Genomic DNA, 72089 nt, shown 5'->3' with positions numbered 1-72089 from the left:
GTCGTGGTCCTGGGGTCCCGGGATTGAGTCCCACATCGGGCTCCCCTGCTCTGTGGGGAGCCTGCTTCTCCCTCTCCCTCTGTCTGCCACTTCCCCTGCTTGGGCTCTCCCTCTCTGTCAAATAAATGGATAGTATCTTAAAAACAAACAAACAAAAACAAAACAGAGGCCTTAGGTCAGCAAGCCAGGAGCGTGTTAACCTGCAGCAAGTTAACCCGTAAGACCATCTGGGTGCTATGATGGTAATGCTGGCAGGTGACTACCCTTCCCCACAGATGAATTAGCCCCGCTATGTATTTCACTGTGTTTTAATAGAGGAGACTAAACAGCTGAAGGTTTATCCTTATTTTAAATAATATTTCTTTACCATTAATATTACTGGAGGTGGCGTTTCTTCCACATAAAGCGGTCAGAGTCTACTGTGTGACTCAGCCTAGAGACATAACATGAACATGGTCAGTAAGCTGCTCACCATCCTCTTTCAGAAGAAAACGAGGGGAGAAGACAACCAAATACAAAGGTGGATTCAAATGGATTCAGACCTTTGCCCAGCCCCCTCTTCTAACCCAAGATTCCAGCTCACAGGGTCCTATGAGATCCTGCCTGACGTTAACAGCCCTAGCCCGCCACAACCCTTCTGGTGAGTTCCGACGCAGTGGACCATAGAGAGCATACCTTTTTATTTTAACTGTTCTTCTTAACTTTTTATTTGGAAATAATTTCAAACTCATAGAAAAGTTAAAACAGTTTAAAGCAAGTATAACAAAGCAAGAAGTGTCAAAAGAACATCCACGTAGCCTTCACCCAGATTTACCAACTCTCAGTATTGTGCAACATTCCCTGTAAAGTTTTCTCTCCCTCGAAGGGTATTTCTTAAGAACGTCAGTGTGCATTTCCTAAGCAATCGGAGGGTCATGACTTTTTTTTTAAGATTTTTATTTATTTGAGAGAAAGCATGAGCGGGGAGTAGGGGAGCAGAGGGAGAGGGAGAAGCAGGATCCCCACTCAGCAGGGAGCCTGATGCGGGAGCTCCATCCCAGGACCCTGGGATCATGACCTGAGCCGAAGGCAGACGCTTAACTGACTGAGCCACCCAGGCGCCCCTCATGACTTTCTGTCACATTACCGCGGTACATCCATCAGAATCAAGATGTTTAACAATATAATACCATAATCTGCAGTCCTTCTTCACATTTTGTTCATTGTCCCAGTAATGTCCTGTATCATCAGTTTTGTTTTTTAGTCCAGGATCCAGACCGGGATAACACACTGTGTTTAATCGTGATGTCTCTTTTATCTCCTTCCATCTAGAACAGTTCTGCCTTGCTCTGCTTTTGCTGCTCATGACCTTGACATTTTAGAAGAGTACACGCCAGGTATTTGATAGAATGTCTCTCAGTTTGGGTTCACTTGATGTTTCTTCAGGACTATCCTCAGGGTTCATTTTGGGCAGGGGCCCCACGAGAGTGTTGTGTCCCCAATGCATCAATCCATTAGGAGGCATGTGATGTCTGTGTGTCTGGTTATTAGTGATAGTAAGGCAGTATTTGCTAGGTTTCTCCACTGTAAAGTCAGTGTTTTCCCCTTTGTAATAAGTGGTTTGTGGGGAGATACTTGGAGACTATGTATCTATTTTCTCATCAAATATTTAACCTAATTTTTAGCATCCATTGCTGATTCTTGCCTAAATTAAGTATTAACTCTAATGATAGCAACATTCTATTTTTTTTAAGATTTTATTTCTTTATTTGACAGTTTAATTTTTTAAAGATTTATTTATTTATTTATTAGAGAGAGTGTGTGTGCACACATGCAAGCGAATGGGAAGGGGTGGGGGGGAAGCAGAGGGAGAGAGAGAATCCTGAAGGAGACTCCCCACTGAGCACGGAGCCCAACCCGGGGCTCAATCCCAGGATCCCCAGATCATGACCTGAGCCGTCCAATGCTTAAGCAACTGAGCCACCCCAGGCACCCTGGCAACATTGTATTTTTTAAACGATTTTGTGTCTTCCGTTTTTTTGTTTTTGTTTTTTTAAGATTTTGAGAGAGACAAAGATAGCGACAGAGAGAACGAACGAGATGAGCAAGCACAAGCAGGGAGGAGAGGGAGAAGCAGGCTTCCCATTGAGCAGGGAGCCCAGTGCGGGGCTCGATCCCAGGAGCCAAAGGCAGACGCTTAACTGAGGGAGCCACCCAGGCGCCCCATGTCTTCTGGTTTAAAACAAAAGTCAGAAATGTATTTCATTAAAGTTGCCCTGGAATGCTCACCAACATTTACAAAACATACGACTATTCATGAATTACAGCTGTGAAAACTGAACATTTAGGACTTGGGTATTTTATGAAAAAGAAATTTTTTTTTTTTTTTTTTTGCCATATCTATGCTGATATCCTTGGAGTATCTGCTCTTAAATTCTACCAAAGGGAATAAATAGCAGAGTGCCTCAAGAGAAGCTGGATGAATAAAACACTAGGCAGATATATTGGCTCTGCTATTTTCAGTTACTGCTGAAAGTAGTTTTAGAGCCATCTGTGGCCCTGATTCTAATCTTCCGCCTTTACGTGTGCTCTTTTTCCCTCCGATGAATACAGTGGCTGAAGGCTGGGTGGGTGCATCTTTCAGTCGCTATGAGAATGTCAGTTAAGTGTGTTGTACCTCACTTTCTCTAGCGATAAAGCATGTCGTAGCCTGGGCCGGGTCCAGTCAAGTGGCAGGAGGCGTAGGTCGGGTCCGGCCCCCCCCAAAATTGCTGCTTTTGTTGGATTTCTGCCTTATTCAAGTGTCCTCCCATCAGGCCCATGGTGAACAGAGCAGGAGCCTACAGAGCCTCCCTCTACCTGCTTCTCTTGCCAGGGCCTTGTTGGAGGGTCCTGTCATCGGAGATAGCTCAGTGCCACCTTCTCGGACTTTAAATTAGTCTTTGCCCCAGAAATGAAATAACCTTTTTTTTCTTTTTAAACCTTTGAGCGAGTGGCTCATCCAGTATTTTAAATTCTACAAAAACATAGAACTTTGAATTTTGAAAACTTTTTGTTTGAAAAGTATTTCACATTTACCAAAAAGTTGTAAGACTACAGACAACTTTCATAGACCCTTTACTCAGATTCACCAATGGCAGGGTTCCATCAAGGAGGCGGGGCCACTGTGAGCGAGAAGGGATTTATTACAGGGACTAGTCAGAACAGAGCCACGGAAGGAGCTGGGGAGGGGACGGTGTCTGAAAGGGGGGACCTGGAGGGTGAAGGATCACCAACCAGTCATGGTGAGGAGCCAGGCCCGTTCAGCTGCCAAAGCAGGGCCTGGGGCGCTGAAAGGGAGGCTGGCAGGCAGGCCTGGGGGGCTATTGCCTCTGGGGTACTGCCACCAAGAGTCTGGGGATGGGGGGGCACTGTTGCTCAGTAAACCCCACAGTTAGGAAGAAGGGCTGGCCACGGAGCAGAGCCTAGAACAAGCTGGGATCTGCCAACACCTCTGCGTCTTCCACAGCATGTAACCCTGAATGCCTTCAGAGAGTCCTCTTTTACTTCCAGATGCCAAATCTCTGACCTGGAGCCATATGGGGAGGGGGATTCTGGGAAACCGGGTTCTCTCACGTAGCCACAGTAATCATTGATGTAACATTGTTTACAATACTTTTTGTCATTTTAGGCCCAATTTCAGTTTTGTCACCTGTCCCAATAATGTCCTTTATAGCATTCTTTCCTTCAGTGCAGGGTCCCATCTAGTATCATGCAGGGCATTTCATCTGGAACAGTTCCCCAGCCTTTCTTTACTTTTTATGACATGGACATTTTTGAAGAGCACAGGCCAGTTATTTTCTAGAATTGTTCCTCAGTTGGGGCCTGCCTGATGTTTCCTCAGAGATTCAGGTTCTACTTTCTCAGCCAAAACACTGTCAGTGATCTGCGTCCTCAGAGCATCACATCCAGAAGCACGGGTCTGTCTGCCCCTTGCCGTAATGGGCATTTTCATCACCTGGTCAGAGCATTGTCCAGTTTCTCTGCTGTAGAGTTACAGCTTTGCCCCTTGTAGCTACTAAACGGTGAGTAGATGGATGCTTTAAGACTATAAATATCCTGCTCCTCATCGGAATTTCTGTCCCATAGATTTAGCATCCATGGATGATTCTCGTCGAAATCAATATTTACTATGATGGACGCAAGGTGAGGTTTCCAGTACTACCAGTCCTTCCATATATGTCAGCACTACTGTAAGGAAGAGCTTCCTGGCTCCCCCCATTTATATACTTACCTATTGTTAATACGGTTTTGTGAATTCCTGTTTTATTCAGTGGGTTAGAATCCTTTACTGTCGTCTTAATTTTGATGATCCATTTGGTCTGTATTTGGACAGTGGGAGCCCTTTGAAGCTGTCTTCTCTGACCCCAGCATTAAAGTACACAAAAAGATACACCCTGCAAAGGCTGTTCCCTCCCAGATTTATTCCATGCTGTCCACCCTACCACTCCCGCACATGCACACACACACACATTATAACTTCATTGTTTTCTGGTTCATCCTTCCTGTGTTTCCTTTTGCAAAAATAAGGAGATACATACATATTTACTTATTTCCCCTTTCTTACACAAATGGGAACAGACTATTTATATTCTTTTTCACTTTACAGTATATCTTGGAAACCACCCCGTATCACCTCAGAGATCTTCCACCTTTTTTTTTAATGTTATGTTAATCACATTACATCATTAGTTTTTGATGTAGTGTTCCATGATTCATTGTTTGCGTATAACACCCAGTGCTGGGGCGCCTGGGTGGCTCAGTCAGTTAAGCGACTGCCTTCGGCTCAGGTCATGATCCTGGAGTCCCGGGATCGAGTCCCGCATCGGGCTCCCTGCTTGGCAGGGAGTCTGCTTCTCCCTCTGACCCTCCCCCCTCTCATGTGCTCTCTCTCATTCTCTCTCTCTCAAATAAATAAATAAAATCTTTAAAAAAAAAAAAAATAACACCCAGTGCTCCATGCAGAACGTGCCCTCTTTAATACCCATCACCAGGCTAACCCATCCCCCCACCCCCCTCCCCTTTAGAACCCTCAGTTTGTTTCTCAGAGTCCATAGTCTCTCATGGTTCGTCTCCCCCTCCGATTTCCACCCCCTTCATTCTTCCCTTCCTGCTATCTTTTTTTTTTTTTTTTAACATATAATGTATTCTTTGTTTCAGAGGTACAGGTCTGTGATTCAACAGTCTTACACAATTCACAGCCCTCACCATAGCACATACCCTCCCCAATGTCTATCACCCAGCCACCCCATCCCTCCCACCCCCACCACTCCAGCAACCCTCCGTTTGTTTCCTGAGATTAAGAATTCCTCATATCGGGGCACTTGGGTGGCTCAGTCGTTAAGCGTCTGCCTTCGGCTCAGGTCATGATCCAAGGGTCCTGGGATCGAGCCCTGCATCAGGCTCCCTGCTCGGCGGGAAGCCTACTTCTCCCTCTCCCTCTGCCCCTGCTTGTGTTCCCTCTCTTGCTGTGTCTCTCTCTCTCAAATAAATAAATAAAATCTTTAAAAAAAAAAAGAATTCCTCATATCAGTGAGGTCATATGACACATGTCTTTCTCTGATTGACTTATTTCGCTCAGCATAATACCCTCCAGTTCCATGCACATCGTCTCAAATGGCAAGATTTCATTCCTTTTGATGGCTGCATAATATTCCATTGTATATATATACCACATCTTCTTTATCCATTCATCTGTCGATGGACATCTTGACTCTTTCTATAGTTTGGCTATTGTGGACATTGCTGCTATAAACATTGGGGTGCACGTACCCCTTCGGATCCCTACGTTTGTATCTTTTTTTTTTTTTTTTAAAGATTTTCTTTATTTGACAGAGAGAGTGAGAGCAGGAACACAAGCGGGGGAGTGGGAGAGGGAGAAGCAGGCTTCCTACGGAGCATGGAGCCCAATGTGGGGCTCGATCCCAGGACCCTGGGATCACGACCTGAGCCGAAGGCAGACACTCAATGACTGAGCCACCCAGGCGCTGCCCTACATTTGTATCTTTGGGGTAAATACCCAGTAGTGCAATTGCTGGGTCGTATGGTAGCTCTATTTTTAACTTTTTGAGGAACCTCCATATTGTTTTCCAGAGTGGCTGCACCAGCTTGCATTGCCACCAACAGTGTAGGAGGGTTCCCCTTTCTCCGCATCCTCGCCAACATCTGTTGTTTCCTGACTTGTTAATTTTAGCCATTCTGACTGGTGTGAGGTGGTATCTCATTGAGGTTTTGATTTGGATTTCCCTGATGCCGAGTGATGTCGAGCACTTTTTCATGTGTCTGTTGGCCATTTGGAGTCTTCTTTGGAAAAATGTCTGTTCATGTCTTCTGCCCATTTCTTGATTGGATCATTTGTTCTTTGGGTATTGAGTTTGATGAGTTCTTCATAGATTTTGGATACTAGCCCTTTATCTGATATGTCATTTGCATTTAAATATCTTCTCCCATTCTGTCGGTTGTCTTTTGGTTTTCTTGACTGTTTCTTTTGCTGTGCAGCAGCTTTTTATCTTGATGAAGTCCCAGTAGTTCATTTTTGCCCTTGCTTCCCTTGCCTTTGGCGATGTTTCTAGGAAGAAGTTGTTGCAGCTGAGGTCGAAGAGGTTGCTGCCTGTGTTCTCCTTTAGGATGTTGATGGACTCCTGTCTCACATTGAGGTCTTTCAACCATTTGGAGTCTATTTTTGTGTGTGGTGTAAGGAAATGGTCCAGTTTCATTCTTCTGCATGTGGCTGTCCAATTTTCCCAACACCATTTGTTGAAGAGACTGTCTTTTTTCCATTGGACATTCTTTCCTGATTTGTCGAAGATTAGTTGACCATAGAGTTGAGGGTCCATTTCTGGGCTCTCTATTCTGTTCCACTGATCTATGTGTCTGTTTTTGTGCCAATATCATACTGTCTTGATGATGACAGCTTTGTAATAGAGCTTGAAGTCCGGAATTGTGATGCCACCAGCTTTGCTTTTCTTTTTCAATATTCCTCTGGCTATTCTGGGTCTTTTCTGATTCCATACAAATTTTAGGATTATTTGCTCCATTTCTTTGAAAAAAGTGGATGGTATTTTGATAGGGATTGCATTGAATGTGTAGATTGCTCTAGGTAGCATTGACATCTTCACAATATTTGTTCTTCCAATCCATGAGCATGGAACATTTTTCCATTTCTTTGTGTTGTCTTTCATGAGTATTTTTTATGGTTTTCTGGGTACAGATTCTTTGCCTCTTTGGTTAGATTTATTCCTAGGTATCTTATGGTTTGGGGTGCAATTGTAAATGGGATCAACTCCTTAATTTCTCTTTCTTCTGTCTTGTTGTTGGTGTATAGGAATGCCACTGATTTCTGGGCATTAATTTTATATCCTGCCACTTTACTGAATTCCTGTATGAGTTCTAGCAGTTTTGGGGTGGAGTCTTTTGGGTTTTCCACATAAAGTATCATATCATCTGCAAAGAGTGAGAGTTTGACTTCTTCTTTACCGATTCGGATGCCTTTTATTTCTTTTTGTTGTCTGATTGCTGTGGCTAGGACTTCTAATACTATGTTGAATAGCAGTGGTAATAGTGGACATCCCTGCCGTGTTCCTGACCTTAGCGGGGAAGCTCTCAGTTTTTCCCCATTGAGAATGATATTTGCTGTGGGCTTTTCTTAGTTGGCTTTTATGATATTGAGGTATGTACTCTCTATCCCTATACTCTGAAGAGTTTTGATCAAGAAAGGATGCTGTACTTTGTCAAATGCTTTTTCTGCATCTATTGAGAGGATCATATGTTTCTTGTTCTTTCTTTTATTAATGTATCACATTGATTGATTTGCAGATGTTGAACCAACCTTGCAGCCCAGGGAGAAATCCCACTTGGTCGTGGTGAATAATCCCTTTAATGTACTGTTGGATCCTATTGGCTAGTATTTTGGTGAGAATTTTTGCATCCATGTTCATCAAGGATATTGGTCTGTAATTCTCCTTTTTAAAATATTTTTTAAAGATTTTATTTATTTATTTGAGACAGAAAGAGAGAGAGAGCTCATGAGAGCGGGGAGGGTCAGAGGGAGAAGCAGGCTCCCCGCCGAGCAGGGAGCCCGATGCGGGACTCGATCCCGGGACTCCAGGATCATGACCTGAGCCGAAGGCAGTCGCTTAACCAACTGAGCCACCCAGGCGCCCCTGTAATTCTCCTTTTTGATGGGGTCTTTGTCTGGTTTTGGGATCAAGGTAATGGTGGCCTCATAAAACGAGTTTGGAAGTTTTCCTTCCATTTCTATTTTTTGGAACAGTTTCAGAAGAATAGGTATTAATTCTTCTTTAAATGTTTGGTAGAATTCCCCCAGGAAGCCATCTGGCCCTGGGCTTTTGTTTGTTGGGAGATTTTTGATTACTGCTTCAATTTCCTTAGTGGTTATAGGTCTGTTCAGGTTTTCTCTTTCTTCCTGGTTCAGTTTTGGTAGTTGATACATCTCTAGGAATGCATCCATTTCTTCCAGATTATCTGATTTGCTGGCATATAGTTGCCCATAATATGTTCTTATAATTGTTTGTATTTCTTTGGTGTTGGTTGTGATCTCTCCTCTTTCATTCATGATTTTATTTATTTGGGTCATTTTTCTTTTTGATAAGTCTGGCCAGGGGTTTATCAATCTTGTTAATTCTTTCAAAGAACCAGCTCCTAGTGTCGTTGATCTGTTCTACTGTTCTTTTGGTTTCTATTTCATTGATTTCTGCTCTGATCTTTATTATTTCTCTTCTCCTGCTGGGTTTAGGCTTTATTTGCTGTTCTTTCTCCAGCTCCTTTAGGTGTAGGGTTAGGTTGTGTATTTGAGACCTTTTTTGTTTCTTGCAAAAGGTTTGTATTGCTATATACTTTACTCCTAGGACTGCCTTTGCTGCATCCCAAAGATTTTTATTGTTTCCATGAATTTTTTAAATTCTTCTTTAATTTCCTGGTTGACCCATTCATTCTTTAGTAGGATGTTTTTTAGCCTCCATGTATTTGAGTTCTTTCCGACTTTTCTTCTTGTGATTGAGTTCCAGTTTCAAAGTGTTGTGGTCTGAAAATATGCAGGGAATGATCCCAGTCTTTTGGTACTGGTTGAGACCTAATTTGTGACCTAGGATGTGATCTATTCTGGAGAATGTCCCATGGGCACTAAAGAACATGTGTATTCTGTTGCTTTGGGATGGAATGTTCTGAATATATCTGTGAAGTCCATTTGGTCCAGTGTGTTATTTAAAGTCTTTATTTCCTTGTTGATCTTTTGCTTAGATGATCTGTCCATTTCAGTGAGGGGTGGGTGTTAAAGTCCCCAACTATTATTGTATTGTTGTCAATGTGTTTCTTTGCTTTTGTTATTAATTGGCTTATATAATTGGCTGCTCCCATGTTAGGGGCATAGATATTTACAATTGTTAGATCTTCTTGTTGGATAGACTCTTTAAGTAGGATATAGTGTCCTTCCTCATCTCTTATTATAGTCTTTGGTTTAAAATCTAATTTGTCTGATAGAAGGATTGCCACCCCAGCTGTCTTTTGGTGTCCATTAGCATGTAAATGGTTTTCCACCCCCTCACTTTCAATCTGGGGGTGTCTTTGGGTCTAAAATGAGTCTCTTGCAGACAGCATTTGGTGGGTCTTATTTTTTTATCCAATCTGATAGCCTTTGTCTTTTGATTGGGGCATTTAGCCCATTTACATTCAGGGTAACTATTGAAAGATATGAATTTAGTGCCATTGTATTGCCTGTAAAGTCACTGTTACTGTAAATTGTCTCTCTTCCTTTCTGGTCTTTGTTACTTTTAGGCTCTCTCTTTGCTTAGAGGACCCCTTTCAATATTTCTTATAGGGCTGGTTTCGTGTTTGCAAATTCCTTTAGTTTTTGTTTGTCCTGGAAGCTTTTTGTCTCTCCTTCTATTTTCAATGACAGCCTAGCTGGATATAGTATTCTTGGCTGCATATTTTTCTCATTTAGTGTTCTGAATATATCATGCCAGTCCTTTCTGGCCTGCCAGGTCTCTGTGGATAGGTCTGTTGTCAATCTAATGTTTCTGCCATTGTAGGTTACATATCTCTTCTCCCGAGCTGCTTTCAGGATTTTCTCTTTATCTCTGGGACTCGTAAGTTTTACTATTAGATCTTGGGGTGTTGACTTATTTTTATTGATTTTGAGGGGGTTCTCTGTGCCTCCTGGATTTTGATGCCTGTTTCCTTCCCCAAATTAGGGAAGTTCTCTGCTATAATTTGCTCCATTATACCTTCTGCCCCTCTCTCTCTTCTTCTTCTGGGATCCCAATTATTCTAATATTGTTTCGTCTTATGGTATCGCTTATCTCTCGAATTCTGCCCTCATGATCCGGTAGTTGTTTATCTCTTTCTCCCAGCTTCTTTATTTTCCATGATTGAGTCTTCTATATCACTAATTCTCTCTTCTGCCTCATTTATCCTAGCAGTTAGAGCCTCCATTTTTGATTGCCCCTCATTAATAGGCTTTATGATTTCGACTTGGTTCGATTTTAGTTCTTTTATGTCTCCAGAAAGGGTCTCTCTGATATCTTCCATGCTTTTTTCAAGCCCAGCTAGTATCTTTAAAATCATCGTTCTGCACTCTAGTTCTGACATCTTACTAATGTCTGTATTGATTAGGTACCTGGCAGTCAGTACTGCCTCTTGTTCTTTTTTTTGAGGTGATTTTTTCCGTCTTGTCATTTTGTCCAGAGGAGAATAGATGAATGAGAGAACAGAATGCTAACAGGGTAACAATGACACCAGAAAAATATATACTAAACAAATCAGAAGAGACCTGAAACCGGGGGAAAAGAAAGGGAAAGGAAAAAAAAAGAAAAAAAAAGGTAAAAACAAACAAACAACAAAAAAAAAACAGAATATGATCAAATATGATCAGACAGGTGAATAGAACAGAGCCACACACTAGATTTTGGGTGTATTTTGGTCTGTTAGAAGAAAGTACCTCCCAAAATTTTAAAGAAAGAAAAACTTACATATGTACAAAAATAAGGGTAAATATGAAGGGATGGAATATGACTGTAAAGATGAAAATTATAGAAGATTTTATAAAAGGAATTGGTGAGGTAAGAAGTTGGTTGAAAAAAGAAAGAAGAGGATTTAAAAAGGGGGAGAGAATGTGATAAGGCAGGAGACTAGAACAAAGCCATACACTAGAGATTTAGGGTATATTTTGGTCTGTTAGCAGAAACTGTATCCCAAAATTTTAAAAAGAGAACAACTTACATATATATATACCAAAAATAAGGTTAACTACTATGAAGGGATAGACTATGACTCTAAAAGTGAAAAATAGAAAAGATTTTTTTAAAAAGGGATTGATAATAGGGCGCCTGGGTGGCCCAGTCGTTGAGTGTCTGCTTTCGGCTCGGGTCGTGGTCCCGGGATCCTGGGATCGAGCCCTGCATTGGGCTCCCTGCTCCACGGGGGGCCTGCTTCTCCCTCTCCCACTCCCCCTGCTTGTGTTCCCTCTCTCACTGTGTCTCTCTGTCAAATAAATAAATAAAATCTTTAAAAATAAATAAAAAATAAATCTAGCTGAAAAAAAAAGGGATTGATAAGATGTTAGTTGAAAAAGGGAAAAAGAAAAATTTCAAAAAAAAATTAATTTTGAAAGACTAAAGAATCATGGGAAAAAAGCCATGGATTCTATGTGCATTATTCCCCTAGCGCTGGAGTTCTGCTGTTCTCATTGATTGGTAAACTTGGTCTTGGCTGGCTGTTCTCGCTGATCTTCTGGGGGAGGGGCCTGTTGCCATGGTTTCCAAAAGTCTTTGCCGGAGGCAGAATTGCCCCACCCTTGCCCGGTCCGGGCTAAGTAATCTGCTCGGGTTTGCTCTCCGGAGCTTTTGTTCCCTGCAAGCTTTCCGTACAGCTTTGGAGGCCAAGAGTGAAAATGGCGGCCTCCCAATCTCCACCCCGGAGGAGCCGAGAACTCGGGGCCCCGCTCCTCAGCCCCCAGAGAAAAGCAGTCAGTCACTCCCATCTCCCCAGTCTCCAGCCAAACTCCGTGCTCACCCGGCCTGTGACCGCGCGTTTCTATCTCTGGCACCGGACCCCGGGTGGAGTCTCCAAACCCAGCAGATCCCTGCGGTGCGCTCCCGCGTGGCTCCTCCCCGGGGGAGGAAGGTGAGTCTCCCCGGATCTGCCGCTTGTTGGGTCCCTGCTGGAGGAGCAGTGGCCCGACTATGCCGCGGATCACGGTTTAGGGCAACCCCGAGCTGAGAGCCCGCGCCTGGGCTCCGCCTCTGCAGCCGGCTTCCCCGCTCGGATACCTGGGAGCTCTGCCGCACTCAGGCACCCCCGGTCTTTCTGTGACCCCGAGGGTCCTGAGACCACACTGTCCCGCGAGGGTTCCACCCCCCGCTTAGCCACCAGAGTGACGTCCCTCAGCGGAGCAGACTTTTAAAAGTTCCGATTTTATGCTCCGTGGTTCTGTCACTTGCCAGAAGCGGCTGACGGAGGCCCCTCCCCTGCCGTCTATCCTCCCGAATATCACCTCGGATTCACTTCTCCGCATGTCCTACCTTCCAGAAAGTGGTCGCTTTTCTGTTCAGAGAGTTGTTGCTCTTCTTTTCTTCGATCTCCTGTTGAGTTTGTAGGTGTTCAGAATGGTTTGATCCCTATCCAGCTGAATTCCTGGGACCAGACGAAATTTAGGTCTCCTACTCCTCCGCCATCTTGCCGATATTTCCTCTTTTTTGTTTGTTTACAGCTACTTAGTACTCCATCATGTGGATATGTCATAGTTTATTTAGCCAGTATCCTTCATTTAGACATTTAGGTAGTTTCTACTATTTTGCAATTATAAATAATAGTGAATATCCTTGCACATGTATATTTTCTTGTTATAGGTGTATTTTAAGAGTAAGGCCCTAGAGGGGTGCCTGGCTGGCTCAGAAGAGTGTGGGACTCTTGATCTCGGGGTTGTGAGTTCAAGCCCCATGTTGGGTATAGAGATTACATACATACCTATATACATAAACTTAAAAAATTTTTTAAAGATTTTATTTATTTATTTGACAGAGCACAAGCAGGGGGAGTGGCAGGGAGAGGGAGAAGGAGGCTCCCCGCTGAGCGGAGAGCCCAGTGCATGGCTTGATCCCAGGGCCCTGGGATCGTGACCTGAGCTGAAGGCAGACACTTAACCAACTGAGCCACTCAGGTGTCCCACTAAAAAAGTTATTTATTTATTTATTTAAAAGATTTTATTTATTTATTTGAGAGAGAGAATGAGATAGAGCATGAGAGGGGGGAGGGTCAGAGGGAGAAGCAGGCTCCCTGCCGAGCAGGGAGCCTGATGCGGGACTCGATCTTGGGACTCCAGGATCATGACCTGAGCCGAAGGCAGTCACCTAACCAACTGAGCCACCCAGGCCCCCTAAAAAATTTTTTTTAAAAAAGAGTAAGGCCCTAGAAATGTTACTGCTAGGTCAGAGAGTAAATACAAATTTAATTTTGTTCGATATTGCCAAATTTGCCTTCCATTTTGCATTCGCACAATGTACAGGAGTGTCTCTTACTCCACAGCCTTGTCAACAGAGTATATTGTAAAGCTTTAGAATGTTTGCTGATGTGACAGTTGAAAAATGGTATCTCATCGTAGGTTTTTTTAAATATATATAACAGCTATATTGAGGTGTAATCCACATGCTGTACAGTGCACCCATTTAGGGTGCACAATTCAGTGGTTCTTAGTATATTCACAGAGCTGTGCCTCTATCAGCACAACCAATTCTAGAATACTTTCATCACCCCAGAAAGAAACCCTATACCCAATAGTAGTCTGCCCTTACTCTTCATTCCATAAAGCCCCTGGCAACCTCTAAACTACTTTCTGACGCTAAGGAGTTGCCTGTTGTGGACGTTTTGTATAAATGGAAGCAATAATGTGACTTTTATGTCTGGCTTCCTTCCCTTAGCATACTGTTTTCAAGGTTCATCCTGCTGCGGCATGTAGTAATACTCATTCCTTTTTCTGGCAGAATACTGTTCTAGTGGGTGCATAGACTACATTTCACTTGTCCATTCATCCATGGATGGGCATTTGGGTTGTTTCCACTTTGGGCCATAGTGAATAATGCCACTGTGAACATTTGTGTACAAGTTTTTGTGGGTACATATGTTTTCATATCTCTTGGTTGGATACCTAGGAGTGTAATTGCTGGGTCATATGGTAACTCTGTTTAATCTTTTGAAGAATTGCTAGACTGTCTTCCAAAGAGGCTGCAGTATTTTACACTCCCACCAGCAGTGCACAAAGGTTCGTTTCTCCACATCCTTGCCAACACTTGTTATTACCTATCTTTTTTTTATAGCCATCCTAGTCGGTGTTCTCAATACAGTTTTTTTTTAAGATTTTTATTTATTTATTTGACACAGAAAGAGCGAGAGAGAGGGAGAGACAGAGCGTGAGCACAAGCAGGGGAAACGGCAGGCAGGGGAGAAGCAGGCTCCCCGCTGAGCAAGGAGCCCGACATGGGGCTCGATCCCAGGACTTGGGGATTATGACCTGAGCTGAAGGCAGCCGCTTAACCGACTGAGCCACCCAGGAGCCCCCTCAATACAGTTTTAATTTGCACTCTTTATTATGAGTGAATTTCTTTTCATATGTTTAAGGGACATTTTAATATCTTTTTTTTAAAAAGATTTTATTTGAGAGACAGAACACGAGCAGGGGGAGGGGCAGAGGGAGAATTAAAAACAAACTCCCTGCTGTGTGGGGAGGCTGGCGTGGGGCTCAATCCCAGGATCCTGTGATTGTGACATGAGCTGAAGGTAGGTGCTTCACTGAGCCACTCAGGTGCCCCCATTTTAATATCTTTTTAGGGGAATTGTCTATTCATGTCTTTGGCTCATTTCTAAATAGGAATTTGGGGCTTTTCCCCTCAAATTTCGAAAGCTCTCTATTAGAGATATTAGTACTTTATCTGTGATGTATGTTGCAAATATTTTCTCCTTATCATTTGTCTTTTGACTTTTTTATGGTGTTTTTGGCAGCATTATTTATTTTGTTTTAAAGATTTTACTTATTTGAGAGAGTGAGTGTGTGTGGGGAGGGGCAGAGGAGGAGGGAGAAAGAATCTGAAGCAGACTACTTACTGAGCACAGAGGCTGACTTGGGGCTCGATCCCACCACCACAAGATCATGACCTGAGCTGAAACCAAGAGTCAGATGCTTAACTGACTGAGCCACCCAGGCGCCCCAGCAGCATTATTCATAATAGCCCCAAATTGTGAATAGACAAAATGTATATCCACATAAGGAATATTATTCAACAATAAAAAAGAACAAACTATGGACACATGCTATGACATAAACAACCTCAAAAACATATGCCCAGTGAAAGAAGCCAGACACAAGAGACTCCATGCCACATGATGTCATTTATATAAAATGTCCAGAAAAGGCAAATCTGTTGAGACAGATTAGTGGTTGTAGGGTTATGGGAGGATAGAATTAACAGTACATGTACATAAGGGATCTTATTGGGCTAATGAGAATGCTCTAAATTGACTTATGGTGATGTTGTACAACTTGGTAAATTTACAAAAACATCATTAAATTATACACTTGAAATAGATACGTGATATTTAAAACATGCGTCAATAAAATTTTTTAAAAGATTTTATTTATTTATTTGACAGAGAGACACAGCGAGAGAGGGAACACAAGCAGGGGGAGTGGGAGAGGGAGAAGCAGGCTCCCTGCTGAGCAGGGAGCCCGATGCATGGCTCGATCCCAGGGCCCCGGGATCATGACCCGAGCCGAAGGCAGACGCTTAACTGACTAAGCCACCCAGACACCCCTCAATAAAAATTTTAAAATTCACATTTTTAGATAGCCAAATTTATCAACATTTTTCTTTATTGTATCTGGATTTTGATGCAAAAGAAACAGAAAAGCTGTTTCCTGCACTTGGGCTATGAAATAACCCTATTTTCTTCTAGTACTTGTGTGGGCTCTCTCTTTAAAATTTAGATCTTTAATCCATTTGGAGTTTATTCTTGTCTGTGCTGGGAGATCTGGATGTAGTTTTATCTTTTCTCAAATGGGTATCCTGTTGTACCAACCTCATTTATTAAAAAGTCTACCTTTGCCCACTGATTTGAGATACTACCTTTATCATCTACTAAATGTCTCTATTTCTAGATCTTCTGTTCTATTCCATTGGTTTGTCTGTTAATGGACCAATACCGTATTGTTTTAATCATAGAGGCTTTAGGTTTCCATATCTGGTAACGCTAGTTCAACCTTGTAACTCTTGCTTTTCAGTGTTTTCTTAGTTTTCCATATATAAACTTTAGGATCTCCTTGTCCAGCTCCATAAAAACATTTTGATTTTCGTTGGGATAGCATTAAATTAACTTAGGGAGAACAGACTTTTTTAGGATGTTGTCCTGGGTTGAATTTTGTCCACCAAAAAGACATGTTCAAGTCCTAATCCCTTGTACCACAGAAATGACCTCATTTGGGAATAGGGTCGCTGCAGATGTAATGAGTTAAGAGGAGATCATACTGGAGTAGGGTGGGCCCTTCATCCAATATAACTGTTCTTCTGGGAAGGAATTCTGCCTCAAGACTGCAACAAATACTACGTGAGTTTCCAGCCTGCTGGCCCTACCCCCACAATCACATGACTGGATTTCTTAAAATACATCTGTGTGCATGTATGTATATATGCGCGTGTAGAAACATATTTTTTTCATTTATTCTCTGAAGCACATGGACTGGCATACATGTTTTCCTATTCAGAAAGATGTCTTTTCACTTGTCAAGTCTATTTTTGTGTCTTTTTAGGAGTGTTTCAAAGTTGAAACTTGTTTCCTATATACATGTCTTCAAGGGCAGCCAGAGTAGATAAACTATTCTTGGCTTGCATTTTCTTTCCTTGGCTTTCTTGAAAATGCTGTTCCATTCTTGTAATACTCTGTGTATTATGTTTGAGAATTCTGACGCCAGGCAAATTTTCTTATTCATATAAGTAATTTGATCTTTTGCCTGGAAGCCCTGAAGATCTTTTGTCCTAAAAGTCTAAAATTGTATTAAGGTATGTCTCAGAGTTGATAGATTCAGGTCAGTTTTCCCCAAGTACATGGTGGGCCCTTTCAATATGCAGATTTGTTTTCTCTTATTTCTGGAAAGTTTTCTTGAATTAGAGTTTTAAAAAATTCTCTTCCATTGTTGTTTTCCTTCAGGGACTTGAATTAAGTGTGTGTATGTTGGAGTTTTCTTGCATATTTTCTATTTCATAGCCACTTTTTTTTCTGACCCTTTTTACTTTTTTATCTGCTTTTCATTTTCTTGTTTTTTTTTTTCTCCCCATCTTTATTCAGTATTCTTTATTTTCATTTGACTGTTCTCCCTTGGGTGCCTTGTAATTTTATTCATTTATGAGATGGTTGTCTTTTACTTTGACTCAATTTCTTTCCTGAGTTCAGTCAGCTCTCTTGCATTTCTACCTGGTTTTTTTGTGTTCATTTTTATTCTTAGTTTTTACATTTCTGATTCTAGGATTTCTTTTTTTATATTGAAAAACATGTTTGAAAGCATTTAATTCAGTTTGAATTTTTGTGTTGCGGTTTTCTTCTGCTTCATGGTTGGCTTTTATGGGGAGAATTTTCATCAGCTGATTTTTGTTTTGTTCTTAAAGTATTTTGCATTGAGTTAGTTTAATTCTTTTTCTACTCACAGGCATTTTGTGGACAGAGTTCCTAGTTCCGGGGCACCTTCATCTTCCTCTCAAAGAGCAAAGAGGGTTGAGGCCACACCAGGCAGGAGTGGGGTGGAGGGACAGACAGGGGTTCTCTTGGGGCAGTGGTTCTGTGCTACCTGTGGGAAAGGACCCGTTTTTAATTTTTTTTTTTTTTTAGTATACGTGCTGCTGAAGTGAGCACCCAGTTTTTAATTTTAATTCCAAATCCATTGTGGGCCAGTATTTTTGTAAAATACAGTGAAAATGAATTACTCTGAAAATGATTATTTTTAAATGACCCCAAAAATACAAGCCTAATTGTTTAACAGATAAAATTGCATTTTAATCAGTATAATCAGAAGAAACACAAGGAAAAAATTGTAAAAACTGTATCCATTAATTGAAAGTGAATATATAGGGACGCCTGGGTGGCTCAGTTGGTTAAGCGGCTGCCTTCGGCCCAGGTCAGGATCCCAGGGTCCTGGGATCGAGTCCCACATCGGGCTCCTTGCTCAGCAGGGAACCTGCTTCTCCCTCTCTCTCCCTCTGCTTGTGCTCTCTCTGTCAAATAAATAAAATCTTTAAAAAAAAAAAAAGTGAATATATAGGCAGTTAGTAATCACTGTTATATTCATAACTCTATCATTACACAATTATAACTAAATAATAGTTAACAGTTATGAGACAAAGCAATTCCCCCATATCCAATACCTATATGTACTTTGAGCAAAAAACATGTATATTATTATTTAAAGTTTTAAATGTGACCAGTAAGTTTGGTTGCTTGTTAACTAATTCAGGTTGGACGGAGGACAGTGCTATATGTAGGATGATACGGAGCTGAATGACTTCTCTGTTCTTATATATATTTATAGTAGAGAAACTAGAGTCTTGCAGGGCTATGTTGACAGAAATGAAAGAAGATATTTTAAAGTAATTCAGCAAGCTCAGGATATTTATTTTTAATTTTCATCCAAACTAAAAGGAAGTGATGACTTACTCCCCAAAATAGGTCTTCAGATCTTCAGTACTAACAATTTATGATGTCAGAGTTAAATTTTTATACTTTGGGGTAACAGTGGGCAAACTGACCTTCAAATATCCTCCACGAGGACATGGTTTTGTTGTGCGTGACTGGGACGCGGCTTGTTCTGTATGTGGCTCACCGTGCGGGCTTTACACCCAAACTGCTCTGTGGTCTGTACCATGTTCATTTGAGAGGAGTCTGTTGATCATGTGTTTGGATATCATGTAATGTCAAATTGCTATAAAAACTTCCTAGCACAGATCTCCGTTTTTGTACTTACCACATCACAGACTGGTAACAGCCCACAGATTGGCGCCAGTCTGTGGGCCACTTTGAGCAGCCCATTTAGTCCCCTAGCAGTTTACTGGACGATTCCTTCAACCTTCAGGGACAACGGGTTTCTGCGATGAGTGAAGAACTAGCTGAGGTGTTAGCTGAAGGTAACGGGAACATGAATGGAGTAGTAGACCACCAAAAGTCCTCCCAAATCCAACTCTGACCTTGTTATCTTTTGAAGCAACAAGAACAGCTACCCCTAATCCCTCATTTTGTTGTATATATGTTTACATGTTCCAAACGATACCACTGTTTCTTTCCTTACTTGCCCCGTTCCCCACCCATCTTTCTCTCCATCATGTAAAGGTATGGTGGTGGTGAACTTGAAAATTCAGTCCATAAATATGTGGCGCCAGAAAGTAAAGAAGTGCTCAAAAAATGATGGGGATCTGTCAAGAGGACATAGGAACCAACCAAAGGGTCTCCCAGTAACCAAATCTGGGACAACTGAGCAACAAAAAGGACAGTGTTGGATTGTAACACAGAGCCTCAAATATCCGTCAGTTGATGCTGGTATAAATAATGGAATAAATAATGGGGAGAAGGGAAAGCTCTTCTTTACAGAATTCCAATTAATATAGAAGGAATGACAGAAATAAAACATCATTATTTGGCAAAAACCACAGTAATTCTTTCAGGCAAGAATATCAGTAGATGCTAGAACGGGTGAAAGATGAAAAACGAAACGTTAAGTCTTTTAAAAAGATTTTATTTATTTTAGAGAGAGAGCATGAGTGGGGAGGGAGGAGACAGAATCCTCAAGCAGACTCCCTGCTGAGTGTGGAGCCCGAAGTGGGGCTTGATCTCACTACCTAGCTAGGATCATGACCTGAGCTAAAATCAAGAGTTGGGCACTTAACCGACTGAGCCACCCAGGGGTCCCCTTTGTGTGTGTGTGTGTGTGTGTGTATTTTTTTTTTTTTAGGTAAACTCTATGCCCGATGGGGGGCTTGAACTCACAACCCTGAGATCAAGTGTTGCATCTACCGACGGAGCCAACCAGGTACCCCTGAGTAATAGTACTAATTATAAAAGAAACATAAGTAACTGTATAGGGGAGAAAACTGGCAGATACCACCTTCACCAGTTAATGTCACCAAAAATGAGACCTTGACATCCATATGCCTCCTGATTAGAACACAAAGATGGACACACCACTTCTGTGGTATTCATTTTATTTATTTGAGAGAGAGCATGCGTGAGCAGGGGATGGGCGCACGGAGAGAATCTCAAGCAGACTCCGTGCTGAGTGTGGAGCCCAACGTGGGGCTTGATCTCACAACCGTGAGACCATGAACGACCTGAGCCCAAATCGAGTCGGACGCTTAACCTACTGAGTCATGCAGGCGCTTCACTTCTCTGGTATTCTTTCCAAAAACATATAACCTGAATTTCATCATGAGCAAATATCAAACCCAAACGGAAGGACAATTTGTCCATTACACTTCAAAAATAAACTGTCCCAGATCAAAGAAGTCTAGGGAAACATGAGAACTAAATGCATTGTGTGCTCCTGAAGTGGATTCTGGGCTAATAAAAGGCCTTAGTAAGACAGTTGGTGTAATTTAACCAAACTGTTACTGTTGTTTGCAACCGAGAAAACTGGGTAGGACACATCCGTGGTACAACCATGGGTCCAAGCAGAGCTCCTTGAATTTAGCAGTTGTTATATTAAGCATTTGCAAACCTTAGAACATGCTAGTGCACTGAAGGCTCATTTCCACAAACCTGGAGTATTACCATCCCCAGGATGTTGATTTAAAACTCTGATTCGGGGGCGCCTGGGTGGCTGTCGGTTAACATCTGCCTTTGGCTCGGGTCATGATCTGGGGGTCCTGGGATTGGGCCTGCCTCAGGCTTCCTGCTCAGCGGGGAGTCTGCTTCTCCCTCTCCTTCTGCCCTCACCCCCAACCCCTGCTCATGCTCTTGCTCTCAAATAAAATCTTTAAAAAACCCCAACTGATTCAGAGAGCGAGGGATTTGCCCAAGACCGTCCAGCTATTAAATGGTGACATGGTGAACTGAATTCATCTGTAGGACTCGAGGCATTTTAATCCTAGTGCGTCTCACTACTGGCCTTCTCCAGCAACTCTGTTGTTCTAAGAAACCATTGCATAGTCATTCTGTCACAAAAAGGCTACAGAGAAACTCTGCCTAAGCCCAAGGTTAGGAGAGGCTTGATGCCACTGCAGGACCCAGTAGGCCTGGTCACTGACCCCAGTTCCTGTGTCCCTTAGAAATTGTTGAACATCCATTAAAAAGTAAGTTCATGGCTTCCACATTATCTGGTACCAATGAGAATGTATTCAGATGACCATTCCTTCAAAACAGGCATAGCCAAAGAGAATAAAAATCAATTCTGTATCATTCCTAATCGAATTAGGCCACAAGCAGTACTTAACACATGTACAATCTCAGGTATTTTATAAACCAGGAATATTCTACCAATTAGATATAAAGTGATGGGGGTCTTTCAGCTTGTCAGAATAGTCTGTCATGAGTCTAGCTTTCCTGCCTCTCACACAGATCCCGACACTGTGATTTATGTTCCTGAACAGATTAGACTTAAGAGCAAATCATCAGCAACAGGTATCATCATCTTGGCAGAACGTTTAATGAATTGCTTTCTGCCTAACCCAAGGGTGCTGGTGCCATTTACCCTACAAGGACTAGTGCTGTCTTGCGATTCTTTTCTTCCCTAGAACATGGTCTCATCAGTTTTAAGTTACAGACATTAGTTCACTTCATATGTAATCACAGTCTTCTGTGGCAATGTTTATGTAAGAAACTTGTGAAAGAAACATGGATTTTTAACTACTCTGCAGCCTTATGGATTCCTGGCTTCCCAAATAGAGGCCCTGTTGCGTTCTGTGAGGGGTTAGTGTTTTGGGGCCAGGCAGCTGAAAACCCCCTGCCCCCCATAAACTTGCCAGGGAGTAGCAGTGGAGAACACGTAAGTGATTTTGGAACAGCGTCTGTGGTCTCTCCTCCCGGTGAAGGTGACGACCAGCTGGAAGGTATCTTGCATTAAGTGGTAGAAGACACAACTAGCTGACTGCATCTTCTCAGACCTGCCAACCTCAGTGTTCTTTAGAAAGGATTTGATGATCTTTCTAAAGAAGAGGCACAGAAACGGCTCATACTAAACCCAAGCAGGGTTCCCAGGGGCAGGGCAGCACAACTCTCAGACTGATTTTGCTACATAATCATGAAATTTAAAATTCTAATAAGTCTTTAAAATTATAACCTTTAAGACTTTCCCTTAGATAGTCCTTATTTTGACCAATTACTTACTCATCTTTTAAATACTATAGGGAAATTTAAGCTTTTCCTACCTAAAGTCTAGTGTGAATTAACCACATATTCTGTATAAATTCAATAACAAGAATGGTAATTAAAATGTCTTCCTTGTCTTGATACTGAATCTCAGGAGGCAGTGAGAATAAACAAATGTAAAAAAAAAAAAAGCACGAAACCGTTTGTGTAACAGCCAATTCTGATTAAATAGAACCCTGTTTAGTTAGGATTTTACAATATAAAATAGATTTAGTATTGAAATGACACAAATGTGGAATCAGTATTAACTTTATTTGTCACTTTATAATAAAGACATTGGTCCACTTCCACATGAAAAGTAGGGAGCATCTACTTCCACTTAATATTATAGAGAATGACGTTGTACCACAAACCATTAATAGTAACTTACACAGGGAGGAAAGTTGACTATAAAATAGTCAAGCCCCAAGATGTCCCCCCCCCAAAAGTGGTTTTTGGGTGTGTAATTACAGATATCTATTAACTCCACAAAGCTAGTTTCTTTTTAGATCAATGTAGTATTTTTAATATCCACCTGGTGATCTGGATCACCAAACTTTCAGAAGAGGTTAAAAAACAGCCACCCTCTGTCAGTCAGATGCAGTTCTCAATCTCAGTCACTGTGTAAGTACTCCCAAATAGCCCACTTTGGGCTATTTGAAGTTAAATACCTTCTGTTTCAGAGAGATTTACATCAAATTAAGACATTTACAAACGGTTCCTGGTATAGAACAGCCCAAATGTCATTTTCACCTGTCCTGTGTAAGGAAGTTAAGCACTCCTAAGTTTGTCTAATAAATTCAATGCATTTTCCCCAACATAAATAACACAAGTTATTCTAAATGTTTTACATTTATTTCAGTGCACATTTCCAAATGTTAAATGGAATGAAATTATAGTAAATGGAATCTACAGCACACAAATCAATTCACATCAATACTATAATTCACTCTAAAAGAACATCACAGGCACACGGAGAACAAAATTTTTTTTTTTTTTTTTATAAATTTAAAGTATACCATCTACTTTTAAACTACACTAAAAGATTTAACAAAACAGCCAATTTCTAAACCCCTTTTCTAAGTTTGGCATGAGGAGAGTTCAATCCATTCGAATCTTCTGGTTTGTCATCCTGTAAATAATGCTGTCATATCCAGGATCCATGTTCCAGATATTGTAAGAGGTGATAATCACGGCCAAGGACAAGGCGATCATTATCCAAAGTACCATGTTGAAAACCACTGGATACTCAAGGTTATACTTATATGCGAGGTTATAGGGGCTTGATGGGTTCTTCTACAAGGAAGAAAAGAGGGAAGAATTTTAAGATCAGAAATTATCCCCATTTGGTAGCTCTAATTCGTTTATCAAACATTTATTCCTAGGTGGCATTAAGACATGCTTCTCCTAGGAGGAGCCAAGAAGGGGAGCCTTCCAGGAAAAGGGGAAGCACACGGTCATTGGAAGTATAAACCAGTCCAACTGCTTGAGAAAATGTGGCAACACCAGTATGGTCAAAGATCCAGCGAGTCCACACCCCAGGGAAACCTTGTGTGTGTGTGTGTGTACCCAGAGCCACGCACAGCGACCTGCGTTAACAGCACGGACAATGTGGCACGTCCACACAATGGGAGCCCTGGCAGTGAGGATGGACCTACGGCCTGTGTGCCTCTGAAACAAGACTGGGCAGCAAACAACACAGAAAAATGCATTCCATTCACATACAATTCCAGTGCAGGCAAAACCAAACACCAGTGTTTAAGGATGAATCCATTCTGCGGTCAAGCTGTAAAGAAATCAAGGGCATGACTAACGAATCGGGACAGCAGTTCCCTGCGGATGGGGAGGGCACAGGGATAAGACCGGGGGCTCAGAGGAACAAGGACTGTGCTCCCTTCCCCACGTTATACACTTATGTGTGCTCTACTTAGGAAAACCGTTCATTCAACCCCATCTTCATCCTGCCAGGCCTTGGTGCAGGTGGAGTCTATTCTAGGCCCAGGCAAAGGCGCTGTCTTCTTCTCAAACAAAGCGAGGAGGAAAGGAAGCTACGGGCAACCTGGCCTTGAGCCTACGGGCAAGGAGAAGCCGTGGACAGGTTTCAAGCAGGAAGCGAGTGACAGGATCAGGTTTGTCCTAAAAGGACACAGAAGACGATGTAGCCCCAGCACCTGGCATGTTGTAGGCACTCGGATGTTTCCTTCAACTCACTCTCCCTCAGACTGAAGAGGGATTTCAGTGGGGGAGAGGGTGGGCATTCCCACGTGCAGGGAGCTTAGGAGGCAAACGCGAAAGGACTTCCCCCTTGAAGACCTCTTTCTTTCGGGGTGTAAGTGGGTTCTTTCTCCCTGCACACCACTCCCCGCACGTTAGTATATTCCCAGAGCTGCATAGTCTAGCTGTAGAACATTCCCATTCCCCCTACTAAGACCCTCAAGCTGAACGCCTCGTTGCCTGGGGGAATGGGGAGCCCATCCAGAGCCGAGAGGCAGGACGGTATTCCCGAGGATGCGGGGCACCAGCCTCCCGTCTCCCAGTGCTTTAGTCTATTAGAATGAACCAATACGACACTGTAATTTTCAGATTACATATGTAAAATGTTAACTCAGTTCGAGTTCCTCTTTACTTGCTCCTTAGGAATTTCTGTCTTGAAAGCTAAACTATGCACTCAAAAGCTGTTTATATTTTATCAGTATTTCTAGATGCTCTGTAGTGGGAAAATTTGGGGGATTGTCTAGCCTGCCATGTGGTCTTAAATACAGGTCCTCCCACTCCCATTACAATGAAACCATCTCAAACCAGCCATGTCTAGATTATCTCGGGCAGGCCTTCCACCTCTGTCCCACACTGAGATCAATAAATGGGTCCAAAGGGCAGTGTCTATAAATGACTGGGTAGCAACTATAACTAAGGTTCTTGGCCACAACTATAGGACCCTCTAAATGCTTAAAATCAAAGCAAGATCCAGGCCAAAAACTTGTAAATCAAATTCTCAGGAGTATAAACAGCAGATCCTGGAAAATGAGGGACTGGGCCACACAGACAACATACCTTCAGGAAAAGCAGACTCCAGGTGCTGAATCCTACATCCTACTCCCTCACATTAACTTCTGAGGTCTGCTTGTAAGAGCAGTATTTGAATGATCTCACTCAAATTCTTGTATCATCTGATCACAAGCAGAATGAGCATCACTGGCAAAACACACATGCCTACATGGGTAAGCAATCTCAGTTTTCACTGAAATTGTGTCCCAGATTGACCGACCGCTCGTCCATGTCGCCCACAGGTGATCGAGGATTTAGTGGTTTTTTTTAATTTTACAGTTTTAAAGCAGGGTCTAAAACCGTACTCACCTCTTGTTTTGCCTCAAGAATAGTCCTTGTCTTCCTGATGAGAGATGTGTCAAATGACCGCACGGTCACTAACTCCACCACTGCATTCCCGCCATAAAGGTTGTACATGTCATCTGCGAACTGAAGACTTACTGGTATTACTATGAATTGCGGACATGCACTTACTCAAATAATGTTAAAGCTGTGCACCTAGGAGAACATACACTCGCCTACTGGCTAATGAAATACGCTGTCTTAAAGGTTTGATTATGTCAAAATATTCAGAAGAATGTTCATCTTCAACATATATTCAAATGTTCAAAATAGAATTAAGAGATAAGCTGTTGGCATGTAAACTGAGGGAAGGGAAGTAGAAGAGGGAAATGAAAATTTTCCTAAGTGGTCTCTGATTAATCACGAACACCTATAAAATTTAACTCACTGAAGAGCTGCAGGTGAGCAACTCCAAGGGCAGAGAGAAACGCGCACTTATTACGTGTCTATTCAATGGTATTGTGCTCAGTGTTTTCCTCCCATGATTTCATAGGGTTGATGGGGACAGTTTCGGGTAGGAAAGAAGTTCTGGCAATGGATGGTGGTGACAGTTGCACAACAATGTAAATGTACCTAATGCTACAGAACTGTACACTTAAAAATGGTTAAAATGGTAAATTTTACGTATATTTCACCACAATTAAAAGAAAAAAGTATAGTGCTGGAGTTACTGATCATTTCCCCTGCCGTCTGCCAGCATGAGAGACATCCCAACGCACACCTGTGACCCACTCCACCCTTTGTCACAAAAATTAGAGGTCCTCCAAAGAAGGGGAGACTTCAATCAACAGTATTTCACTAAACAGATTTTTCCATTACGAAGCTAAAAGTGAAATCGTCATACTCTAACCTCTCATACCCCATTGACAATTTACCTTTTGCAGAGCATCAACAAGGATCTTGGAAGCATCTCTGAATTGTTCAGAATCTTCCCCATAATGTTTCCCAATTTCATCTAAACCTGCCAGCTCCAGCGAATATAAATCAGGAGAATGATCCTTGGCTAGATGCTTATGTCGAGACAACTGAGAAGAATGAAGGAACGAACAAAAGGAAGTGCGTAACGTCAGACGCAGCCACTTCAAGTTTTATACGTAACTAGGCTGAAAGGGCCATACCAGCGTGCCACAAGATACAAACAGTTTAAAACGGTGGCAAACAGAACTAGTTGAAACGGGAGTTTCTGATAAACCCAGCACAAATCTCATTTTTAAGAGCAATTATAAGACTCCTTGAATATTTAATAAAAGCTCCTAAAAAACAACAACAACAAACTCCTTACTTAAAAAACCTCAGATATAAGGGGCGCCTGGCTGGCTCAGTCGGTAGAACATGTGACCCTTAATATCAGGGTCAGGAGTTCGAGCCCCACACTGGGCCTACATATAGCTTAAAGAAACAAACCAACAGAACACCCTCAGATATGGGCCAGGGTATGAAAGAACAGATAGCTGGACCAGTTCGATCCCAGGAGAGCATGAGCCATCAGTGCTCAGAGAGCAGCTAGCTCCCCACGGGTCCTCCTAGAGCACCTGGCTGGCCCCCAGCAATACACCTCTAGACTCCCCCAAACCAACCTGCTGAAAGCTTCGGGCAACAACTTCAGAAGACAGCATACAGGTAAGCTTTCTTATTTTAGTCAAAGGAGGAGTGTTGTTTTTTTTTTTTTTTTTTTAAATCACTCACACAAAATACACTGCAGGTATATTTATTTCCTTCCTGACCTGACTGACAGCATTATTAGTCCAAACTGTTATTTCTACTTTTTTTTTTCGTTTGTTGGGTTTTTTTTTTTTTTTAAGATTTTATTTATCTGACAGAGAGAGACGGAACACAAGCAGGGGGAGCAGAAGAGGGAGAAGCAGGCTCCCCGTGGAGCAGGGAGCCCGACGTGGGGCTCGATCCCAGGACCCTGGGATCATGACCCGAGCCAAAGGCAGTCGCTTAACCAACTGAGCCACCCAGGTGCCCTGTTATTTCTATTTTAGACCCAAAGATAAGATCTAGGAATTAGGTCTTAATGTCTTTCAAGAAATCAACAGCCAAGTCAGGACTCCAGTGAGGGCGGCCTTACTCCCAGACCTGTGCCCTTGAGGACATACATACGCTTACTGTCTCTCCTAGAAGCAGAAATGCAAAATAATTTCACTGTAACAAGAGAGGAGTTCACAATTCCCATCACCACCACTAATTTCTCAGCTTTCATGGTATGTAAATCTAGGGCATAATCAAACTTTAAGTGGTCTCCCTATCATTTCAGGATTCTCGGGAAATGTCTTTTGGAACCAAAATAAATGAAATAAATACCAGAGTAGCCGACTTACCAAACTTGAAATATCACGTAGCACTTGCAATTCAGAAAGAAAGAGCAGATCAACCTGCAAAGGGCCAAAAGCAGTATTATTTTAAATATGCATCCAAGATCTGTATTTGCCATTTATCAAGCAAGGCACAGGACAGGATATTACAAATGTTAAGCCCAGTAAGTGATTTTATGCAACAGCTGTCCTCTATTTGGTAGGTTCATCTCAATTGAAAATGCATATAAAAACACTTCCTAATAAAAAGGTGATGGTCATTCCCAGCACAGTGAGGACCACTCAACAGCTAGATCTTTGATAAAGGTATGACAAAGCACCCCACCTCTCAAGTGGTTTTCCCTCAGGGCATCCCAGTCTCTGACACACTGCAGCGAGGACCTGCCAGTGGCCCAGCCTGCTCACATTCCTTGAACATGTTCCACATCAGAGAAGAAAAGATGGCGGTTCTGGTCATCCACAGGTCAGGAAGAGAGGCCGCCACAAAGGTGGCATGCCACGTGGGGAAGATAGTGGTGAAGCTGACAGGAGTCAAAAGTAAGAGGGCCTCCCTCCACTACACTGTTGAGAATGAACCAGAAAGAGGCGGCAACGCATCAGAGATGGCAGTGAATAATGGCCTCTACATAACCAGACCAACACAGCTCCACCAGCCAAGTAGTCTGTGTGACTCCTGGCCTGTCCGCCTTAACTGGTGGCAGCCCCTGCACGAGAATGTAATACTATTTATTCAAGTCACACAAAAAAAAGTCTATTTGTTCATGAGATTCATTTAAAAATTACACTAAAGAATCTACTCCAGCACAGTAAACCTGTAAAACCTGTCATTTCCTGAAATTCCAAGTCTGCTCTAAAGTCAGGGAGCATAAGACCTGGAAAATTAGTAATGATATTCATGTATTCATTCAATGACGGCACTTCTTACTTCATTGTTCCTACTCAGAGAATTGAGGGGAAGTGAATTGAGAACAGAGTTTTCCTGGAACAGGCGATTGCGGAGCTGTCGTAACGTTACGGAGAGATCTTCAAACACCGAGTTCGCCTTCCCCACCATATACACTCTCTGCAAGAAGATCCGAAATTTTGTTACAGCCTGCAGATTAATTCCAATATACGCAGTACATATGAAATACACGTACGTACTATAATATAGGGAGAGTATATACAATTTTTCATAAAAGTGGTTTTAAATTTTCATTAAGGAAAGTTTTTTTTTTTTTTAAAGAATTTATTTATTTATTTGAGACAGAGAGAATGAGAGACAGAGAGCATGAGAGGGAGGAGGGTCAGAGGGAGAAGCAGACTCCCTGCCGAGCAGGGAGCCCAATGCGGGACTCGATCCCGGGACTCCAGGATCATGACCTGAGCCGAAGGCAGTCGCTTAACCAACTGAGCCACCCAGGCGCCCAAGGAAAGCTTATTTTTTAAAGCATTAAGTAAAAACTTATCACTTACCTCCTCACTGGGAGCCAACTGCAAAACTACAGGAGTTTCTTCGGAAAATAAGGAGTGAATGGAATTTGCAACGCTGTCAAGACTAAAAGGAACTGCCTGAAATATAAGAGTAAGACCTCAATTATTGTTGGAACCCAAGGGGTAAGAAAAACCACTCAGCAACAACAAAAGAACCTTAAGAGAAAAAAACCCAAAAAACAAAAATCCCCATCATTTATGGAAATTCAAAAGACCCAAATCATTTCCAAAAACAGCCCTTTGGAGGGCGTGGATGAAACAGCCCCTAAGCAGGTCGCGAGTCTTATCTCCTATATGCCTAGATGGGAAATAACTTGCCAACATGAAGGACACGACACTCTTGCACAAACCATTTTCTGGTGGTAGTTTATGTACTTTAAGTAGCAATTCATTTGGTTTTAATATTGTGTCACAATGAATGTATATTCTATAATAAAGTATCAACTTGTAAGAGGAGGTCTGAAGAATCTGAAGAATTGAATTTCATTGAAAGAGAACTAGACCTCATTTTTCATTTCAGAATTTAAAAAATGTTGGATTTAGGGTTTATCTCCAGATAGACTGAAGACTCAGACAAAGCATAAAGCATATGTCACAAGAATTCTGAAGCCTCTATCTTGGGACCACATGATGGTATCAACTGAAATAACCAATTGTAGTAAAATCTACTTTTCTCTTGAATTTTTTATTGAAGTGCAACATACCTGTGGCAGACTGCACAAATCTTAGGGTAACAGCTCAAGGAATATTCACAAATGGATACACTCATAAAGCCTAGCCCGAGCAAGGCTCGGCATTATCGGCACCCTAGAAGGCTCCCGCTTCCATCCTCTCCACACCCAAGGGTAACCAAAACTTCTGACTTCCATCTGCATAGATTTGTCTTTATCCCACATTATTTTTTAAAATAAGTTATGGTCACTCTTCCCCTCAAAAAATTATGTTATTCTCAATATTACTGTAGTAAAACAGCAGTATAATGGTGTTTAATGGAGATTTCTTAGTGATTTTTTTTTTTTTTAAAGATTTTAATTTGTCAGAGGGCGCACAAGCAGGGGGAGCGGCAGGCAGAGGGAGAAGCAGGCTCCCCACTGAGCAGGGAGCCCGATGCAGGACTCGATCCCAGGACCCTGAGATCATGACCTGAGCCGAAGGCAGACACTTCACCGACTGAGCCACCCAGGCATCCTTAATTACCTTTACTATTGAAAGGTTAATGTTTGTAAGTAGCAAATAATGCTAACATGGTACAGGGAGAAATAAATATGATTAATAAATCTTTGATAAATTTAATTTTGATGCTGGGATTTCATCTAGTTCATGATACTGTGAAATAAAGCCAATTCCTTCTTAATCAAGATGTGTATTGGGTGCCTGGGTGGCTCAGGTGGTTAAGCATCTGCCTTCGGCTCAGGTCATGATCTCAGGGTCCTGGGATCCAGTCCCGCATCGGGCTCCCTGCTCAGCGGGGAGCCTGCCTCTCTCTCTCTCTTATGAATAAATAAATAAAATCTTTAAAAAAAATAAAAATAAAAAAAAAAGATGTGTATTAACTCTTCACAAAATTCTCTTAAAATAAGTTATGGAGTAACCGAAGAAGGGGGAAGAGAGGCCCACTTGCAAAAGCACACCGTCACAGTGCCCTCTCCTTGGCTGTCCCTCTCCGGAGGGAACACGAGCACGGGGACACTCTCTGGCCTCCTTTCACCTAGTGAAATGGCACCTGTGGCAGGAAGTTGAAGATTAAAGGTAACATATCCTTAGCAATCAAATTGGAGAAGCTGCTGAGTCAGATGAGAGCCAAACTGTGACGGAAAAGAAAAAATTATACAGACCACGAAGCTCAAAAAGGAAAAAGCTCAACAGCTTAAGATCTCCTGTTTTCTTCCACTGTAGTACAAGGGTATGTGTGTGTCCTGGAGAGAATCAAATTTATCTATAGGACTTGAAATTCTAATGAAAGGAGCTAATCAAATAGAAGCTTCATTAAGGGGAATTCTAAGACATTCCAGTTTGTTTTAGATTTTGTGGATTTTGCCCTCTGAGCCTTGTATTTCATTCACCACCCACTGCCAGGAAAAGTATTAGCAGTCAGTCAGCGTCAAGCAATAACATGAGCTCTTTTCACAGCTTGTACTCATGGAAAATAAGGCTAGTCTGTTAAAAATGCTGAGTTTTGTGGGGCGCCTGGGTGGCTCAGTCATTAAGCGTCTGCCTTCGGCTCGGGTCGTGATCCCGGGGTCCTGGGATCGAGCCCCGCGTCGGGCTCCCTGCTCAGTGGGAAGCCTGCTTCTCCCTCTCCCACTCCCCCTGCTTGTGTTCCCTCTCCAGCGGTCTCTGTCAAATAAAATCTTTAAAAAAAAAAAAAAAAAAAAATGCTGAGTTTTGGACTGTATGCAAATTAAAATCTTAAGAGCATTTTGGATTTTTATATATTTATTTTAAAGGGATCCTCAACAATGATTTTCACAGAAATTACTTTAATATTACTAAGATTATTTTTTAAATCTGCCTTTTGATTTTTGTTGTTTCCTTTCTTCCATTTATTCTGAAATTCTGGTTTTTTTAGCTCATTAATTTCCTGTCTTTTAAACTGTCTAACGTGTGCATTTAAGCTATCAATTTTTTCCTTTTCTTCCTTTAGCTGCACCCCACCACTTTTAAATATCTGGTACATTCACTGATATTCAGTTCCAAATAATTTCAAAACTTCCACTGTGATTTTCTCAACTCATGAATTTGGTAGTCCATCTATTCCAACTGTTGATTTTTTCCAAGAGATGGGGCACCTGGGTGGCTCAGTCAGTTAAGCATCCAACTCTTGATTTCAGCTCAGGTCATGATCTCCGGTTCTGGAGAACAAGCCGTGGGGGGTGGTGCAGGGTCCCACACTCAGTGGGGAGTCCACTTCTCCCCCTTTCCCTTAGCCTCTACCCTTTCTCCCCAGCTCACATGCTAAGATCAAAAATTTTTTCAAAAGTTATATAGAAAAAAAAGATTATACAGTTTAAAGACATGCAGAGTTCTATCAGACTTTCTATGAAAAATAAGTTTAAAGAAAAAAGTTTGCCCCCATTTCCCATTCCCAAGGACCCCACTTTCAAAACCTGTTTCCTTTTGCCACCATCTCTAAATATGTTTATATCACATCTTGATTCTTCCATTTTAGAGATTTACTGCTGAGTATAGAAAATGACGATTTAGCTCTCTCACGTCACCAACCACAGCCCCCCCCATAAGGCACTCCGTTTCTAGGTCTTCACCTTCTCAAGAGTCCTGATTTTCATTGGATCCATATCATTTCATTATTATGACAATGTAAACTGTATTCTTGGCCTGGCATTATACTAGACAATCCCTCCTTTTCAGTTCTTGCTCTTCTAGTCCCTAATGGCAATGAGAAATCTGCTTTCTACTCTCATTCCTTTGTAAAGACAATGTCTTTTTTTGATAGCTTTTAAGATTTCCAGTGCGCTTTAAACCTGAGGAGTCATCTATTTTGTTTTTACCGTTTCCAAATACATTTTTCTTTACTTTTTACCTAAGTATAGTTGACATGCAATATTGTATTAGTTTGCAGGAGTACAACCCGGTGACCCAACATTTATACACATTAGGAAAGGACTAATGTGTATAAATGTTTCCATCTGTCACTAAGTTAGGCGACGTCACAGCGTGTACTCCCTGTGCGGTAACGTTTATAACTGGAAGTTCGTACCTCTTCCTACCCTGCACCTATTTCCCCTCCATCCTCCCCACCCTTCCAAGTACATTTTTAAGGTATCGTTTTCAGATTTAACTGCATTGTGGTCAGAGACGGTGGTTTATTTGATACTAATTCTTCATTATTTGTTGAGATTTGCCTTGTGGCCTAGTACATGGCCTCTTGTAACCATGTTGTGTGTGCCTGGAAATAATTTATACTAGACCACAGAAGTCTGAAAAACTCCCCCCAAATCATCATACAGACTAGTCTTCAAGTGCCATGAAATTAGAAGCTGAAAAATTAAAAATTTGAAAAGAACCCACACGTTAAACACTTCTAAATAACTCATGGGTTAAAGAAATCACAAGATAAATTATGAAATATTTAGACGTATTAATGAACGCACCACATATCAAAAAGGTCTTCTACCTGCCTCACAGTTTCTATCCCTTCCTTGAACTCCTTTCACAATTGTAACGTATGTATTTTCACATCTCCTGGAGATTGGTCTATTATCTGTAGTTCTAAGGGGATGGATTCGGTTTGTTGCACCTGCGCATTCTGTCACGGCACTCCTTTCTTGCAAGTGCTTTGTAAATTACTCATCTTCGATTTTTTTTTTTTTTTTTTTAAACCAAAGCAGCCCTGGGCAGTGGAGGTGTCCAAATGGGGTGGGTCGTGTGAATTGGGCACGCCAGGAGCCTGGAATTCCAATTTCTCTTAGGGAACCCTTTGGGTTCCCCCGCCAAGAGAGGTAAGCCAGCTGCTCTGTGGCAGCCCTGGGGCAGCTGGGGTTTTCCTGGTCCTCCTTTCGAGAACAAGCTATCATTTCATAGCCCCTGGCTTTCTGCAAGAAACACGGAGCTCCGGCTCACCGCTGTGGCTCTTGAGCTGTCTGTTCCCATCTGGCAGCTCTGTGTATCCCTGCCTTGCCCGCAAGTTCAGCTACATGATGTTCTGGGGACTTCCCTGCTGGCAGCGGACGGAGGGCCTCTCAAGACAGCTCAGCCAGCCATACTGCCTGAAAAGCCAGTGAAGGCATAAGTGAACCGGCAAAATAGCCTCCAGTCTCCTACTTACACCAAGTAGCAGGTAAAATTTGGACGGGAAGGTGACAAGATAATGGACAAGAAAATGTAGACAAGAGAAAGGTGTTTAGAACACAATTCATAACGACAGCAGACAAGATTAAAAATGCATGCCTTTAATTTTTTATAATACTCACATTCTCCAAAGGGTACGAAATGACACTGCCTGGGGGTAGAGCGAGTTTGTCTACTCCCTTCACCATCACCATAACGGTAGCCCGAGGACGATGGAACAGGTTACCCACCGCAAGTCCTGGCCAAGAAAGGTCCTAAACACCGGAAAGCATGAGATGGTGCTTAATTATCCGCTCCAGAAACCCCTGCCCCAATAACGTGTACTAAGCAGAGTCAAGGGGTTCCAGGACGACACAAACAATGAAAATTCCATTTATATATTTATTTTAAAGGGATCTTCAACAATGATTTTCACAGAAATTACATTCTTAATACTATTACTAAGATTATTTTTTAAATCTGCCTTTTGATTTTTGTTGTTTCTTTTCTTCCATTTATTCTGAAATTCTTCTGGTTTCTTTAGCTCATTAATTTCCAGGGGGAGCAAACGTTTCATTGAAGGCAGCAGTTGCAAACTCCTAACCAGGGACAGGGATTTCGACCTCCTTTGTGTTCTTAAACTTCCACAGATCTACAACAACAAAGTCTTACTAGTAAGTCCTCTCAAACCTTTTGTGGAAGAAAGCAGACAAGGAAACAAAATGTAGGTCCTTTTCAAATCTCAGATTACAAACTCTTCCTCACCATCACCTGCCCTTGTGGACGGCGTGGCTTTTGTCTTTCGTAAGGACACAGCAGAACTGCCGTTAGAAGTCTTCTCTTTAGACTAAGCTTGTCATAAATAAAATTCCTGCTCAAAGTAGCTCACATTAATTTACTAATAATTATTTCTCAGGGTTACTGTGACAGCCACTCGTAGTCAAATTTAAGTCTGTGAAGGAGGAGGTACAAATTTCATCCTTAAATGTAAGCAACCACTCATGTTCCCACAGGGAGCTCAGGGGCTCCAGCCACAGGCCCCGCAGAGAGGGAGCTCCCTCGCACTGCTTCTGGTTTCAAGGGCACTCAGGACCTGGGAGGAAAGTTCCTTTGAGTGACTGGTGATTATCTAGAGACCATGTCAAAAGCACAAAACTTATTAAGTGCCAAGAGCTAATGATAGCAAGACGGCAGACTGCATCCCCTCTCTCCATGCCTTTCACTGCAGACCCCTCGTCCTGACAGGATCTACACCCCCTCCAATACATCACAGAAGCAGCTAGTTACTCAACAGCTTATGGCTTCATTCCCACAGCTGCTGACTGCACTATATTCTCAGACTCAGGCAAGATGCATGCACGTTTTATCATTCATAATAAATTGCAATAGACTGAACGTGTGTCCCCCCCCCCCCCCCAAAATTCACATTGAAAGCTATCCCCCAATGTGACACTATTAGGGGCGGGCCTTAGGGAGGTGATGAAGTCATGAGGATAGAGCCCTCACAGTGGGGTTAGTGCCTTATAAAAAGGGACCCCAGGGGCGCCTGGGTGGCTCAGTCGTTGAGCGTCTGCCTTCAGCTCAGGTCGTGATCCCAGGGTCCTGGGATCGAGTCCCACATCGGGCTCCCTGCTCGGCGGGTAGCCTGCTTCTCCCTCTCCTACTCCCCCTGCTTGTGTTCCCTCCCTCGCTGTGTCTCTGTCAAATAAATAAAAATTTAAAAATCTTAAAAAAAAAAAAAAGGATTTTATTTATTTGGCAGAGACAGTGAGAGAGGGAACACAAGCAGGGGGAGCGGGAGAGGGAGAAGCAGGCCTCCCGCGGAGCAGGGAGCCAGATGCGGGGCTCAATCCCAGGACCCTGGGATCACGACCTGAGCCGAAGGCAGATGCTCAACGACTGAGCCACCCAGGCGCCCCCAAATAAATAAAATCTTAAAAAAAAAGGGGACCCCAGAGAGTTCCTACCCTCTCCCCACCATGTGAGGACATGAAAAGAAGTCCGCAATCTGCAAACTGGAAGAGGGCCCTCTCTAAGAATCCGACCGGGCTGGCACTCTGATCTTGGACTTCTCGCCCTCAAAACTGTGAGAAATAAATTTCTGTTGTTTATAAGCCATCCAGGCTATGGTATTTTGTAACAGCAACCCAAACTAAGACATACAGCCATTGTGTACTGGAAAAAAAAAAAAAAAAAAAAAAAGTAAAACTATACATCCTATTAATAGGACAGATGCGTTCTCATATACAAAGAACAGCACTACTATGAATGATTACATGGTTAATGATTTATGATGATTTGGTTTCATAAGCCAAGACTGTAGCATGTCTCCAAATCTCCCCGACTACAAATGAGCTTTTTCACTTTTGTAATCTGTACCAAATATACCTATGTCTGCTTCTTGCTTTCTTGGGCCATTAGCAGAAAAATCAAAAATACTTTCAGAAGTAGCTCCCAGTATCTTTTTAAAAATACACATACTTCTTGGGGCGCCTGGGTGGCTCAGTCGTTAAGCGCCTGCCTTCGGCTCAGGTCATGATCCCAGGGTTCTGGGATCAAGCCCCACATTGGGCTCCCTGCTTGGCAGGAAGCCTGTTTTCTCCCTCTCCCCCTGCTTGTGTTCCCTCTCTCGCTGTGTCTGTCAAATAAATAAAATCTTAAAAAAAAAAAAAATACACCTACTTCTTTAACAGAGAAGCCCATGGACAACGCAGCCACGTCTGGGATTCGCTCTCCTGGTATAGGCCAATTTCCATCTCGGAAAACAACAGACGCTGGTGATCTTAATATACTAAACTCGTTCCCCAAAACACCTGGAAGAAAACAGATTAATAAATGATCAACATCATAAATCTTTTGCACCCGTGTAGAAAATTATTAAATATAAAACGTTTCCCCATTCTCCACTGACTCAGCATACTACATATTATTGGACAAAATGCTGAATCCCAAACATCAACAAATTCTTTTTCAAAGTACTGCTCTACGAACCAAAGTCCATACATTCTGCTAACAGAGGCACAGTGATGAAACAGGATTCTCCTAACAATCAAGATGCCTTCCTACAGGTGGCCCTTAAAACAAGAGGCATTTGGGGTCGCCTGGGTGGCTCAGATGGTTAAGCGTCTGCCTTCAGCTCAGGTCATGATTCCAGGGTCCTGGGATCGAGCCCCACATTGGGCTCCTGACTCAGGGGGAGTCTGCTTCTTCCTCTCCCTCTGCCTCTCTCCCTGCTCATGCTCTCTCTCTCTCTGCATCTGTGTGTCTCAAATGAATAAATGAAATCTTAAACAACAACAACAAAAAAAACAGGGGCATCTGCCAAATCGGCAAGAATTAGAAATCAATGGCATTTCTCCAGAATTTAAAAAGCAAATGAGGGGCACTTGGCTGGCTCAGTCGGAGGAGCATGAAACTCTTGATCTTGAGGTCGTGGCTTTGAGCCCCATGTTGGGTGTAGAGATTACTTAAATAAATAAAACTTTAAAAAATAAATAAATAGGGGCCCCTGGGTGGCTCAGTCAGTTAAGTGTCTGCCTTCGGCTCAGGTCATTATCTCAGGGTCCTGGGATTGAGCCCCGTGTCAGTTTCTCTGCTCAGCGGGAGTCTGCTTCTCTCTCAAATAAATAAAATCGTATCAATCAATCAATCAATCGCTAGCAAACAAACCCCTGGCACAGACTAAAACGAAGAAACCTGAAATCTCTAAATTATTTCTGCCATCGACCCTCTCTTCAAAATGCAAATTCATAAAACTCCTAGTATTTCACTCTAAAACTTGAGCAAGTTAGTAAATCTTAGGATAGAGGAGATCTTTCTTTACATCCCATAAGCAAACCCAGTGAAATGAGGACTGTGAAAGGCAAGGGGCGGGCATGTTACTAGTCAGAATATAAATATTGCAGACTCTAGAAGCCAAGTAGCCTAGAATCCAATGGGTGTATCAAGAGGCTGAGAACAGGTATTCTGTAATAATAAAGCCAACAAGTCTAGAGGTAGGGAGGCTGAGATTAACACACCAAGGATGAGAATAAAGGGCCTATTTGATAAACCCTCCAAGGATGAGGTATCTGGCCTCTTCAGCCATTTTGTGTAAACCCAATGATGTCTAGCTCGCACAAAGACAAGTAACTTATGGAAACTTTCAGATTCCTACGAAAAGATCAGCTCTGAGTCCAAAACAAATCTTGGCCATGCTTACCCAGTATGGGAAAATTAGACTTTATTTAATAAAGCATCACTGTTATTCTCTTGACCTAAGGAAAGTACCACTTACAGGGTATGGGAATAAAGTTAGAAGCAACAATAGATGTTTTGGTGTTGCAGTATTGACAGTAAATAAAAGGCCTCAGGATGGTGCTGATACAACATGAAGAGTTATGAGTTTCAATTCAGCGCAGCTGCCAGAGCAGGAATTTCCAAAATGTTCTAGCCGAAGGCAGGCAAAAAAAAAAAAAAAAAAATTAGCGGAACGGAAGGCTGTCTGTAACTGATAGACATCTTGGTTCACTACAGTAGTGGTTATTGCAAACGCTAAGGAAAATGGGGCAGCAACAGTCCTACACTTTCCAAGTACCATACACTAATTTAAAGAACCATATTTGGATCTGGAGATAGTCCTGTTTTGCAGCAAGGCCCTAGTCACTCAATCCCAGCAAGGAGAGCTCTGCTGAATTACTCTGCCCCAACACCGTAGGTAGAATGCCCACTTCGGTGCCTGCACCACAGTCCCGCGGGAGCCTCGGGCTTTAGAAAACCTTACTGCTGGGGCCTCCTAGACTGAGACACTGCTGCTTAAGCCAGGTTTCCCCTAGAGACCTGACAGGAAGTCACCCATTCCCTACCACAATACAACCAGTCAAGGGAGACGCTGCCTCAACTTACAAACCCGACGCCGGCCAGCAGCCATCTCCGCCATCCCCACATTGCAAGCCCCCGGAAAGGCCACTGCAGTACTCAACTGAAATGAGCTTCCCGACTTCTTGCAACTTCTTTTATCACCCCTGCCTCAGACTTACCAAATAACCTCACCTCCAGCTTCGAAAGAGAGCACAGGAATCCCGCCCACTGCCTGCTTCCTCTCCCCACCACAAATTTATCTGCACCAGCCCCTGGCCTTCTCTCCTCTCCCTCCAGATGCTGGCAGGGCCGTCCCTCCTCCAGTCTAACAGCATCCCCGCATTCAGCCTTCTTAGGGGCCTTCATTCACTCACCTATTAGTCATTCAGTGTTTATTACACGCTGCTACTCCGGGAAGACAAGGATCAGGAGCTAGGTGGCTATGCGGTTGTATAAAAGCTAGCCCTGTAGAATAGAAGCTCCACGAGGGCAGGGATTTCAGTTTGTCTTGTTCACACAATATCCCCAGGAGCTGAGAACAGTGCCTGACACATGAGCGCTCAAGAAATAGTTGCTGAGGGGCGCCTGGGTGGCTCAGTCAGTTAAGTGTCTGCCTTCGGCTCAGGTCATGGTCCCAGGGTCCTGGGATCGAGCCCCGCATCGGGCTCCCTGATCTGCGGGGAGCCTGCTTCTCCCTCTCCCACTCCCCCTGCTTGTGTTCCCTCTCTCGCTGTGTCTCTCTCTGTCAAATGAATAAAATCCTTAAAAAAAAAAAAAAAAAAAAGTTGCTGAGTTCATGAATGAAGCCACGCCTCATGCTACCAACTTCCCCTTTCCAAATGGCTCTTTCATTTCCTAAAAATACACTCTGGGTGCTCCCATTCTAAAATGACGATCACAAAACCCCTGCTTTGGTCCTACCAGCCTCGGCTTCCCTTCAGAGGAAGGATCCTGGAAGAGCAGCCAACGACCCTTAGCTTCTCTACTTCTTCATCTCAGATTACCACCCAACCCATCGCTCCCAACTCTACCGTGCCACCGAAATGCCTCACCAAATCCAAAAGACAATTCTCAGCCCTTAATTTATCTAACTGCTCAAAGCACCTGATCCTGGGCAACTCCCTCCTTAAAAGTCTCCGCCCTTAGCCCTGGTGAAACCCGGGCCCCTGGTTTTTGTTTTTGTTTCTCCCCAGTCCCTCTGGCAGTTTTCCGTTTCTTTCCCTTCCATCCTTTAATGCAGAGAGGTCCAAACTTCTTAGATTTCAACGCTTTGGGTACAAAATTTGAAAACAGCCCCAATATAGATAATTTATTTATAAAGTACACACTTGTAGAATAGACTGTACCTTCATAATATATTTCAAAGCACACAAAAACAAATTTTTAAAAAAGGATGAGATACTTGTGTAGTATTCTTCCCAATTTAATCATGAGAAAACATCAGATAAACCCAAATTGATGGACATTCTACAAAATATCTGATCGTTACTACTAAAAAAAAAAAAAAAAAGATTAAAAAAAGCTATAGATGGAAGTTCTAGTACCTTCTTCTGGCATCCCAAGAGATCACCTAGCATACTCCACTTTTGAGATCTGAGGGCTCCATTCTTGACCCTCACTGCTTTCCTATCCTATATCCCTCTCCCTGGCTGAGCCTATCTACTCCTCAGGCTGCAAACACCAAAAACACTGATGGCTCCCATATTTTTATTGCCAGCCTAGATTTCCCTTGAGCCTTAGACCTACATATCCAACAGCCTGCTAAGCATTTCCTTCTAAGTCCCATGGGTCCTTCAAACTCAACAGGTTCCGAACTGAACTGACCATCTTTCCACATGCTCCTTCTGCGTTCTCTATCTCCAAGGATGACCCCACCCTTCAGGCAGCGGCTCACACTGGTCATCTTTAAATCTTTCCTCAGCACCACAGCCAATCAACCACGGAATTCTGCCCATTTTTTTTTTTTTCCTTCTTATCTCACAAATCCTTTCCCCTCCAGGTCCAGTGCACACTCCCAGTCCCTTTCCAGGCTTGTTAGAACTGGGTCACCTTACGACCTGTCACACCTCTCTGAGCCAGCCTTTCTAGCACCTTTTCAAAATACAGGTATGTTCATTCACCCATCAGCTTAACCACCTTCACTCGCTGCCCTGAGCTTTTGAGACAGAACCCAAAACATAACACCCAAGGAACCTCACCAACCTTACTTCTGGGAGCTCCCCAACTTAACCTTTATACATTCTAGCCCCACTGAACTATTGGCTCTTTTGCTCTCACATCTCTGTGCTCTTACACAGGCCATTCTGTCTAAACTTCCCCCCCATCCCAAACTTTTTCATATATTTGCCCATGAGGCATCTTCCCCCAGGGAATTTTCCCTCCGCCTCCCCATTCTGGGCTAGGGGGTAAGTATCCCTCCCTTTGGGAACTCCCACCGTACTATGCTGTGATCCATGAACGGTGGATGGAATCAATAAGGGAAAAAATAAATAGGTCCTACTTTTGACTTCTGGGACATCACCACATCAAATCCCTCTTCCACATGACACTCTGTCAAATTCCACATGTTTGCCCTTGGCCTTTCCTCTCCAGGGTAAACATCTGAATTTTTTTCAAATACTCATGACATGGTATTCATAACCCTAGTTCCCTTCCTCTAGTTCTCTCTCGGCTTTAGTTAACACCAGTTTAAAGGACTTATTTATTTCCTCAAATAGAGAAGTCCAATCGGTTAGAGATGTTTTCCACTAAATTAAACTTAGTCACTATGGAAAACAGTAATTTAACCTCATGTGACAAGACCAAGCACCCTAGAAACTGAGAAGATCAGATTCCAAGCCTGCATGAACTAGACTATTCTAGTTAGGAAAGCATGTTCAAACTGTGTACAGAAGCAATTACTTTGCCTCAGACCAAAACAAACAGCCCCTAAACCTCACTGAATCAAAACAGTATCAGTCAACATTAAAAGATGGAATTTCAACAGATATTCAGTTAAATCACAGTATCAAAGGGAAGATTTTTAAATTTCAAACACTGAATTTAAAATAAAAAAAAAACACCCCTCAAAATAACTTACTAGATGGATCAGGATGACCCTTCTGGAGCCAGCAGCAGAAATGAAAGAACAAAACCTTAAAACCTTGGGGATGTGAAAATAAGTGTAATTACCATCAACACACAACTCTGAGCACACCTCCAGGGATGGAGGAGACCTGCAGATTTCAAGAACGTCAGTGGTCTACATACACTCATGCAGAATTAAACCACCATTCCAAAAGTGGGTCAGGTCATCCCAACCCCTCACACACATTTTTAAGCTATAGGTTTTAAACAGACAGCCCCGTTTCTCCAAGTTCTCAACTTGGCCTCTTGTTCGCCACTGTCTGAGCCTCCAATCCAGGCCCCCATCATTCCCACGCAGGCGCATTCCATCACCTGTGCCACAATACACATAACGGAAAGACCCATGCTTTGGAGCCAGCTGATCCGGGTTCAATTCCAGCTTTGCTGCTTACTACCTGCGTGTTGTTGGATAATTTATTTAAGCTTGATCACCCTGTAAATCGAGGATGATGTCCTCTTCTAAGGACTACTGTAAAATTAAATGATACACAGTAAGAGGCCAAATATTAGCGGACTTGCTGAACACTAGGGAACCTAGGTTCCACTCTGAAAGCTACCATTTACTTAACATGTGACCCTAAGAACGTGACTCACATCTTAGTTTCCAAATCCTTAAAATGGAGAACCTTGACAAACTACTCAGAGGTACGCTGAATTTGCCTTTAGAAAGAATCCTACAAAAACAATTACCCCATCTCCAACTTTTGTATTCTGAAACACATAAGGGAGGAGACGTCACCAAATACTGATGACAACCGCTAGAAAGGAAGACACCAGAAAAATGCAAGGAAACGCAGCATCTGATGGCAGCTCAGAGAAGTCTGCCTTCCCTTTCTCGCGCAGGGCTGCGGTTCCCAGTTAATTGGGAAATGCACCCCCGTGCCTCCGGAGCCGGAAGAGACCGGCGGCGGAACCCGCGGCCGCGCCTTCCTGGAAGAGGCGGAGGGTGGAGGCCGGCTCAGGTGCCCCCACGCAGCCCGACCCCGCCCCGGCAGCCCGCCAGGCCTGCCGCCACAGGTCGGTCCGACGAGAAGGCCGAGAGGAAGGCGGCTGGGGCGAGGCCGCCGCCGGTTGCCCGCACTGCGGCACTCGCCCCGCTGCCGCCCACCTGCGGCCGCCTCCAACCCCCCGAGGCTCCCGGCCACCCCGAGCGCGCCCCGGCCGCCCCGCCCTCACCCGCCGCCAACAAGGACAGGAGCACCACGAGCGCTGCCATGGTCCCGCGGTGGCCGCAACAGCAAAGGGCGGCACGGACCGGGACGGCGGAACGCGAGCGACCACCGCAGCCGTAGGGGGTGACGTGCTCCGGCTCGTCCCGACTGCCGGAGACCGCCCCGTCGTCGCCTCCGCTGGGACGGCTGCCGCCTTCTCCACCAATCGCCAGCTACGTCGCGGCCTACGGGAGAGACGTAGGCTGGGGAACGTCAGCCTCGTGGGCGGAGCCTAACGTGATGGATGGAAGGCTCTGCCAATGGTAGGCAGCGACTGGAGAGCCGGGCAGCTCCGCCCCCCGGCCCGTGACCACCAGTCACAAGGTGGAGCGTAGGGCCGGGTGTCGGGGTGTGGGGGATGACGGAGCTTGTGGAAGGATCCTGAGTACCCACGGGGTGGGGCTGCCTCCCAGGTGCGGACCCCTTGGCCAATCTCCAGTGATGGTCTCCCACTGGGGTGTCTGTGTCTTTCCCGGTGGCTTGGCTCCGCCCCGCTACGGGTGCAGCTGTGGAAGCTGCGGGGCTGGTTTGGAATTCGTTCTAACAATTGCACAGATGCTGAGCACCTGCTGGGTGGAAGCCAGGCGCCTCCGGGAGTCCCTGCCCTCCAAGCAGCAGTGCCAGATAAAACACAAGACGCCTAGTTAAATTTGAATTTCAGATGAACCATGAATACTTTTTAGTATAAATATGTCGTGAATATTTCATGGGACATGCTTATACTTTAAAAAAAAAGGTATTCGTGGTTTACCTGAAATTCACATATGACTGGGCGTCCTATATCTTGATTTGCTAAATCTGGCAACCCTATCTCCTAAGACTCTCCTCTCCACCAGGAGTGACGGGACAAGAACATTAATTACTTCCTTCATCCATTTGCTCAGTGTTACGTGAGGGCTAGACCTACTAATTAGACCAGGATCCTCTCTTCCGACTTTTAAGTTTTTTTGCCTATGATATATTTTCTTATATTTAAATTTTAGTTAACTTACAGTGCAACATTGGTTTCTGGAGTAGGATTCAGTGATTCATCATTTACATACAATAACCAGTGCTCCTCATGTGTTTTTTGGAGTAGCGTTGTTGGGGTCCAGAGCCTTGGGCCAAGAAAGAATTCTTGAGACTTGGGTGCAAAAAGGTGGTTTTATTAAAGCAGGGGAATAGGACCCGAGTGCAGAAAGAGCTGCTGCCCTGGGATTGTGAGGAGCGACTGATTATATACTATGGAGTTGAGGGAGGTAAAGAGAAGGGAAATTCCCAAAAGGATTTTCATACGCTAAAGAAGGCTCAAGAGATCGTGGAGGCCTTGCTATTGTCAAGCTAAGGTAGTTTTTCCCTCTAGCAAGGCATCAACATTAAGATAGAAGGGAGCTTCCTTTATACTTAGCCTGCCTCAAGTATTTGTCAGTGGGCTGCAGGTTATAAGGACCTTTAATTTTATCTACATTTCCTTCTGCCATTGTCTCCCACATCAGTCACAAGTTTTTTGCCTATGATATTAAGCAAGAAGTGACACTGTGTAGCATCCAAGATCAGAAAACGATGCCCCGGCCCATGACCTTGAAAGATGTTTGTGGTTTCAATATGCAAGTACAGGAGAGGGGGTGGTTCTGGCAGGTAGCAAAAACTGCACGGTGCAGCATGGAGAAATCCTGTCAGGTTGAGCATTAACTGTTAAATTTAACCAAAGAGGAGATTATATGGGGGAGGGGCACATAGGGCTAAAATTTTCAATTAGGGACATGTTTATTGAGAATGTTAAATGTTAAATAAAAGAACTACACATCAACTGACAGGAAATGGGGAGCCAATGAAGGTGTCTGAGCTTTGTAAAGTGCACAAATGCCAAGACAGACTTGTTGGGGGGAAAATGCCCTACTGCTTACACAGTTTCCGATCTCTGTTTTCTTCTTGGGATTAACTGAAGGAGAAAATAGGAGATGGCTTGAAAGCGGTGATCCCAGGAGTTTCTCAGGTAGCAGACCTACACCAGGAAAAACTTGCCCAACTCAAAACAGGAATCAGAACACTCCCCAAATACTCAGTTTTGAACTTTCTAGAACCCACTATGCTTACCAAAGCCACTCTCAATTTATGGAATGGAATCTGGATCTCCTCATTCAACTTCAGGAAACTCTTGACTCAAATTTGCATTCTTTCAGAGGAGGATTTGCACAAATATGACTTTTTTTAAAGTTTTTATTTATTTAAGTAATCTCTACACCCAATGTGGGGCTCGAACTCACGACCCCAAGATCAAGAGTCGCATGCTCTTCCGACTGAGCCAGCCAGGTGCCCCTGTACAAATGTAACTTTAAACAAATCTGAAAGAAGAAGGGATAGTTTTCCATTAGGAATGTGAAATTATTAGATTACCAAAAATGTCTAAAGTAGCTAATTTCCAAAGCATCAACTCTGAAATGACTGGCTTGGAAAAAAAAAAAATCAATAAGAATTTAATCATTTTTAAAAAATTCATTTTTAACCATGATGGAGTCATTTCTCTTTACATCAACTAAAATTTTATTCTTTGTCCATCTTGCTGCATATCCTAAAACAGATTCTAAACCAAAGGACCTGAGTTTGTCTAAATAAACCTTATTTAGGGGCATAATCAACTAAAAGTGGAGCAGAACTCCTGCCATTTCATCCAGCCTAAAGAAACAGGAAATGGAGTGAATTTTTCTATTCTTGAAAGAGTTCTAGAACATTCTTATTTCTTTTAACTTGAAGAAGACCAAAACTATTATAGACAGGAACATAAAATCCCTCTTCTTTCCCCTCCCCGCAAGAAAACCTCAAAGTCTCTTTTATACTCTTTGTCTTGAGAAATAACAGCCTTTTTTGAGCTAGGGGTGAATATCTTAGCCTTTAAATCTAAAGCCCCCCTTTCCTCAGAGGTCTCCAAGGGGCATCACTGTTCCTTATAGCCTTGGAATTCAGCAAGATAAACACTGTAGGAAGCTTTCTCTTTGTTTCATAGATTGAGAGATTGAAACCTGTGGAAGGGCATATGTACTCAAGGTCACATTTTGGAATCGTCAGCAGTTCTGCTTCCTATATGTAGCCCTCCTGATTCAATCTTTAGCACTCAGTAAACAATCGGTGATGTGCGTGTGGTTAACTTTTTCACTGAAGCGTTTAGAGGTGGATATGTGTGTGGCAGGATAATATATGAAGTAATGACCCACATTTAGCCTAAAAGAAGCCTCCTCCTCCACCTTTATCACACCTCTCCTCCCAGGCCAAATAGCCAAGACTCCTGTCGTTCATTGCCCCGTGGGGAGGATTCTCAGAGAAGAACTAGGAAACAAAGATGTCAAATTCTTGGCTCTTGAGTTTTAAAAGGAGAGGTCCAGATACAAGATTTGAAAGAATACACAATTCAGTTTGTTTCCCTAATTCTGTCCCCCTGCCCCATGAATTCCAGCAGTAAATTCTGAGTGATCCCTAGAGGCAGCATTGAGATGGCTTGGTTCCTGCCAATCAGCCATCAGGGAGCCCTGTGGAGGACAAGATCATGCCGTGCCCCTGCCGCTCAATTAAAATTAAGAATTTCTTTTCAAGGGCGCCTTGCTGGCTCGGTTGGAAGAGGGTGCGACTCTTGATCTTGGAATCATGAGTTCGAGCCCCACGATGGGTGTAGGGACTACTTACATTGAAAAAACTTTAAAAAAGGGGCACCTGGGTGGCTCAGTCGGTTAAGCGTCTGACTTTGGCTCAGGTCATGATCTCGGGGTCCTGGCATCGGCCTCTCTGCTCGGCGGGGAGCCTGCTTCTCCCTCTCTCTCTGTCTGCTGCTCCCCCTGCTTGTGCTCTCTCTCAAATAAATAAATAAAATCTAAAAAAACCACAAAACTTAAAAAAGAAACAAACTGAGGGTTCTAGAGGGGAGGTGGGGGGGGGATGGGTTAGCCTGGTGATGGGTATTAAAGAGGGCACGTATTGAATGGAGCACTGGGTGTTATACGCAAACAATGAATCATTGAACACTACATCAAAAACTAATGATGTAATGTATGGTGATTAACATAACATAATTTTAAAAAACTTAAAAAATAATGTATTTTCAAAAGATACCATAGACAGAATGTAAAAGCGGGGGGGTGAGGGGAGAGTAACTCTACAGCAGAGAAACCTGACAAACACTACCTCAGCCAGGTGATCAAGGCCAATGTCAGTAGTGACCAACGATGTTGATGGTGTGTACTCTTGATATGATGTGATGAGAATGGCATTTTACCTATGGCCTACCTCCCCAAACCCATAATCCCAATCTAATCATGAGAAAAACATCAGACAAATCCCAATTGAGGGACATCCTACAAAATATCATACAAAAGTATGGAGAGGCAGCTTTTAGGCAAACAGCCTTGAGCAATGGAACGTGGAAAGGGCCCACAGCAACCCCCTTGCTGAATACAGACAGGACCATCAGGCGACTCACCTCAAGATATCCGTAGGCCCTAACTGACCAATGGGCTACTTACAACCAGGCGCAATTACCAGAAAAGGGAGAATTCCATACACTGCCCTACCTCCTCATCTCCACCTTTAAAAACAGCCCCCTCCCACTGCCTCGTTGCAGACTGTCTCTCCTCTGCCGTCCTGCCCACAGCTCCCTTGCAGTGTATTCAATAAACTTCTGTCTCCTTTGTTCTGCCTCAGGTGCATCCTTTTACCGCCCATGCCACTGGCTTCCACCCAATCGTCACCCCACATTTGGGGGCCCCCACATGATCGGAGAGACACCACATTTAGACACCACAAAGTACTCCTCAAAACTCTCAAGTTCATCAAAAACAAGAACAGTCTGAGAAACTGTCACAGCCAAGAGAGCTTAAGGAGACATGACAACTAAACGTAATTGTGCGTTCCTGGATGGGATCCTGCAACAGAAAAAGGAAATCTGAATAGAGTATGGATTCTACCTAATAATATATCAGTATTGGTTCATTCATTGTCACAAATGTGCCATACTAATGTAAGATGTTAATAATAGAGAAAACTGAGTGTGAGGTATATGGGAACTCTCAAAAAGCTTCTCATTTTTCCTCTAAATCTCAAACTGTTCTAAAAAGTACAGTCAGTAAAGAAACCATACAGTAAATGAAAATACAAGCCAAAAACTGGGAAGATAAAAGATGAATTGCATCCAGACTACATAAATTATTCCTACAAATCAATAAGAAAAAGTCTGCCTGATAGAAAAATGGGCAACAGATGTGAACAGATACTTTACAGAACAGGAAATACAAAAGGCCAGTAAATAGATAAGACACTCAACCTCATTAGTTGATAGGGAAATGCAAATTTGAAACCATGGGACACCACAACATACCACCAGATGGGCAAAAGTTAAAAGGTCTGACCATGCCAAGTGTAGGCAAGGATGTGAATCAACTGAAACTCTCGTAACATGCTGGTAGGAGCATAAATTGGTGCAATGATTTTTTTTTAAAACATTGCCTAATTTATTAAAGTTGAAGATATACATGCCCTATGACCCAGCAGTTCTATTCCTTGTAATAAATATGATATGAATATGCACTTACATGTGCCAGAATACATATATGAAATGTTCATAACATTCATTTGCTCACTGGGGCATCTGAGTGGCTCAGTTGGCTGAGCCACCAACTTTGATTTCAGCTCAGGTGGTGATCTCAGGGTCATGGGATCAAGCCCCATATTGGGCTCCACACTCAGCGGGGAGTCTGCTTCTCTCCCTCTCCCCCTCACTTTCCCCTCCCCCCACATGTGCTTTATCTCTAAAATAAATAAATAAATCTTTAAAAAAAAGAGAGGGGGCACCTGGGTGGCTCAGTAGGTTAATTGTCTGCCTTTGGCTCAGGTCATGATCTCAAGGTCCTGGGATTGAGGCCCACATCGGGCTTCCTGCTTGGCAGGGAGCCTGCTTCTCCCTCTCCCCCTGCCTGCCGCTCCCCCTGCTTGTGCTCTCTCTCTCTTGCTGTCAAATAAATAATAAAATCTTTCAAATAAATAAATAGAGAACATTCATTTGCCTACTATTCATAATAGCCAAAAACTGGAAGCAATTTAAATATTCATTAATAATAGAATGGATAATAAATTGTGGTATATTTCATACAATGGAATACTATACCACAATGAAAATTAAGAAATGTAAATAATATATTTTTATATCATATATATTATATTACACATAAATAAGAAGTAAGCAATGTAATTCCATTTATATAAAGTTCCAAAGCAGGCAAAAAGAAAGTATATATATATATATATATTTTTAAAGACTTTATTTATTGAGGCACCTGGGTGGCTCAGTTGGTTAAGCAACTGCCTTCGGCTCAGGTCATGATCCTGGAGTCCCAGGATTGAGTCTGCTTCTCCCTCTGACCCTCCCCCTTTAAAAAGATTTTATTTATTTATTTGAGAGAGAGAGAATGAGAAAGAGAGAGCACAAGCTGGCTGGGGGAGGGGCAGAGAGAGAGGGAGAAGCAGACTACCCACTGAGCAGGGAGCCTGATGCTGGGTTCCATCCCAGGGCCCTGAGAGCATGACCTGAGCCAAAGGCAGACACCCAACCGACTGAGCTACCCAGGTGCCCCGAAAGTATATTGTTTAGGTATGTAGCATAGGCATTCAAATTATATAGAAAAGCAAGGAAGTGATTACCATAAAAATCTAATAATGGTTACCTGTGGGGTGGTAGAGAAAGGGATGTGTCTAAAAGGGACATGCAAGGGGCACCTGGGTAGCTCAGTCAGCTAGGCATCAACTCTTGATTTTGGCTCAGGTCATGATCTCAGGGTCCTGAGATAGAGCCTTGAGTTGGGCTCCATGCTTAATGCAGAGTCTGCTTTAGATTCTCTCTCCCTCTGCCCTTCCTCCTGCTTGTGCTCTCTAAATAAATAAATAGGTAGATAGATAGATAGATAGATAAATAAATAAATAAAATCTTTTTTAAAAAAGGGGGACATACACAAGGCTTTGGTGATGCTGGCCATTTCTGAATGACCTGGATGGTGGTTGTTACACTAATGCTCATTTCATAATTATCCATATTCTGAACATTGATGTTATATGTTTGCATGTTATATTTTACAATAAAAGGTTTTAAAAATCTAGTTTGCTTTTTTGGATCTTGAGAAAGTGTATCTTCCTTTGACTTGATAAGAATCATTTATATGTGATTTCAATATATGTTTGGAGAATCTTGTGTTTACAACACAAGTCTTCAGTGAGTGTGGAAGTTTCCAAAGAAAGGCCAGAATTAGGTTGGCCTGGTAATGACTGTCTTCCAAGACATTTTAGAGGTGTTATCTGTCATGGGAATTTACCACAGGACAGTATCTAGGCCTTGGCCTGCCAACCTGAGAACCCCAGTTCCGTCAGTGTCTCAGAGTGAGTCTGACTGCATGACATTGACCTAAAACAATAAACTCAAAAGATCTTACTGTAGAAAATAGCATTTTGTTCACTTACAATGAGATAGAAGTATGTGGTAGTCTACATATTCATGTCAACCTGGTCAGTGTATTCTCTCCAAAAACGGAAGTGACACAGGAATTCTAGTTACTCAAAATCAACTTGGTGAGCATGCAATCGGAGCAAATATTTAATGCATGGTGCTCTGTTGTACCTATCTCTACAGCTGGAATGTACTCCCTGGGCAGGCTGGATATTTGTGTCAGACTGACCGAACACTGGAATAAGCCACCTTTTTGGCATAACTGCACAGACCATACCTTTCCATTCGAGAGAGCTCCCCACCCCCTTCTTTGGTCCCTACCATGTTTGTTTTTCCTGATTAAACCTTGACTGAGACATGGCGATCTTCTTTCCAAGCTTTCATGGGCACTTCCTCTCACTGAGCCACTGGATACTGACTACAGTGACTCTGGATAGTTCTCTTCAACTCTCCCTAAAAACCTAATCAAAAGCACTAGGTTCTCTGAATCTATGAGGATAGAAGTCAGAATATTCATTATCTCTGAGGGTGAGGGAGGTAGACTGAGAAAGGACCCAGGGGAACTTTCTGGGGTGATGGAAACGTTCTCTATCTTGATCTGGATGGTGGTTACATGGAGGATACGCACGGATGAAAATACAACAGGCTGTTCACTTGAGATTCATGCATTTTACATGCAAATTACACCTAAAGTATTTTTAGCATATTCTCAGTTTGCACCTAGTGGATGATCATATTTAAACCAACATGAATAAGAGCCGTTGTTCGTTTAGTTTGTTCATTCACTCACTCATTTATTCCTGTATCCAACGTTGTGCCTTTACAAAGTGCTCTGTGACCTCTGGGCTCTGCTAACTTGGAGCTGAATCTTGGGGAAATAAGCCGAGAATTTGTATCCCATTTGAGGGGGGAAAGGGGAAAATGCTTCCTTTCATATATTTCACCTCCATGTTAGCAGGGACCCATGTTCACAGAGCACATTGTAAACATAACATTGGATGTATGAATGAATGAATGAATAAGTGAACAAATTAACAAATGATGGCTTCTATTTATCTATGAAGAATGAAATAGAGGGAATCTTCTGCTAATGAAGTGATCACAGTAAGTTCAACTTCCAGGTAATTACAAAGGCAAAAACAGGGCAAGACTTGGGTGCCTGGTTGACTCAGTCAGTGGAGCATGCGACTCTTGATCTCTAGGTCATGAGTTCAAGCCTCATCCATGTTGGGGGTAGAGATTACTTAAAAAACAAACAAACAAGAAACCAGGGCAAGACCATGCCTCAGCCACAAGTGTTTTCAAGACAATCTCTGGAGCTCACAGGAGCTGGTTGGGATGCTTGATCACCTGAACAGACCCTTGGTCCTCTATTTCTCCTATCACCTCCCCTTCTGTCTTTTCTGCCTTTCCCATCCCACTTTGGACCTATGGGCCACCCCTCCTCACTCTTTCTCTTTACCACACCCTGATTCCCTTTCCTCTCTCTCTTCTCTTCAACGTGTATGACAAAGACCTGGTCCTGGATCTATGTGGCTGCCTACCTTCTCTTCCCATCACGGGCTGCTGACTGCTGCTGTGGAAACTCCCCTACCCCTAAGACTGGCTCTCAGCTGAGCCCTCCAACCTGCCTGACCATCCTTTCCTCTGACCTAGTCACTGCCTTCCTCCCTTCCTCCCCCACCTCTACGGCTATTTAAGGCTTCCAGCAATGTCTTTAAGCCCCTATCCACCCTCCAATCCCTTGGGAGACCACACTCCTAGCTCCAGCCAGGTGTCGGGCATCCATCGTCCTGACCATAAGGGGAAAGAGTCTAGACTGAGAAGCGTGAATTGGTCATTACTGATCCATTACCAGCATCAGGAAACCAACTGTGCTCTGTCTACTCTCATCACCCCTGGCAGCTACTTCCCCTTCTTTATGAATGCAATGACTTATGAATGAAAAATCTCCAGTCTCCAGATACCCTCCTTCACCCTCGGGAGGGCCCCCCCAAGAACCCTGCACACGGCAGCCTGTGGGGTGCCTTGTACTGACCCACCCTCAGAGGTCATTAGTGAGAGTGGAGAGAGAAGCATCTGAGCTTGGCTCTGCACTGTTGTGTGCTCACACCTGGCCCTGCCTGGGTCTTAAGTTTCCCGTGCTAGGTGTGGTGCCGGGTTTGGGGAGAGAAGTGTGGATCAGACCCAGCCTTATGTTTCTAACTCACTCTGTGTTCGGACATTTGGGTTGACTCTCTCTTTCATCCGTTGTCAGACTGTCTCTCAGTCCCCGGTTCAGCTATCCAGTTGCAGTTTATTTGCTTCTTTAAGTACATTTAAAAAATTTTTTTAAAGGTTTTATTTTTAAGTACCCTCTATACTCAACATGGGGCTTGAATTCACAACCCCAAGATCAAGAGTCACACGTTCTACTGACTAAGCCAGCCAGGCGCCCCAGTACGTTTCCTATTTTAGAATAGTTTTAGGTTTACAGACCTAACCCTAACCCCCCATGTCCCATATCCAGTTGTTAACATCTTATTTTCCTGTGGTATATTTGTCACAACTGATGAACCAATATTAGTACATTATTATTCACTAAAGCCCATACTCCAGATCCCCTCACTTCTTACCTAATCCAGCTGGAGCTTTGATTTCTTTCCTTCCATCCTCTTCCCCTGAATTTTTTTTTTAAGATTTTATCTATTTATTTGAGAGAGAAAGAGAGAGAGGGAGCATGAGTTGGGGGGAGGGGCAAGGGAGAAGCAGACTCCTCGAAGAGCAGGGAGCCCGATGCAGGACTCAATCCCAGGACTCCGGGATTATGACCTGAGCTGAAGGCAGCCACTTAACCGACTAAGTCACCCAGGTACCCCTCTCTTCTCCTGAATTTGCCTTGACCTAGGCCTGATGCTCTGCACCTGAGGCCCCTCTCCTCTCTCAGCCCTGTGCATCCACGGTTCTCTCCTCCTCAGCCCTAACCCCAGGATTGAGACCACCAGCAGGTGAACCTGAACCCTAGAAGCCCCAGTGACCTGCACTTCTGACTGGCGCTTGTCCCTAGAGCTATCTCAGTGTTTCCTGCAACCATTGTATTCTTCCCTCTGGAACTCATGCTAAGTCTAGCCATATCACATTCTACCAAATTGGAATGGTCCTGTACATATTTGGCTTATTCAGAAATCATTTGGTTTCAGGTGACTCATTTACTCACCTTAAGATCTGAACAAAAACAGGGGTCATTTACTGGCAGGTATATAACAGTGTTGGATAAAGAGCTCCTAAGAGCACAGACTCAGTTATTCAACAGCCTGTTGGGGCGGGGCTGGGGTGGGGGGCGCCTGGCTGGCTCAGTCAGAAGAGCATGCAACTCTTGATGGTGGGGGTCGTGAGTTCAAGCCCCATGTTGGATGTAGAGATTACTAAAAAATAAGTAAATAAACTTTTAAAAAAGGCATCGTTCAACTGTTTGTTGGACAAGTTAGTTTACCTTTCAGGGCTCAGTTTCCTCATCTGTAAAATAAGGATAATAGTGGTGTCAACTCCATACATTGGGTGAGGATTAAAGCTAACACACCCTGAACACTTAGAACAGTGTTTGGCACAGTGAACACTCAGTCGTCCTTAGCTATAATGAAGATGATGATAATGGTATCTCTAGGAAGAACCAGGAGGTAGGAAGAGTATTAGGAGCAGTACAGAAAAATAGGAAAGGAGAGTCTTCTCAAGTTTTCTTTTAAGGCTACAGGATCTCCCTCTCTCTTGCTCTTCTCTGAGTGTTTGATTCCTTCTGCTGTCCTCTGCAGGCTGGGACATAAGGTAGAAAATGAAACTGAAGTGTCCAGCGTCCCCAAGCTAGGAGACTCGGTGTCAGTGTTCACATTCCAAATTTCTGGAAGAGAGAAACAGAGAACCCCTATCAGGGTGGGGCAACCTCCAGGGGTCCCACAACTGTGGGTATGTGTGCGTGCTCCTGTGGAGCCAACAGATTCTAAGGTTTCCTCTCCCAGGCTGAGCGAGTGGCAGGTTCTCTCAAAAGAGGGTGTAGTAGGGGGCGCCTGGATGACTCAGGGGGTTAAGCGTCTGCCTTCGGCTCAGGTCATGATCCCGGGGTCCTGGGGTGGAGCCCCACGTCAGGCTCCCTGCTCAGTTGGAAGCCTGCTTCTCCCTCTCCCTCTGCCCCCCGCCCCATTCGTGCTTTCTCTCTGTCTCAAATAAATAAAATCTTTAAAAATAAAAAGGGGGGTGTAGTAGTTATCTATTACACCCCACAAGTAACCCCCAAACTCAGTGGCATCAAACAACAGTACTCATTTATTATCTCTCAGGGTTTCTGGGAGCATTTGGGAGCAGCTCAGCTAGGTGGTACTGGCTTAGGGCGTCTCATGCCCGCAGTCAGATGCTGGCCAGAGGTGGTATCACGTCAGACTTCTACGTTCCCGTGTCTGGCGCCTGGGCTGGGAAGACTCAAACAGCTGGGGGCTGGAACAGGGCATCTCTCTATTTCTACATGGTCTCCCCACATGGACATTCCAGCATGGCAGCTTCAGGGTAACCAGCTGTCCTATATGGGGACTCAGGACTCCAATGGCTCAACTATGTGTCCCAAGAAGGAGAGAAAGCCCGATGGAAGCCCAATCACCTTCTAGGATCTAGCCTCAGAAGGTCACTGAACATCACTTCTTTGCTTATTTGTTTGGGCAAGGCAGATAGAAAGATCTGCGTAGGTGTAAGGGGAGGGAACAGAGACACGACCCCCCACCCCCCTGCCTGTCAGTGGAGGCCTGTCGAAGTCACATTGGACGAAGAGCCGATAGGTTGGGATATTTATTGGCCTGGCCATCTTTGGAAAATACAACCTGCCACATGGGGTTTGCATACAGATTAGGAGACAATGATTGTCACATCTAATATAATACCACCTCATGTCTTCTACCCAAGAATATATTATAAATATTTCTCCACATAATTATTCTTCTACAATATCCTTTTAGAAGAAGTATGCATTTTTAAAATTCATGTAATCAACTACATACTCATTGTAAAAAAATCAAAATACAGAAATGCATAAAGAAAAAAGTAGATGGTTTCCTCTTCTCTTCCCTCTAATCATACTCCCTAGGGGTAACAATAGGTTTTATATCTTTCTACACTTCCCTCTCTCTCTCTTTCTTTTTTATTTTTAATTTTTTTTTAAAGATTTTATTTATTTAATTGAGAGAACGAGAATGAGAGAGAGTACATGAGAGGGGGGAGGGTCAGAGGGAGAAGCAGGCTCCTAGCTGAGCAGGGAGCCCGATGCGGGACTCGATCCCGGGACTCCAGGATCATGACCTGAGCCGAAGGCAGTTGCTTAACCAACTGAGCCACCCAGGTGCCCTCTCTCTCTTTTTTAAAAGGTTTATTTTAGAGAGAGCAAAAGAGAGGGGAGCTGGGGCAGAGAGAGAGCGTCTCAAGCAGACTCAGTGCTAAGTGCAGAACCCGATGTGGGGCTCGATCTCACGACCCTGAGATCATGACCTGAGCCGAATCCAAGAGTCTGTCGCTTAACCGACTGCACCACCCAGGGGCCCTGTATCTCTCTCTCTCTCTTTCTCTCTCCCTCTCTTTTAAAGATCTTATTGTTTTAAGTAATCTGTACACCCAACATGGGGCTCGAGCTGACAACACTGAGATCAAGAGTGTGTGCTCTACCAATTGAGCCAGCCAGGTGTCCCTGTAGTATACTTTTTTTTTTTTAAGATTTTATTTATTTTTTGACAGAGAGAGAGACAGCGAGAGAGGGAACACAAGCAGGGGGAGTGGGAGAGGGAGAAGCAGGCTTCCTGCCTGAGCAGGGAGCCCGATGCGGAGCTCGATCCCAGGACCCTGGGATCATGACCTGAGCCGAAGGCAGATGCTTAACGACTGAGCCACCCAGGTGCCCCTATACTTTAAATATAGGCAGTGTGTTATGAATGTGTGTGTTGTTTAGTTTAAGCTCTGCTTTCCAAAATGGGCTCTTACTGTTGAATTAAGAAGTATTCAAGGTATATGGATCAGCTGAACTATTTTAGAGACGCTCCTCATACTTGCCCAAACAGGGTGGTTGAATCTAGGCAGGCATGTGGCCTGGGCTCAGTGGCACCTAAGGCTCGATCTCTAAAGGGGCCTTATCCAGCCGTGAATTTGGACATTCTGGTTGCTTGATGCTGCCTCCAAGGCTAATGGAATCCTGCTTCTAGAATACTACAGTCTTCGCCTCAAATGAACCTTGAACGCGAGGACCAAGCTGGGACTCCCTTGCATACACAGAAGAGGTCGTGCTGCTCTTGCTAGGTCTGCTTGTTAATACATACCTGGCTGGTTTGGGCCTGAGACCTACTCTCCTTAAAAGCTGGTGGCAAGGGGCGCCTGGGGGGCTCAGTCGTTAAGCGTCTGCCGTCAGCTGAGGTCATGATCCCGGGGTCCTGGGATCGAGTCCCACGTTGGGCTCCCTGCTCAGTGGGGAGTCTCCTTCTCCCTCTGCCTCTACCCCTCCCTCCCCTCCCCCCCCACGCTTTCTCTCTCTCTCTCAATAAATAAATAAAATCCAAAAAATAAATAAATAAATAAAGCTGGTGGCAAGGTGAGGCATAAATAGGCCCCAACTGCCTCAGATTAATGGCTGGAGCAAGAGAGCCTCATGTGAGTGCCTTGACCAGATTGGCCTTGGTCAGTTCACAACATTATGGATGTATCATAATTTAATTTTCCAAACCTATCTCAACAGACATTTAAAATGTTTCCAATGTTTTGCCTTTACATGAAATGCGGCAGGACCATCCCTTTAACAGCATATCTGCGCACATCTTTTCAGTAATTGTATATTTCATTGTGTGGATGCCCCCTAATTTACTGATCAAATCCCCTATTTTTGTATCTCAGGTTTTGGCAGAATCTAGATCTGAATTCAGGTCTGGTTGATGGAGAGAAGCCCAGGTCTTTCCCAATACTTCTCGACAGAATTTTCGAGAAGACTGAACCTGGGAGTGAAAGTGCCAGGAGCTGATTGTGGATGTTGCTCTTCTTCCGGTTCCTATGTGGGCATTTCATCCCAGACCTCAATTGACTTTTCACCTCTCGGGGTCCACTTGAAATGATTCTCCACCCTCGTTACAGGTATGATTTTCTGAACAAACACAAGAAATCCTGTTGTTACAAATCTAATTCTCAAACCCAGGAAGGTGCAAAGCTCAGATTGTCAGTATATGGAGTTAAATATAACCTCATGCACTGAGCAATATATTTAACGTCCTAATTAATAATTCAGAGCATCAAGTGCAGTGTGGAATGATATTATGTCTGTCTGCACTGCGTGTTTGTGGGAAAATTTGCTACCTTAACTGCATTACAATCACCTTTCACCCACCAACCAAAAGGCAAACCAGAGACATTTGCCAAGAAGGGGCAAGCATATATTAATGACAAAGGGCAGGAATAACATTATTCTAACATACCAGTGATAACGCTACTGAATAGGGAGGGAACTTCTTTAAATTCCATTTTCTGAGACAATGGAGATTTTGATGTGGATTTTTGCCTTCATTATAGTGTTTTATAGTCTGTGTTCCTGAGAACTGGGTCAGATTTTGCATTATGTCTGTAATTTATTTTGGAATGCCTGATTTTTACATTCTCAGGCAAGCAGTGTATATATAATGCCATGTGAATACTAGAGTTTTTAAGTTAGAGGAGGGTTTGTTGTTTTAATTGAAATAACAACTTGGCCCCTCCTTATCGGACATTCTATACATAGTTCAGTGTAACTTAATTTTTTTTTCCTCAGTGAATTCCTCTGTGAATTCCCCTCCTGTAGATTCAATCTTCCCTGCCCCACACAGCTCTTCTCCATGGTCCCCAGACAGCTAAGAGTAAGTTCTATCTTTGTGATTCTCCAGAGTATTTTATCATTCTTTATCTTATACAGCAGGGTGCCTACTTAGTTAGAATTTTAATTTGTTTCGAGGCAGGAGAAGTTGCTTGTTAAAAGCTGTCTGGGTCCTGTTTATAAGTTCATTCAGTACGGTGTTATTTGTAATTGAAAAAGATGGCAAACAACCCGAGAACCTACCAATATAAGACTTTAGGTTGAACAACTTACAGTGTATTCACACTTTGGAATACTCTGCAGCTGTAATAGGAACAGAAAGCCCCCTGGATTGATTATCAAGATTATACTGTAAAGTGAAAAAAAAAAATCAAGGAGCCAAGCACTGTGTATTGTATGCTATCATTTCTGTAAAAAGGAGGGGAATATATGGAGAGAGATATATATTGGCTGGTATGGACATGAACTGTTTCTGGAGGAAGCACAAGAAACTGATAAAACTGGTTGTTTGGGGGAGGATCTGGGTGACTGAGAGCTGGTTGTGGGGGGAGAGTTTCTCTACATATCCTTCGGTATCTTTTGAATGTTGAACCATGCAAATGTCTGAACTGTTCAAAACATAAATCCACGACATGGAAATTAAATAAACAAAAGGAAGACACAACGACACAGGCTGTGGACGAGACAGCAGGTCACCTTGGAATTGACAGACTCCAGTCTTAAGAGATCCTTAAACCACCTCTCTTAGTTATGTAAATGCACGGTGACGGGTAGCCCAGGGGAGGGGTCTAACAAGACCTTTCTTTGTGGCTGGAAGTGGCCAGCCTTCCCCAGAGATTGTCCCAGGGCCGGTTGTGTGTGGCTCAAGGGATTCCTGACGTTACAGGGAACTGGGTCTCAGTCCTTCACTTCTGAGACATCTCCCTTCTCTGACGGGTTGAAAGGGTCCTGCTGGGGGTCTGTTGGCCGGAGAGGGGACATGGGAACATCTGGGGAAATGTACCAAGAAGGAAGAAGCTTGACTAGGATCAATACCTTTGGTGTTGGCTGTTGTTGGGGAAGATGGATTCTGGCCAGGGGTGGGGCTGGGCCTGCAAGCTCCAGGTGTGTTGGGGAAATAGGGGCTGAGTGTTTCAGAGGAAAGTAAAGAGCCAGATACTTGAGATCCCCGCTCTGGGCACCTATCCCAAGGGCTCCACAGAGGAAGAGGGTCAGCCTTCCTTCGAGAGCCACTGGGGCCTAGACAGGAGCTTGATTAGCAGTGAGTCAAGGTGGTTGGACTGACCAAGATCACTGGTTTCCATCGGCAAAACCCCCGGGTAGCCACGGCAGCAAGTAAAGAGGGTACCTGTTGGGGGATGGCTCAGATTCTCTAGTTCTTTCTCCTCCAGGTGTTTGGAAGCAGGACCGCAACGGAATTGGACTGGCCTCTTGGATAATTCACCAGAAGAGGAGCCGCAAGAGAGACACTGGGCTTTTTATTAATCTGGGTATGTGGACCCCCAAGCAGTCAATTTGAATATGTAAGTGACTTGAAGGGGAGCAGAATCTGTCATCCCAAAATATGCTTTGGCAAAAGGGTTACATTAGGCTGATCATTTTTTTTAAGAAACAGCGGACAGAAGAAAAACTTTGAAAACCCAGTGAAAGTTACTGTTTGGTAAGAGAAAATTACATGTCTAAGGGAACTCTCCATTTGTAAGGGTGTCTCCCTCTCTGTAACAGGATGACTCAATCTCTAGAAACTCTGATCAGTGGAGAAGGCAATGACCTAAAGCTGCACGACGACCATACTCTTGATTACTGTGCTTTGTCCAATAACTTCCCATAACTGACCTTCCCCTCCCCCGACTTTTTTTTTAAAGATTTTATTTTTAAATAATCTGTACACTGAAAGTGGAGCTTGAACTCACAACCACGAGGTCAAGAGTTGCATGCTCTACCAACTGAGACAGCCAGGTGCCCCCACCCCAACATCTTCTTTTGTCTGTAGCAGGAGATGGTATTTAAGGTCATGATTTGGACCATTTTGAGGAGTTACTCAGTTTTCCTGGGTCTCTCCCACGCATATAGGAGGTGTACACGTTATTAGACATGCTTATTTTTCTCCTGTTAATCTGTCTTTTATTATTATTTATTATCTGCCACAAACCTAGAAGGGTAGAGGGAAAATTATTTTTCCTCCCCTACAGACTGAATGATTATTAAGGTGTCATTGTTAATTATTTGAGTGGGGGTGAGATACTGGTATTGCTGTTATGGTTACAAGGATTCCTTGTCTTTAAAAGATACATACTGATGTATTTGTGGATAAAAGAACAGGGTGGCTGAGATTTGCTTCAAAAAAATCCAGTAAGGGGGTGCCTGGTTGGCTCAGTTGGTAGAGCATGCAACTCTTGATCTCGGGGTTGTGAGTTCGAGCCCCATACTGAGTGTAGAGACTACTTAAAAATAAAAACCTTTAAAAAAATTTTTTTAAATCCAGTAGGGAGGAGGTGGGGGAAGGAAAAAGTGGGTGGGGCATAGAGGAACCGAGATTGGTGGTAAATTGATAGTATAAGTTACATTGGGTGGTTGAGTGATGGGTACATGGGGGTTCATTATGCTGTTCTCGCTTCTTTTGTGTAAGTTTGAACGTGTTAAATGTTAAAAACTATATATATATATTTAAAGACAAAGGCCACATGAATTTATTTAACCCCAAACTGGTAAAAACCTGCCCTATCAAGTATGGTCTATACTATTTGTTCCTTGGCTAGGTTGACCTGTTTGATTTCTTCACCCTAGAGGCACCTCCCTGGAGTGAAGAACTTGTCTTCAACATCTCTCCATCTCAGCAACGAAGTTTTTTGCCGGGCACATGGAGGCAGCAGAGGACAGTGGTTAAAAGAAAGAATACTGGACATACCCACAGCTCACATCTGGGTGCGGCCACTTAGTAACTGGGCAAGGTAGCTTCTCTCTGCCTCAGTGACCTCATCCGTCCTCACCTGGGCAACAGCAATAAAAAAACCAAAAAAACCATATACTTGAAAGGCTATTAAAAGGATCAGACAAGATGATACCTATGGTGTTACATAGTCTCTGATACATAAAAAGACTCACTGTTTGTTATTATTTATCTTGGGCACTCAGAGTATTTACTGAATATGAATGCCTGAATGAATAAAGGTGAGTGAGAGCCAGTATTACTACGAAGTGTATAATTTTGTAATTTGTCTTATTTTGAAAAATGTATTCAATATTTCCTAATGCCCTTAGTTTTAAAGAGAATTGTGAAATTAGTTAAAATGTACCATCTTTTTTTTTTTAAAGATTTTATTTATTTATTTATTTGAGACAGAGAGAATGAGAGACAGAGAGCATGAGAGGGAGGAGGGTCAGAGGGAGAAGCAGACTCCCTGCCGAGCAGGGAGCCCGATGCGGGACTCGATCCCGGGACTCCAGGATCATGACCTGAGCCGAAGGCAGTCGCTTAACCAACTGAGCCACCCAGGCGCCCCAAAATGTACCATCTTTTTAAAAAAATGATAGAACATTTAATTTGGGGGGTCTCATTTGTAATAATTGTGGGTGTCCAGAAGAATTCATTCTGAAAACTTATTATTTAGCATATCTATCTTGGTATTCTATAGTCTCAAACTTCAAGGATTTCTTAAAGAGAAATGCAAAGCTTATACTTTCAGCGAATATATTTTTGAGAAGATTAGATACTTGTTAAACATAACATAGGGATATATTTTTGGCCTATGCTTTGTTAATTAAAAAAGAATTAATTCAAGTAAGAGGCAGCTTTGGAAGGAGGGGAAAATGGGGAGTTACTCATCAATGGGTATAAAGTTTCAGTTACACAAGATGAAGAAGTTCTAGAGATCTGCTGTACAACTATAACTAATAACTCTGTATTGTGCACTTAAAAAACTGTTAAAATGGTAGATGTCATGTTAAGTGTTCTTAACACAATAATAATAATAATAAAGACTCAACTTTAAAGCTTCCAGTAGAAGTCTGTCCATTCTTTTTTTTTTTTTTTTAAGTAGGCTCTACGCCCAACGTGGGGCTTGAACTCATGACCCCAAGATCAAGAGTCCCGTGCTCCACCCACTGAGCCAGCCAGGTGTCCCAAAGTCCGTCCATTCTTAAGTTTTTCAGGAAGCAGTAAGCACCAAAAAGTGTTGAGCTAATGAAAATACTTTCGGGCGCCTGGGTGGCTCAGTTGGTTGGGCGACTGCCTTCGGCTCAGGTCATGGTCCCGGGGTCCTGGGATCGAGTCCCGCATCGGGCTCCCTGCTCTGCGGGAAGCCTGCTTCTCCCTCGCCTACTCCCCCTGCTTGTGTTCCCTCTCTCGCTGTGTCTCTCTCTGTCAAATAAATAAATAAAATCTTAAAAAAAAAAAAAAGAATGCACAACCTCATAGGGGCCACCCCTCTGGTGGAGTCACTGAAGTGGGTTGGGACTCAGCATTAGAGCCTCTAAATGTGATGTTCTCAGTTTACCCAGGGAGAATGTGGCTGTTGTGGATTGAATCATATTAGGTGAACTTGAAGGAGACTGATGGATATAACAACCCCGATATGGCTCTCAGTATGGAAGATACATTGGTGCTTGGTGCCCAGTAGACTGGTTTCAGAAACCTGTATTATCATTCCTAGGACCCCCTCCCAACCACACACACACACACACACACACACACACACACACACACACAAGCTTGGAACCTTATCCTTTCTGAACGACCAGGATAGCATCCCTACTCTGCTCTTTGTGCTAGGAAATTGGCCTTTGAAATAAGGCAGCGGTTTTCAGTGACCTATGGCTGCCTAACAAATCATCTTAGTGATTTAAAATAACAATCATTTTCTTATTATTCCTCATGGTTCTGGGGGTTCACAGGGCTCAGCAAAGAGGGTGAATAGGAGGGTTAGAATACAAGCATGACTGTAGCCTATAGCCAGGCAAAATTTCTATGTTGATATGAACTGTTCAGAATAGGCAAATCTATAGAGAGAAAGTAGGTTAGTGCTTGCTGGGGGCTGAGGGGACAGGGGAACAAGAGGTGACTGCCAGTGGGTAGTGGGGTTTTTTTGCGGGGGGGTTGGTGATGAAACTGTTTTGGAATTGAATAGTGGTGATGGTTGCACAACTTTGTAAATATATTAAAAAACCACTTAATTGCACACTTTAAAAGGATGAATTGCATGGTGTGTGAATTATATTTTTTTTAAAAAAGCATTCGGCTGTCTTCTGGTTTCCACTATTGCTGTTGGCAACTATGCTGATGTTCTAATTGTCATTCTTTTATAGGTAATTGTGTCCCAATCCATCCCCACCCCTCCTGGCTGCTTTTAGAATCTTCTCTTGGTTTTTTGTGTTCAGGGTTTTTTTGTTTGTTGGGTTTTGTTGTTGTTGTTGTTGTTTTGGTTCTACAGTTTCACTGGGATGTGTTTCGATGTGGATTTCTTTTATCCTATGTGAATTTGTGGGGCTCTCTGGACCTGAAGATTCATACCTTTCATTAATTTTGGAAAATTGTCAACCATTATCCCCTCAAATATTGCCTTTCTTCCATTTTTCCCTTCCGTGACTTCAATTAAACATTTGTTAGACTGTCTCATTCTCTCCTCCATACCTTGCAATCCTTCTTTGATATTTTTCATCTTTCTTTGCCCCATTTTGGGTAATGTCTTAGAACTTTATATTAATACGTTTAGCCACTTTTTCCACCTTTCCACCTGCATGCCCAGTAACATCTCACCTACATCACGTCCAAAATTAAACTCCTACCTCCCCCAGCCTCCACCTCCTCCCGCCTCTCAGTAAGTGGTAATTCTGTTCTTCCTGTTACTCAAACCCAAAGCCCAGTGTTATCTTCACCTTTGCTCTTCCCCCTCACACCCGACATTCAGTCTATCAGCAAATTCTGTCTCCTCTACCCTTAGATCTTACGTATAGAGGAGAAAATGTACCCATTTGTTCCAGAAGGAAGAACGTCAGCCAAAATGTGAAAATGGGACCTAATTCCTTAGCAGTAGAGCAGGAAGTAAGAGGAGCGTGTATTTTTTTTTTAAGATTTTATTCATTTGAGATAGAGAGAGAGCACAAGCAGGGGGGAGGAACAGAGGGGGAGGGAGAAGCAGACTCCCCACTGAGCTGGGAGCCTGATGCAGGGCTCAATCCCAGGACCCTAGGATCATGACCTGAGCGAAAGGCAGTTGCTTAACCAACTGAGCCACCCGGTGCCCTAGGAGCATGTATTTTTGACTGGGTATTCCTGTCTGGGTTCTGAACACAACTGTTTGATCTACACAGAACATTCTTCCAGGAGGGTTGATCTCCTCAGTAGACCAAAGTATAGACCAAAAAACTGTTTAGGAAGCAGAGAATTAGAACAAACAAATTTCTATCAAGCTATGGAGGTGCAATAGACTGGTGGTCTTCGCTCCAGGCCTCTGTCTAAAGGACTCAGGCCAGTCATCCAGGATTAGTCATCATCAGGCTCCCATCCCAACATCCATCCCTTATGCCCCAGAAATTCTGCTTACATCTGGCCTCTTGCCTCAGTCCTCACCCCATGCCTTGGTTTGTGCCTCATTATCCCTTTTCAGGACTCATGCAATGGCCTTCTACCTGGCCTGTCCCCAGTCTCTCTCCTGCCACTTCATCTTCTACCCTCCCACTGGAGTTACTCTCCTAGAAAGACTTGATTTTACGCTACATCTCTGCTGGAAAACCTCCTTTGGTTCCCCAGGTTTCAGCATCTAATCAAAATGCCTTAGCCTGCCTTTTACACTCCAACACCCTGTGTTCCAGCCACTCTGAACCTCTACACAACACCTACAACATTTGGTATCTTTAGAGGTGTGCCTTTCTCTGCCTGAAAAGCTCCTCTGCCCCCATCTGCTTAGTAATCACTTACTTGCCATTTAAAAGCTAATTGATATATCACCTCCTCCAGGAAGCCTCTCTGGACTCCAGACAGTATTCCCCTCCCTTATAGGGATGGACACATTATATTGCAATTATGTGCTTGCACCTACCTCACCTGTGACAAGTGAACACTTTGAGGGCAATGACCCTGCTCATTCATCTTTTAATCCCCAGAGCCTAACATGGTGCTGGGCTCATGAAGGATACTCAAAAAGGATTTGATGAATGGATGAAAGCATGAACAAATGAGTGACTATTGGACCATTGCGGTACACTACCATTTGTTGATGCCTAACGAACTTCACCCCTCTGTGTTCATGCCCTTGCGTTCTCCCTCCCACATTGAGTCTGGGCCAAGAAGTGATACCTGTCATTTCAGCTCATTACTCAGTGGGCAGAACCAACCACGTGGCCTTGCTAATTGGAAGATGGAGGGGCAGGGGGTGGTGGGAGAGTGTGATACCAGTGCTCGAAGTCAGAACTGGGTAAACAGTGACAAATTCTAACTCTTTAGCTCTCCTCTTCCTAGATTTCTAACCTTTCTAATAATGAAAATTATTTTTATAGACCTCTACTTCATATGGGGTCTTCTCACATATATGATCCTTGCAAGAGTACTCTGAGATAGATAGTATTGTCATCATCATATTTTAAGGAGGAGAAAACCAAGACACAGAAAACTTCTCAATCTCTCAGCTAGTTAATGAAGAGGGTGGGGTTCAAGCATCAAAGCCAAGGGCTCTCCTCAAGCACAGCAGCCTTGGGCTTGCCACAGTCTGGGCATATCATCATGAAGACTTTTCTGAAAGAGCAAATACTGGGAACAGATTGGGCTTGGGCCAATTTTCAGGCAGCCCCAACTTTTCTCTCTCTCTCTCTCTCAACTGATTCACTTAAATCATTACAAAATCCAGAAAGAAAGATGGATGGAAAGAATCTGACTGGCCAGCTTGGGTCATGCGTCCATCCCTGTAATGGGAAAATGGGGTCCTGTTATTGGCAGCTGCATGGACAGGAAGGATTCATTCTTAAAGGAAGAGGAGTGCTGTTACCAGAAGATTGGCAGGCGTGCCATACTGGCAAAAATCGGAGATGCCCACCCTGAGTCTGGAATCAGTAAGTGTTACGGATTGAATTGTGTCCCCCTACTTAAAAGATACGTTGGCATCCTAACCCCCAGGACTTCCAAATGTGACCTTATTGGGAGTAGGGTCTTTACAGAGGTCATCAAGTTAAAATGAGGTCATGAGGCTGGGCCTTCATCTAATATGATTGGTGACCTTATAAAAAGGGGACATTTGGACATGGGCACACACAGGGAGAACACAATGGGAACATGAAGGTAGAGATCTGGGTGATGCTTCTACAAGCCAAGGGATGCAAAAGTCTGCCGTAAAACCACCAGAAGCTAGAGGAGAGGTCTGGAACAGAGTCTCCCTCAGGGCTCTCAGAAGGAACCAACCCTACTGGCACCTTGATCTTGGACTTCTGGCCTCCAGAACGGTGAGACAGCGCATTTCTGTTGTTTAAGTCCCCCAGCGTGTGGTACTTTGTGGTACTAATACTCCAGGCTGGACAGAGTAGGATTCTGACAAAGGCTGTATTGTCCCTCTCTATCTCTGACCCATTTCTGTCTCTTCTCCTGTGTCCTTTGTCCCTCAGCATCTACATCAAGGTTCTTCCCCAGCCTATCTGTTTCCGTCCAATGTCCAGCCAGCAAGGCCACTGTTCCCAAGCCACTGCTGCATGTGTGTTTGGATCCCAGAATCCTGTTCCCTCCAAATGAAAGAGCAGCTCTCCCTAAGGAGGGGCGGGAGGGAGCGTGGGTATGTCTGGGCCTTACCTGTGTGGGTTGTCCTCTGTGTCACTCATCTCCGGATGGGCTCAGGGGCTGAGGGGCTCACTAACCCCTGCCTGGTGTGGCTGTGGGGACTGGGGGAAGGCGGTAAGAACCTGAGAAGACAAAAGGGGGGGTCTCTGAATCAGGATTTTGATTCAGCTTACTGATGCCCAGAAAGCTACCGTAGGATGAGAAAACCATAGTTTCTAAGTGTCATCATTGCGCTCGAATGCTCTTTGTTTCCCTTGTAAATCTCCTTAGGTTTTGGTAAGATTCCTTTGGACCATTACAATCCATCCTTTTTTTTTTTTTTTAAGATTTTATTTATGGGGGCGCCTGGGTGGCTCAGTTGGTTAAGCGACTGCCTTCGGCTCAGGTCATGATCCTGGAGTCCCGGGATCGAGTCCCGCATCGGGCTCCCTGCTCAGTGGGGAGTCTGCTTCTCCCTCTGACCCTCTCCCCTCTCATACTCTCTCTCTATCTCATTCTGTCTCTCAAATAAAAAAATAAAATTAAAAAAAAATATTTTATTTATTTATTCGAGAGAAAGAGAGAGAGCACACGAGCTGGGGGAGGAGCAGAGAGAGAGGGAGAAGCAGACTCCTTGATGAGTGCAGACCCGGACTCAAGGCTCAAACCCAGGACCCTGAGATCATGACCTGAAGTCAGATGCTTAACCACTGGGCCACCCAGGTGCCCCTGGATCATCACAATCCATCTTAAAAAATGCTAAAGGATATGGTGGGGCTAAAGGTGGTGGTAGGAGCAATCTGTGGCGGTGATGGGCAGAGTGGGGGTCCGAATAGCCCACCTGTGGTCTAGAAAGGAAGTCGCAAGGTCTGGCTTGGTTGAGGCAAAAGTGAAAGATCCCACGGCCTTCGTCATGGGAACAGCTGGTCAGGGAGCTCCTAGAGTGGGCTCTGGGAGCACCTGGAACAGCCTGGTAATCTAGATTCGGACAGAGGCTCGTTTTTTCCTACAGGGTCTAAGAGAGGACCCAGCTTAGGGGGAAGCTCGGGGCTGCTGCAAAACTTGGAGCCCAAAGGAGGCAGCTTAGCTTAGCAGCATGGCAGAAATTGCAGCTATTGGATTGCTCGCTTTTCGTGGTGGCTCTGTCACTCATTAGCTGGAAGACCTTGGTGTGGTGGGTACAGCGATGTGAAGAGGCCAAGGTCCCCCTTCAAGAGAAGATGTGTTGCTCTGCCTGCCATCAGCAGTGCTGTTGGCGGATAGCCCTCAGCTCTCGGCGCCTTCGGGGTCTGTCTGGGCTCCAGAGCGCACCTTGCCAAGGTCATGGCCTTCTGGGGCTGGGCCCCCTCTATTGAGTGACGGCTGCCTGAGTGTCAAAATCCGGCCATCTTTGTGCAAAACTCAGGACAACCCAGAAGGGCCTTTCTTGTTCCAGAGCTTCCTGCAGGGGTGACCGAGGCTGTCACCGGGCCTGCATCACAGCTGACTTTGCCCTCTGCCCACTCTCCCCTGTTCCTTTCTCCTTTCCACGGGCCCTAATAAACATCCTGCGTCCTTGCCTCTGCCTCAGAGTCTCCTTCCCTGGGAACCCAACCCTGTGACACTTAGGCCAGTTAATTCGCCTTCCCCAAGCCTGGCTTCCTTTGTCTGTCAAGTGGTTGTAGCAAGCCTTCCCGGAGGCTTGTGACGGAGATTGAATGAGAGACTGTCCGGGCCGTCCTGTTCCAGGCTCCGCCGCCAGGACCGGGGATGGATTCGCATTAGTATGTTTAGAGGCCGGAGGCTGCTAGCTGGAAACGACAGCAAGTTGCTGCAAGGAACTGTCTCCTGCTTTAAACCTGCACCTCACTGAGTGCTGCCAGGCTCCGCGTGTTCCTGGCCAGCGTGTCCCGTGTTTGCCAGAGTCCCTCCCGCTGTGCCAAAGGCCGGCGGTTCAGTGGTGCTAGTGGGCTGTGGGGTGTGACAACCTACAGGGTGGCCCAGAAGGGAAGGGGAGGGCAGGCTGGGGGCCCGGGGTGACCAGCCATCCCTGCAGGAGCCCTTTCTTTCTTCTTTTTTTTTTTTTTAAGATTTTATTTATTTATTTGACAGAGAGAGAGAGAGCGAGAGCAGGAACACAAGCAGGGGGAGTGGGAGAGGGAGAAGCAGGCTTCCCGCGGAGCAGGGAGCCCAATGCGGGGCTCGATCCCAGGACCCTGGGATCATGACCTGAGCTGAAGGCAGTCGCTCAACCAACTGAGCCACCCAGGTGCCCCTAGATAATATTTTTTTAACCATATCATTATTAGTAAACACAGAGGTTGTCCCCACTATTTTTTAAAAGATTTTATTTATTCATTTATTTTTTTTTAAGATTTTATTTATTTATTTTGAGAGAGAGAAAGAGAGAGAGCACAAGCAGGGAGAGTGGAAGAGGGAGAGCAGGCTTCCCGCGGAGCAGGGAGCCCGATGCGGGGCTCGATCCCAGGACCCTGGGATCATGACCTGAGCTGAAGGCAGTCACTCAACCAACTGAGCCACCCAGGTGCCCCTAGATAATATTTTTTTAACCATATCATTATTAGTAAACACAGAGGTTGTCCCCACTATTTTTTAAAAGATTTTATTTATTCATTTATTTTTTTTTAAGATTTTATTTATTTATTTTGAGAGAGAGAAAGAGAGAGAGCACAAGCAGGGAGAGTGGAAGAGGGAGAGCAGGCTTCCCGCGGAGCAGGGAGCCCGATGCGGGGCTCGATCCCAGGACCCCGGGATCATGACCTGAGCCGAAGGCAGATGCTTAACGACTGAGCCACCCAGGCGCCCCTGCAGGAGCCCTTTCTAATCTTGTTGGAGCCCCGGGGTGGGGTAGTGGCCTGGAGTGGAGGCAGGAGAGATATCTAGGGGGAGCTGTTGTCCTCAGGGGGCTCCAGCAGGACCTTGGTCTTCTGTAAATGCCCTCAATCCCTTTGAATGTAAAGAGAATGTACCCCGTGCTCGAAGTAGAACACATCATTCCCCGCCCCCTTTTTTCAGGATATTGATTTATTTATTTGAGAAAGAGAGAGAGCGCACAAGCAGGGGGAGGGGCGGGGGGGGGAGAAGCAGGCTCCCCACTGAGCGTGGAGCCCAATGCGGGGCTCTATCCCAGGACCCCGAGATCAGAACCTGAGCCCAAGGCAGACGCTTCACCGACTGAGCCCCCCAGGCGCCCCCCAGGTCATACCCTTACGTTCTTTATACACACATGCCGATGTGCAGCAGCATCACCTAAACTCCCTTTCAAGTATGGTTTGGTGCCAAGTGTACATGTCACAAAGCAAGAGCAAACAATGTAAATAATAGGGGGCTATTCTGTTCCTGGCCCCCCCTCCCTGTTTACTCAAAAACTGAGCTGGAGGCCGAAGCCACAAATCTTCTAGTTCCTTCGCTGCTTTCCATTCAAATATGTCTCTCCAGTCTCGCCAAGGTATACCGGTGTGCAGGGCACACATTTTTTCCCAGAGTATGGCCCCTGCGTGCAAGCAAACTACTGACTGCATCAGGAGCTCACCCTGAGAGGCAGTGACCTTGCCGTGGAGGATTTAGTGCCGAGCTCCGGTAGGGAGGTTGCTGTCCAAGTCATTTTCTTTTTCTTTTCTTTTTTTTAAAGATTTTATTTATTTATTTGACAGAGAAAGACACAGCGAGAGAGGGAACACAAGCAGGGGGAGTGGGAGAGGGAGAAGCAGACTCCCTGCCGAGCAGGGAGCCCAATGCGGGACTCGATCCAGGGACTCGATCCAGGGACTCCAGGATCATGACCTGAGCCGAAGGCAGTCGCTTAACCAACTGAGCCACCCAGGCGCCCAGTCCCAAGTCATTTTCAAGGGCAATTTTGGCTCTTGGTGATTTCCTCTCACTGCCTGTCTTTAGAGGCCACACCCTCCAGAGGGTGCAGTTTCACTACACATCTGTTGGCAACACTTAGGATCAGTTCAATTTCCCAGCAAGAGCTAAGATGCTGAGATAAACATCCTTGTCCATAACGCACCGGCCCTCTTGTCTAGTCGTTTCTTTATGATGCCATTTCTAGAAGGACATGTGATGGTTAATTCTATGTATCAAGCTGACAGGGCCCCCCGGGGGTGCCCAGATATTTGATTCAACAATATTTCTGGGTGTATCTGGGAGGGTGTTTCTGAATGAGATTAACATTTGAATCAGAAGACTGAGTGAAGCGGATCCCCCCCCCACCTCCTTGAGGGTGGGCCTCATCCAATTCGTTGAGGCCCCCCACCCCAAGAGAACAAAAAACCAGAGGAAGGGAGGGTTTGCTCTCTGTTTGACTGTTGAGCTGAAACATCGGTTTTCTGCCCTTGGATTGGGACTTAACACCGCTGGCTCTCCCGGGTCCCCGGCTTGCAGACAGCAGATCGTGGGACTTCTCAGCCTCCAGAATCACGTCAGCTGATTTCTTATAATAAATCTCTTTTATTGGACCATCTGTGTTCATTCTCCCTATCTGTATCCGCTAGCTTTGAAGGCAGACAGAATCGGT

At 43.9% G+C, this 72089-nt stretch overlaps 1 protein-coding gene and 1 long non-coding RNA gene across 2 annotated transcripts; both read right to left on the bottom strand.

Moving 5' to 3' along the window:
• Positions 1–22658: 22658 nt before the first annotated feature.
• Positions 22659–43705, bottom strand: ATP6AP2 (ATPase H+ transporting accessory protein 2). The gene is made up of 9 exons (XM_045876360.3): positions 43512–43705; positions 37053–37183; positions 34514–34645; positions 29565–29660; positions 29035–29172; positions 28116–28169; positions 26667–26816; positions 25759–25878; positions 22659–23700 (listed from the first exon to the last, which is right to left on the bottom strand). Exons 1-9 carry the CDS (start codon positions 43549–43551, stop codon positions 23506–23508), a joined length of 1056 nt encoding a protein of 351 aa, XP_045732316.1. The 5' UTR covers positions 43552–43705; the 3' UTR covers positions 22659–23505.
• LOC135361918 (uncharacterized) lies at positions 37190–43475 on the bottom strand. The gene is made up of 3 exons (XR_010406083.1): positions 42930–43475; positions 39584–39970; positions 37190–38798 (listed from the first exon to the last, which is right to left on the bottom strand). It is a non-coding gene; the product is annotated as an uncharacterized LOC135361918 (long non-coding RNA).
• Positions 43706–72089: the final 28384 nt, after the last annotated feature.

The sequence above is a fragment of the Mirounga angustirostris genome, unplaced genomic scaffold (assembly GCF_029215605.1).
Source record: "Mirounga angustirostris isolate CCGP_5_RB_7025 unplaced genomic scaffold, mMirAng1.0.hap1 SCAF_11, whole genome shotgun sequence".
NCBI lineage: Eukaryota > Metazoa > Chordata > Mammalia > Carnivora > Phocidae > Mirounga > Mirounga angustirostris.
Note: the sequence above shows the minus strand (reverse complement) of the source record. Positions and strands in the feature narration are given on the sequence as shown.

Coding starts and splice junctions, on each gene's coding strand:
- ATP6AP2 (XM_045876360.3), bottom strand. CDS start 43,551: ATGGCAGCGCTCGTGGTGCTCCTGTCCTTGTTGGCGGCGG. Junction 26,817..28,115: donor TACGTGATATTTCAAGTTTG/GTAAGTCGGCTA, acceptor CATTCTTCTCAG/TTGTCTCGACATAAGCATCT. Junction 25,879..26,666: donor TTGTTGATGCTCTGCAAAAG/GTAAATTGTCAA, acceptor GTAAGTCTTCAG/TTCGCAGATGACATGTACAA.